The sequence below is a fragment of the Erpetoichthys calabaricus genome, chromosome 2 (assembly GCF_900747795.2).
Source record: "Erpetoichthys calabaricus chromosome 2, fErpCal1.3, whole genome shotgun sequence".
NCBI classification, from domain to species: domain Eukaryota; kingdom Metazoa; phylum Chordata; class Cladistia; order Polypteriformes; family Polypteridae; genus Erpetoichthys; species Erpetoichthys calabaricus.
The window spans coordinates 112,612,965-112,685,053 of record NC_041395.2 but is presented as its reverse complement, the minus strand read 5'-3'; the positions used below and the strand labels follow the sequence as shown (position 1 = coordinate 112,685,053).

Below are 72,089 nucleotides of genomic sequence, written 5' to 3'. Positions count from 1 at the left end.
ACTGCATTTTGTGTTTACTTGTGTTATATTTGACTAATGGTTAAATGTGTTTGATGATCAGAAACATTTTGTGTGACAAACATGCAAAAGAATAAGAAATCAGGAAGGGGGCAAATAGTTTTTCACACCACTGTATATACACACATTAGTCATTTAACAAAATAAACATTTGATATCTCTTGCCCTGCATGTACAGTGCATCCGGAAAGTATTCACAGCGCATCACTTTTTCCACCTTTTGTAATGTTACAGCCTTATTCCAAAATGGATTAAATTCATTTTTTTCCTCAGAATTCTACACACAACACCCCATAATGACAACGTGAAAAAAGTTTGAGGTTTTTGCAAATTTATTAAAAATAAAAAAACTGAGAAATCCCATGTACATAAGTATTCACAGCCTTTGCTCAATACTTTGTCGATGCACCTTTGGCAGCAATTACAGCCTCAAGTCTTTTTGAATATGATGTCACAAGCTTGGCACACCTATCCTTGGCCAGTTTCGCCCATTCCTCTTTACAGCACCTCTCAAGCTCCATCAGGTTGGATGGGAAGCATCGGTGCACAGCCATTTTAAGATCTCTCCAGAGATGTTCAATCGGATTCAAGTCTGGGCTCTGGCTGGGCCACTCAAGGACATTCACAGAGTTGTCCTGAAGCCACTCCTTTGATATCTTGGCTGTGTGCTTAGGGTCGTTGTCCTGCTGAAAGATGAACGGTCGCCTCAGTCTGAGGTCAGGAGCACTCTGGAGCAGGTTTTCATCCAGGATGTGTCTGTACATTGCTGCAGTCATCTTTCCCTTTATTCTGACTAGTCTCCCAGTCCCTGCCACTGAAAAACATCCCCACAGCATGATGCTGCCACCACCATGCTTCACTGTAGGGATGGTATTGGCCTGGTGATGAGCGGTGCCTGGTTTTCTCCAAACGTGACGCCTGGCATTCACACCAAAGAGTTCAATCTTTGTCTCATCAGACCAGAGAATTTTCTTTCTCATGGTCAGAGTCCTTCAGGTGTCTTTTGGCAAACTCCAGGCGGGCTGCCATGTGCCTTTTACTAAGGAGTGGCTTCCTTCTGGCCACTCTACCATACAGGCCTGATTGGTGGATTGCTGCAGAGATGGTCGTCTTTCTGGAAGGTTCTCCTCCCTACACAGAGGACCTCTGACAGAGTGACCATCGGGTTCTTGGTCACCTCCCCGACTAAGGCCCTTCTCCCCCGATCGCTCAGTTTAGATGGCCGGCCAGCTCTAGGAAGAGTCCTGGTGGTTTCGAACTTACGGATGATGGAGGCCACTGTGCTCATTGGGATCTTCAAAGCAGCAGAAATTTTTCTGTTACCTTCCCCAGATTTGTGCCTCGAGACAATCCTGTCTCGGAGGTCTACAGACAGTTCCTTTGACTTCATGCTTGGTTTGTGCTCTGACATGAACTGTCAACCGTGAGACCTTATATAGACAGGTGTGTGCCTTTCCAAATCATGTCCAATCAACTGAATTTACCACAGGTGGACTCCAATGAAGCTGCAGAAACATCTCCAGGATGATCAGGGGAAACGGGATGCACCTGAGCTCAATTTTGAGGCAAAGGCTGTGAATACTTATGTACATGTGCTTTCTCAATTTTTTTTATTTTTAATAAATTTGCAAAAACCTCAAGTAAACTTTTTTCATGTTGTCATTATGGGGTGTTGTGTGTAGAATTCTGAGGAAAAAAATTAATTTAATCCATTTTGGAATAAGGCTGTAACATAACAAAATGTGGAAAAAGTGATGCGCTGTGAATACTTTTCCGGATGCACTGTATCTTCAGCCCCTTACCTTGGTAACCTTGTGTCTGAACCTCCATCTGTTGAATGCACTCCCTTTAAGTCTGCTTCTCGGTCATTCTGAGGTGTCTTGCTGTTTACTATTATACTTCCTACCTTTGAAGGTGACTCCCAGTGTGCCTCCTACACCTTTACCCCTCATTGTATGTCTCGTACTCACACTGTCTCTTTTGATAGCATTATTAAAGCCATACTGAACAATCAGATTGCTATACACAGTGTGTAACACACAGACCGTGCCGTTTTATTATATTGCACGGGTGTCGAACTCCAGTCTTGGGGGGCTGCCCTGGCTGCAGATTTTTATTCTAACCATCTAAGTTTTTGCTGCTGATTAACTTTTTTGCTTTCGTTTTAATAAACTTGACTCTGGCCCCTGAATTGTCTCCTTTTCCTTAGTTAGCAGCCAAACAATAATGAGACACAAAACAAGCCGCCACATGACCAGCTCACAATAGCTGAAAATAAAGAAAGGCGATGGTCTTGGTAAGGTTGATCTATCAGGTCACCAAAACATTTTGATGGTGTTCTTAGAAAAATCAACAGTTTTGGAAATGTCTGCTGTGGTAGAATGAGAGCAGCAACAAGCCGTGCAATTAAATAATGAGTTTAATTAACAGCAAGAATCAGATTCTCATTAAGAGATTGGTTAAAGTGAAATTGGTTGGAGTTTGAAATCCCAGTTTCGCTGGTCATCTGTTGGCTCGTTTCACATCTCATTTTTGTTTGGCTGTCATTTAATGAAAGGAATAAATTCAGAGAACTGAGTCCTTTAAAACAGGGCTATTAAACTAAAGGGAAAATAAGTTACTGCGGTGGGTTGGCACCCTGCCCGGGATTGGTTCCTGCCTTGTGCCCTGTGTTGGCTGGGATTGGCTCCAGCAGACCCCCGTGACCCTGTGTTCGGATTCAGCGGGTTGGAAAATGGATGGATGGATGGATGGATGGAAAATAAGTTAATCAGCAGTAAAAACTGCTTACTGGTTAGTAAAACGGTTAGAATGAAAACCTCCAACCTTCCAGGACTGGAGGTCGACACCCCTGTTGTATAGCATATTAGCATATACTGTATATGTATATCTACTGTAAATAATTATGGTTTGACAGTGATCTATGAGCCATCATTTTTAAGTTCATCGCCAAAACTCACATGTGAGCCTAACATGCACTTATTTTTTTCTGTCCGGATTCAGTGGCAGGACTGTTGGAAAGCAGCGATTGAACGCTAAGCACTGCACCGCCGCGCTCTCCCAACTCCGCATCACTGATTTCACGGCGTGAGTACAAGATGGACGTTTGCGTCATTTACTTCATTTCATTTTAGGTCACTGGACTGCATTATTACTTCAGAATCTGCAATGCAGGAAAGACGCCGTCACTGAAGCAAATGACTGCAGCTTTCAAATGACTTGGAATCTGCGCCGATTTTAAAGGAATTACTGCCGTCAGTTACGGGGTAACGATGTCTATAAAAAATGTAAATTGGGTTCGTTGGCTGTGCCGTCAGCCAGACAGCACACAGCCGCACACACATCGACAGATCACCGCGGCGGTGTCACAGATGCCAGCCTGAAAGCACAGCCTGTTCTCCCAAGCGCCCCAGGGCCGCAACTGGCTGTTTTGACATCGCTCGCCTTGAGGCTTACGTGTTCTTTTTCCCCAATCACTACTCATACTGGACGTCAAAACCAATTCAGATTGTATATACTGTATTTGGAAGTAAAAAGTGCGCGAGGAATTCGTGAGTCGTGCGAGAAGCGAAGGGCATCATGGCCGGCATGGTTAGTCAATCACCGCAGATATCCGCGCCCACGACGTGCCCTTGGTGTCGGTGCTTTGTCGAACCGATCTGCTGACCTCTGCGGAGCTAAGTGTTCGAGACGTGATAATTAAAAACGGGCCTAGTGACGTCACGGTCACATGGTGTGTGGAAAAGCTGGCCTCTTTATTAAGAACATTTTGGGAATGTCAGGGGCGCACAATCCGTACAGTATCAAATATCGGCTGTTGTGGAATCATATGGATGCAATTTTTGTAAAACACGAAGTCCCCCAATTTAAATTTTTATTTTTAACTATGCACATAACGTACCCTCCGTTCAAGAGATGTCGGTAAAACTCGAATTCAGAACTGGCCACTTGAAAATAGTAAATTGGATTACCTGCACATCTAAAATACCCAGCCACTGATTTGTCCGGTGGCACTTTTGGCTTCATTCTCTGCCTGGCAAGTGAATTAACAATGGACGCTTTTCCTAAGAGCAGCGCCTTCCCTCTTGAAGCCTTGCGGTTAAAATTCAGGGCTTCTGACGCTACCATTGCCGTCGCCATTTCCGATTTTCACATTGGTGCATCAGCTCACTGTTTTAACATTTAAAACACGCCGCCGGGTTGTGCAGCGTTAAGCGCTATGCCGCCTCACACCTCTAAATTGCTGATGGTAGCCTGTGGGCAGGTTGTTTTAGAGCGATGCCATAGGGACTGTTTTTAGTTCCCAAAAGCTTCATCCATATAGCAACGGCGCTGAACAAGTGGCATCAGTCAGGGCTGAGTCACCGAGAGTATGTACTTAACAAGTACGAACATCATGGATAGCAGGAGCGCCTATAAAAGCAGCAGCTCCGCACAGTCACAGGTGATTTGTCGGCAATCCTCCGAATACCGGTCCCAAATTATTTAACAACTGTTTTCCTATCGAGTGGACAATATTTAGGAGCGGGAGCAATAAGGTTAGTTATAACCAGCTGGGCTGATGAATAACGGCATTTACCAACATGCTGTCATTGTTCATGCCGAAAAGTTTGTGGATCCAGTAGACGAGGAAATTCATACGGAGACTATAGAAGGGTTGTGGATGCTGGCGAAGCGGAAGCTGCGCTACCAAAGCGGTACAAGCCGTGGACTGTTCGCCAGTTACTTGTCGACCTTTCAGTGGCGCAACTGCCACAAACGCAATCTTTTCGGCAATTATATGCATTTGCTCAGCGATAACTACAACATTTAGTTGCTCCGTGTTGATCCGTTACCACTAAGAGACGTTGCAGCTGTTGTGCTGGAATTAATACAAAATATTGGAAATACATCTTATTGTCTTGCAATAAATGTTTTTTCGCGGCTTTCAGTGTAGTATTGTCCACTCGATAGGAAAACAGTTGTTAAATAATTTGGGACCGGTATTCGGAGGATTGCCGATTTGTCCAACCAATGCAGCAATGGCAAGCAGTCCTAAGGATAGCGAGTCACCTCAATGTGCCGCGTAAAGAGCATTGAATCAATCGGTTGCGGCGCTCGCCTCCGACGCTAAAATATGAAGGGAGCAGAAAGAACCGTTATAAATTTAAATCCATTAAAATGGTCTATGCCTTGTCTGGCCTGAAGCGTATGTAGGTTGTAGGACTGAACAGAACAGGGGGAAATGGAAGTACAGTGTCCTTGGAACGTAATAAAGTAAGTAAGAATTATAGGCGTGTGACCCGCTGTTTCTGATGTAACACTTTGGCAACAAGGATGGCAGAGTTTGGCTTTCCTTGTCCAGCATCTTTCTTGCCCGTACCTGGTAAACCGTTAATTCCCTGGAGGCGTGACGTATTTGTTGGCAGCCGGATTGAATAATGTTGACATGGCAAGGAAAAGGGCACTTCTTTTACATTGTTTGGGATCGGAAGGGCAGCTCAGCTGCTGCGACATCACTGACCGGCCATTTCGGCCCAGCGCAGGGCGTTCTCATCAGCCGTTTCTAGTTTTGTCAGCGTGCTCAGCAGCCGGATGAGTCAATTACGCAATTTCGTCTCAGAGCTGCGTGTACTTGTGCAAAACTGTAAGTTCGGGACACAACATGACGAGTTACTAAAGGAACAACTAATTGAGAAAACGTCTTGTGAACAGCTAAAAGAACGTGTATTATTGGAACCGGATACATCAACATTAAGTAAAGCCGCAGTGATTGGGAAACAAGTAGAAGCAGGGAGCTTGGCCGCGTGTAAGTTGGCAGGCACAGCGACAGCACCACCTAGTGACACATCACTGCCAATGCCAGTGCAGGCTCTAAAGAAATTCCCGTAGGTTCGCCAACAAGTCTAGTTGGGGCGCATGCACTGGTACAGTGCGTTGCCGCACCCACTACACGACGAAATAACCCCCCAGTGGCGTTCACGCGGTCCTGTCCCACCCTCAGGAAATGACCTTCTATCTGCCGCAGCCAACGGCGTTGTGGAAACTGCGGCTCCCTCAGACATTTGGCTAAATGTTCTCGGCCAGCACTGTAAGAAATTGTCAAAAAATTAACCATCGGTGGTGGGCTCTGCTCCAAATCCGCGCCTTCTGTGACACATTCATCTTCAGCAATAATGAACTGGGTGTGAATAAAGTGACATATGAGAGACATTTCTTCCATGTCCCAGTTCAACACACCTCCGTAACACTTGTAGGATATGGCAATTGAAACATAGCAGTGCTGGCCACTGTTTGCCTTGCAGTCCAGTATAAAGACTACAGGCCTTTTGATTTTACATCTCTTTGTTACCACCTTGAGTGCAAATCTGATGGGTGTGGATCTGCTCCATAGATTACAATTTCACTTGTGTGAGTCAAGTGGCACTGATATTATCCACATGACATCACACTGGCAGCAGGCCTTCCCAATGTTGTTTACTGGGTTAGGTTGCATCACTGGGTTTGTCCATCGACCCCTCATTGGATAAAACAATTTCTCCTGTTGTCCCCCACTGCGAAGAGTCCCATTATCATTATGAGAACAAGTTTCTACAGACCTTCGCTACTTCCTGGGAGTGGATATTATTGAACCAGTGGATGCTTCTCCATGGATTTCAAGTTTAGTTGTGGCAAAGAAAACAAAATCAGGAGGTCTGTGTCTTTGCATTGATCTGCATTCTGTAAGTAAAGCAACCATTCCTGGTAAATACCCACTGATGACCGCTGAGGAAGTGACCACACATTTTCATGGGTCTACAGTGTTCTGTAAACTAGACCTAAATCTTGGCTATCTGCAGGTTCCCCTTGATCTTATAAGCAGAGATCTCATAGCTTTTGTGACACACCTCCGAGTCTTCCGCTACAAAAGGATGCCTTTTGGTCTTAGCTCAGCACCTAGCTGTTTCCAGAAGTTCACGTTGCTGATGCTGGCAGGAATTCCAGGTGTAGCCATTTATTTGGATGACATTTTAGTGTATGGTGCCACCCTGGGGCAACATAATGAGTGCCTTTCTCAGGTGTTCTACCAACTCACAAAGCACTATGTCACCCTTAACTCGGAAAAGTGTTCTTTTTGGGTGCAAGAAATTGAATTTGTGGGGTGTAGTCTCTAAGGGCAAGGCATCACACCTATAATGTCATATGTGGATGCTATCCTCTCTCTTCTTGAACCTCAAACATCCTCACAACTGGCAACCTTTTTGGGAATGACTGCTTATTATCTTCGTTTCCTCCCACAGATTGCCTCAACAACAGCACCTCTACACCATCTCATTAAGAAGGATGTTCCCTGGCACTGGACATCAGACTGTCAGAAGGCAGTGGAGACACTTAAGCAGCAGCTCACCAGTTCTCCTACTTTAGTCTTGCAGCTCCTACTATGGTGACATGTGATGCCTCTATTGCAGCATTGGTAGCAGCCCTTTCCCAAGTACATAATGACATAGTCAGGCCTATCGCTTATGCTTCACAGGGTCTCCTGCTTAACAGAAGTACTCTGTCAGTGAAAGAGAAGCTCTGGCCTATATGTGGGCTTTGAATGCTGGCATCTCTACTTGTAGGGCAGCTTTTTTACTCTCCGTACTGACCACCAGGCCCTCACAGCACTGTTAAACACAAATGGGTCTGGTTGTAAGCCCCTCAAGTTGCTACGTTGGGCAAACCATCTGCACCAGTACAATTTTAGGCTTGAATTCACACCTGGTAAGCAACAATCCAGTAGCAGACCTCTCATCCTGAGCAGTTGTGCCAGCTGCGGTAATAATAATAAAAATAATAATTCATTACATTTATATAGCGCTTTTCTCAGTACTCAAGGTACAGCAAATTTGTAACATGGTGCCAGACCTTGGGCCTCATATATAATGCCGTGCGTAGAATTCACACTAAAAAATGGCATACAGACAAAAATCGAAACATGCATATGCACAAAAAAATCCAGATGCATAAATTTGTGCGTATGCCAACTTCCATGTTCTATTGCTACATAAATCCCAGTCAGCAAAGTGTAACGCATGTGTACACACCTACCGCCCCACCCTGTCTCCTCCCAGAATTACACCTCTTTGAATATGCATATTAATATAAATAGCCCCTTACCTTCAGCGTTCTGTGAAAAGACAATGGCAAAAGCACAGGGAAAAAAGAATAATTTCAGTGAATACTAAGTGAAGGCAAGGAAAAACATACTATTGTTTGGTTTAAGCAGTGGTATAAACAATCGAGTGACAGAGTGGCGGAGAAACTCAAAAGTTCAAGTTCAGAAAGTTGTCAGATATCAAAATCACCGTGAAAAGGCGAGTTGTAGCCCACCGTCTGAGTGTCATATGAAATCATATTAGGGTACAGAGAAAATAAAAAAATAGGGACACAGTCGAAAAAATAAGGTAGAAAGGTCAACTTTAATCTCAAAATTTCCACTTTAATCACATATTATCACATATTATCATTAAAGTGTAACGTCATAAACTTCATCTTGAAAAATCGTTTGATTTACTAGTTTCTCAAATTCCATTGTAACTAAAGTAGCACGTTAAATGCTTTGTTTTGTATTTGATCTTCTATGTGCTCTGTGTGTGAATCACTATGTGCTTCTTAAACGGGCTTTCTCTTACGCCGACAGTTCACTTGACATCATTTTCATGATGATAGGAATTAACCCATGTATTAAATATGGGGGCACGGTGGCACAGTGGTAGCAATGAGCTGGTGCCCTGTCCAGAGATTGTTCCAACCTCCCGCAAGATGCTTGCTGCGCCGTGCACGACCTTCGATGAAATACTGTAATTTATTGCAGCAGTGCTGTTTCTTTCAAATGTACTAACCCACCATTTCCTGTCCTTCCTTTTATTTTTCCAAGTAACCAATCGCCACACAATCAGATCTGTAATAAATGTCAATCCATCTGTAAGTTTAGAATGCCGATTCTTCAAAACTTTTAAGGAACATTGACATATCTTTGTAGTACATGTTTAATTATTCCATCCATCTATCCATCCAAGGTCACGCCAGTCCCAGCAAGCATACAGCGTGAGGCAGAAACAACCTCAGGATGGGGCGCCAGCTCATCACTTCCACTGCGCCACCGTGCCCACAACTTTAATTATTAACTGTATACATTATTTAAATTAAGTTAAAAAATTATCTGTATAATGTAATATTCAGGGTGGCACGGTGGTGCACTGGTAGCTCTGCTGCCTCGAAGTTAGGAGACCTGGGTTCGTTTCCCGGGTCCTCCCTGCGTTGAGTTTGTATGTTCTCCCTGTGTCTGCATGGGTTTCCTCCGGGTGCTCCGGTTTCCTCCCACAGTCCAAAGACATACAAGTTAGGTGCATTAGCGATCCTAAATTGTCCTTAGTGTGTGCGTGGTGTGTGTGTGCCCTGCGGTGGGCTGGCACCCTGCCTGGGGTTTCTTTCCTGCCTTGCGCCCGGTGTTGGCTGGGATCGGCTCCAGCAGACCCCCGTGGTCCTGTAGTTGGGATGTGGCAGGTTGGATAATGGATGGATGGATGTAATATACATACTTTGCTGCATTTCATCTTAAAAATGATATCAAGAGCTCCAAGAAGATAGTGCTTGGAAATTTGAATCGACGTAGAAGCCAGTCAACATCATCTGTAAATAGATAGATAGATAGATACTTTATTAATCCCAATGGGAAATTCACATTCTTCAGCAGCAGCATACTGATACAATAAATAATATTAAATTAAAGAATGATAATAATACAGGTGAAAAAAACAGACAATAACTATGTATAATGTTAAATATTAACGTTTACCCCCCCTGGTGGAATTAAAGAGTCGCATAGTTTGGGGGAGGAACGATCGCCTCAATCTGTCTGTGGAGCAGGACAGTGACAGCAGTCTGTCGCTGAAGCTGCTCTTCTGTCTGGAGATGATACTATTAAGTGGATGCAGTGGATTCTCCATAATTGATAGGAGCCTTCTGAGCGCCCTTCGCTCTGCCACAGATGTTAAACTGTCCAGCTCCATGCCAACAATAGAGCCTGCCTTCCTCACCAGTTTGTCCAGGCGTGAGGCGTCTTTCCTCTTAATGCTGCCTCCCCAGCACACCACTGCATAGAAGAGGGCGCTCGCCACAACTGTTTGATAGAACATCTGCAGCATCTTATTGCAGATGTTGAAGGAAGCCAGCCTTCTAAGGAAGTATAACCGGCTTTGTCCTTTCTTGCACAGCGCATCAGTATTGGCAGTCCAGTCTAATTTATCATCCAGCTGCACTGCCAGATATTTATAGGTCTGCACCATCTGCACACAGTCACCTTTGATGATCACTGGGTCTATGAGGGGTCTGGGCCTCCTAAAATCCACCACCAGCTCCTTGGTTTTGCTGGTGTTCAGGTGTAGGTGGTTTGAGTCGGACCATTTAACAAAGTCATTGATTAGGTCCCTATACTCCTCCTCCAGCCCATTCCTGATACAGCCCACGATAGCAGTGTCATCAGCGAACTTTTGCACATGGCAGGACTCCGAGTTGTATTGGAAGTCCGATGTATATAGGCTGAACAGGACCGGAGAAAGTACAGTCCCTTGTGGCGCTCCTGTGTTACTGACCACAATGTCAGACGTGCAGTTCCCAAGACGCACATACTGAGGTCTGTCTTTAAGATAGTCCACGATCCATGCCACTAGGTATGAATCTAATCCCCTCTCTGTCAGCTTGTCCCTAAGGAGCAGAGGTTGGATTGTGTTGAAGGCGCTAGAGAAGTCTAGAAACATAATTCTTACAGCACCACTGCCTCTGTCCAAGTGAGAGAGGGATCGGTGTAGCATATAGATGATGGCATCTTCCGCTCCCACCTTCTCCTGATATGCAAACTGCAGAGGGTCAAGGGCGTGTTGAACCTGTGGCCTAAGGTGGTGAAGCAGCAGCCTCTCCATGGTCTTCATCACATGTGATGTCAGAGCAACAGGCCGAAAGTCATTCAGCTCACTAGGACGTGATACCTTTGGGACTGGGGTGATACAAGATGTTTTCCAAAGCCTCGGGACTCTCCCCTGTTCCAGGCTCAGGTTGAAGATGCGCTGTAGAGGACCCCCCAGCTCCGATGCACAGACCTTCAGCAGTCGTGGCGATACTCCATCTGGACCCGCTGCTTTGCTGGCACGAAGTCTCCTCAGCTCTCTGCTCACTTGCGCTGTTGTTATTATGGGTGGGGATGTTTTTCCTATGCTGGTATCAGCAGAAGGATGTGTGGAGGGTGCAGTACTCCGAGGTGAGAGTGAGAGTGGGTTAGGGTGGTCAAACCTGTTAAAAAAGTTGTTCATTTGGTTTGCTCTCTTCACGTCTCTCTCAATGGTGGTACCCCCGCTTCGAGCTGCAGCCAGTGATGATCTTCATCCCATCCCACACTTCCTTCATGCTGTTATTCTGCAACTTCTGCTCCAGCTTTCTCCTGTACTGCTCCTTCGCCGCCCTGAGTTGGACTCGGAGTTCCTTCTGCACGCGCTTGAGCTCATGCTGATCACCGTCTTTAAAAGCCCTTTTCTTCTGATGCAAAAGGCCCTTGATGTCACTTGTAATCCATGGCTTGTTGTTAGCATAGCAGCGTACTGTTCTTACAGGAACTACAATGTCCATACAGAAGTTGATGTAGTCAGTAGTGCAGTCAACAACTTCCTCAATGTTCTCATTATGAGATCCCTGCAGGATATCCCAGTCTGTAGTTCCAAAAAGTTCTCTCAGAGTATTCTCAGCCTCCGGGGTCCACTTCCTGAATGATCGTGTGGTTACAGGTAGGACTCTAACTTTTGGTTTATAGTGAGGCTGAAGCTGAACCAGGTTATGATCTCCTTTCCCAAGCGCAGGCAGCGGGGGTGGCGCTGTATGCGTCTTTAACGTTTGCATACAGTAAATCAATAGTCTTATTTCCCCGGGTGTTACAGTCCACATACTGGGAGAATGCAGGCAATGTTTTGTCCAGCGTCACATGGTTAAAGTCTCCAGCGATTAGCACAAGCGCCTCAGGGTGCTGCGTTTGTAACTTAGCAACAGCGGAATGGATGATGTCACTCGCTGACTCCACGTCTGCCCGAGGAGGAATGTATACAATAACAACAATGACATGTCCAAACTCTCTGGGCAAATAGTAGGGACGTAAACTTACGGCCAACAGTTCGATATCCCTGCAGCAAGTGGAGATTTTGACGTTAACATGTCCAGAGTGACACCACCGTGTATTAACATAGAGAGCGAGTCCTCCTCCTTTGTGCTTCCCACAGGTACTTGCATCTCTGTCCGCTCTAACTGTGCTATATATATAGTGCAGATAGTGCAAATGGTTCATAAAGTGGCTCAGGTTGTGCAATATTACAACTGTAATGCAAGTTTGCAGTGAGGTAATTGTACTTATAAGCACAAACAGTTCTACCAGGAGCACTTGATGGACTGATTGAGTGCGTTTAGAGCTCTTAGGATGAAACTGCTTCTGAACTGCAAGGTCCCTACAGGAACTGTGTGCATGGCTGAGGCAGCGTGTGCTCGATGCTGTATCCCGATAATCCTCTTTCCGATCAGCTGCTGTAGGGCTGTGATTCCACACTCAGATACAGTGGGTGATGCACTTAGTGTAATAATGCTAAAGCAGCTATGGTATTTGGAAGAGTTTGGCCATTCCATGGACCATTGTATTGTTACAGGTTGATTACAATCAGATACCTTAAACTAATAAACTACATACTGTTAATTTCAGTGTATTTGATAAAGCTGCGTCAGGGATGTGAATCTAAAAAATAAAGGGAAACCTCACAGGAACAGTAGCACTGCTTTGATGCTGGGTGCCACCAGTTTGCAAAACCGAGGCAAAAACTTGCGTATACAATGGATTGAGCTGGCATGAGAACGTGCATGGCTTTATGCCAAGTTTAGTTTTTATACATCACGATGTGAGCGTGGAAACAGGCGTACGCAGCATTTTTGTGCATATGCACCATTTATACATGAGGCCCCTGGTGTTTATGCAGCATACTTCTCTGTCTTCTGTTATCTCATTGGACCAGCTGCAACAAGTATATAGAGACAATCCTATTTTTTTCTAAAGGTCGCCATTTTATTAAGGAAGGATGGCCCACCACAATACTGTAGAACAGGAACAGGTTCCATACTACAGAGTTAAGGATGATTTATTCTGTTGGGAAGATGTCTGTATTGCCTGAGGCCATCATACCCTCATACCAGCAGTGTTACAAGCACACGTGTTGAGAATGGCACATGAAGGTCATTTGGGCATTGTAAAGCTGAAACAGCTTTGGAGAGATATTATGTGATGGCCTAATATAGACTGTGATGTTGAGATACTGGCAAAAGACTGTACTACCTGTCTCCTCAGCAGCAAATCTCCACCAGCTCCCCTTTCTCCTGTACAATGGCCATCTGCTCCCTGGTAGCACATTCAGTTTGATATTTGTGGTGAATCACTTTGTGCTCTCACACCACACTTGCTGTCTCCAGATGGTATATGATCTCCCTTCCAAATAGCCAGAAAACCTATCTCTTCCAACTGTGACAACCCAATTCATCATTAGGGGCCTGAATTACCTTTTTGCTCAGTGGGGCCTGCCAGACATGATAACAACTGATAATGGACCCCAGTTAATTTCAGGTGAAGTTCATCAGTACTTGGGAGACAAGGCCATTAACCTCATTAGAATTGTTGTGCACCACCCAGAATCAAGTAGTGGGGCTGAATGCCTCAACTGCATAATAAAAAATGGAATCCGGGCATACATGACAAAAGGTTGGTAGTTTGAGGTAGCTCTCCTGCAGACGCTGTTATGTTTTTGATGAACTAAACATACCACGACAGGGTTATCGCCTGCTTCCTTGATGTTAGGCAGACAGCTCACCTTCCCTTTGGACCACCTTTCTTTGGGTAAAATTTTACCTCTGCCAACATATTCACAGACACAATCACGTTACCCCTCAACAGCAGCATATCAGTCTACCATTGATAAATGAACAAGATTGGGTATGTGTGTGGCTTCCTCACCATAACAATAAAATGAGACCACGTTGGTCAAATCCACTGCAAACTACTTGGCTCCTTGGACCAATTACATTTTTTCTGCAAGATGACTCTAGACATCACACACATAGCCTGAAAAAAGTCACACAACCTAGTCAGATTCATCATGGGCCAAAGATGTATACCCAGATGGCATGGGCGACCCAAACAGTGGCAGGAAATTGAATGGCTGGTCCTCAATCACTAATACAGGCTTCCTTTGGAGCTTCATGTTCATTTAGGCCCAGAAGACATTCCTCCTGGCTTAAGGACTATGTTACCAGCTAGGCCTTGGAAATGTGGTGTCTGGCCAGAGGCAGATGTGGGGGGCATATAGGAGTGAAGAGGAATGAGGAAAATGGAAGTACTGTGTTTTTGGGAATGTTAATACCGTAGTTAAGAATTATATGTGTGTGACCTGCAGAAACAGCCATGAATAGGCGATAATCAGAATGGTGAAATACCAATGGGTTCATGAGTTTAAAACGACTCTTGCTGCACACAGTAACAAAAGTTCTTTTTCTTTTAATCTCTCAGTATCCTGCTAGGTAGCCTACAATACATGAAAGGTTTCTGTTTTGTACAAATTTGCAAATCTTCAAAGTCCAAAGAACCAATTTCACATACAAAGAACCCCTCCAGTAATTAAATGGTTCCCTGACAATCAGTGGATCTACGAGAAACCAGACAACCAATAATGCGCCATTTTTTTTAAACAAAACTTTTAAGAATGTAGAGGGTCTGCAAACGCCACACTGATAGCCACTGCAACTTAAGCAGAACTGGAGTTGTAAGGCATCAGCGCTAACTACTGAGCCGCCCACAGCAATGACAAAAAAAAGGCTTTTGAGGTTAGAAGTGCGCTTCAGATGTTGGCTCGATTAAAGACGAAGTGTTCAAATTTAAACGAGCATCCACCCACTTTCCAGCTGCATTTCTTTGAATAGTACGAGATCTGATATCACTTTACTACGGTATTGGTGTGTTCAGTTCACTTTGTCATCGTTGCCGGACACACCCGCGGTCAGTGCCTTCTTTTTTAACTGGAGCCACACTCGAGACCGGCTGCTTTAAAGCTTAGTTTACACTTGACACTTCCGTGCAGGCGCGGCGCCCGCACATCCCAAATGACGTCAGATTGTGTGACACGCCCTCGCGCAAATGCAGACGGAAACTTTTCTAACTATCCTGCACGGCGGCTGTGGATCCAAAGGAGTGCAATTCAAGGAGAGGATGGTTACGGTAATGCCAGAATGATTAACGAAAGGCTGAAACACATTTGAAAGAAAGCCTGGAAAAAACGGTTGAAATGCATCTGTTCAACACGTTGGTCCCTAATCACGGGAATATTACATTTGCCCTTCCTTCACCGCTTTAGGTCAACAGGTCTGATACTCTGCCTTCCCATTTTATTACCCTTAAAAGTCAGTAACACCAGACGCAACTCTTCTTCCATCAACATAATCTCACGCCCTCTGCTGTAACATTGCACGTTTTGCGACGTTGACCAAACACCATTACTTATTGACTAGGATCGAACGGGCCGCAACAAGTATAAAAGTGTTTTGGTCGCTCGCCGTGTGCGTTCCGGCGTAACAGCTCATCAGCATGCAAAGCAGGCATGCAGAAATAGCTGAAGTGATCTGTTCATCATGTAGGTCCCTCACTCACGAAAATATTGTACTTGCACTCACATAGCCGCTTTTGGTCAGTAGTTCTGATACTCCACTTTCCACCATTTTCCTTTTAAAATCAATAATAGCAGGCACAACTCATCCTCCATCAGCAGAGTCTCAGTTCCCATGTTGTGACATTTTACCTGTGTGACACTGACCAAATACTGTCACCTACTGACCAGAAGAAGTGTACATGTGTTACGGTCGCTGACGGTGCGCGCTTTGCTTTTGTAGACTGCGCGCCGGCTCCATTCTCTAAGCAGCAAGCCCGCTCAGTTCCGACGTTCTGCAGTCTGAGAAAGTGCTGTCGTTGTGTCTCAGTAGAAGTAAGGAGCGCCTCGCCGCCATCTGGGGTCAAAAGGGTGTCTCCTAATTTTCAACATCGTAAAACTGGATTAAGGATCCGGCGAAACGCCCTCGAGGAAGCGTCTGTTTAAAACATGGAATTGGTTAAATGGGCTTTTACGTAGAGTACCTGATACAAGAGCGACCTCTGCTGGACATTTCGTTAACATGCTGACGGTTAAAGGTAAAGGAGTATTGCTGCTAAGTGCTGCCTGCAGCCGGATGTTATTGAGGTAAAGTCACAATTTTAACCAAATAGATAAACAAAGAGTTGAGACAGAAACAGTTTAATTGCACTTAAATGCTATTTTTGTGGGCATGGATGTAGACGTCCTTTTCTCTCTCGCGTCCTCTTTATAAAAGTCGTGCATCCGGAAAGCATTTAATGTGAATATGCAGTAGAATTAAAAGCCTTTATTGTCATTATACCATGTATAACGGAATTAACAGAAGTAATGGAAAAATAACATAAAATCTTTTTGCACATTCGGGGCCAGTAGAACTTCAGGGTCCATGCTGTTAAGCGAAAGAATAAAGTGTGTAAGTAGCAAGGCTTAACTAACATCTTCTCGATCTCCGTTCATCTGCATATTTTTTCTATCTATCTACACTCATGTAACAAATGGTCTGTACACTTGCTTTTCCATTCAATTATCTAATCAGCCAATCATTTGGCAGCAGCACAATCTACAGTTGCAGGTCCAGGGCATCAGTTAATCTTCTTCTTTCGGCTGCTCCCGTTAGGGGTTGCCACAGCGGATCATCTTCTTCCATATCTTTCTGTCCTCTGCATCTTGTTCTGTTACACCCATCACCTGCATGTCCTCTCTCACCACATCCATAAACCTTTGCTTAGACCTTCCTCTTTTCCTCTTCCCTGGCAGCTCTATCCTTAGCATCCTTCTCCCAATATACCCAGCATCTCTCCTCTGCACATGTCCAAACCATCGCAATCTCGCCTCTCTGACTTTGTCTCCCAACCATCCAACTTGAGCTGACCCTCTAATGTACTCATTTCTAATCCTGTCCATCCTCGTCACACCCAGTGCAAATCTTAGCATCTTTAACTCTGCTACCTCCAGCTCTGTCTCCTGCTTTCTGGTCAGTGCCACCGTCTCCAACCCATATAACATAGCTGGTCTCACTACCGTCTTGTGGACCTCCCCTTTCACTCTTGCTGATACCCGTCTGTCACAAATCACTCCTGACACTCTTCTCCACCCATTCCACCCTGCCTGCACTCTCTTTTCCACCTCTCTTCCACAATCCCCATTACTCTGTACTGTTGATCCCAAGTATTTAAACTCATCCACCTTTGCCAACTCTACTCCCTGCAGCCTCACCATTCCACTGACCTCCCTCTCATTCACACACATGTATTCTGTCTTGTTCCTACTGAACTTCATTCCTCTCCTCTCTAGAGCATATCTCCACCTCTCCAGGGTCTCCTCAACCTGCTCCCTACTATCACTACAGATCACAATGTCATCAGCAAACATCATAGTCCACAGGGACTCCTGTCTAATCTCGTCTGTCAACCTGTCCATCACCATTGCAAATAAGAAAGGGCTCAGAGCCGATCCCTGATGTAATCCCACCTCCACCTTGAATGCATCCGTCACTCCTACCGCAGACCTCATCACTGTCACACTTCCCTCGTACATATCCTGTACAACTCTTACGTACTTCTCTGCCATTCCCGACTTCCTCATACAATACCACAGTTCCTCTCAAGGCATCCTGTCATATGCCTTCTCCAGGTCCACAAAGACGCAATGCAACTCCTTCTGGCCTTCTCTAAACTTCTCCATCAACATCCTCAGAGCAAGCATTGCATCTGTGGTGCTCTTTCCTGGCATGAAACCATACTGCTGCTCACTAATCATCACCTCACTTCTTAACCTAGCTTCCACTACTCACCAGAATTAAAAACAAAAATGTGATCTGTGATTTTGGTATGACATGATTGTTGGTGCCAGATGGTCTGCTTTGAGTGTTTCCGTAACTGCTGATCTCCTGCAATTTTTACACACAATAGAGTTTACTCAGAATAGTGTGAATAACAAAACACATTCAGTGAGCTTAAGTTCTGAGGATGGAAATGCCTTGTTCATGAGAGAGGTCATAAGAGAATGGTTCCTGATGACAGAAAGGCTACAGTAACTCACAGATAGATAGAATTTTATTTTTGTCCCCAGCATAACCACTCTGGACAACTGTGATGAAGAGAAAAGCACCTCAGAATGCACAACACATCAAACTTTGAGGCAGATGGGCTACAACAGCAAAAGAGCACGTCAGGTTCCACTCCTGTCAGCCAAGGAAGGAAAGTTTGGACACACCGGACTAAATGTATGCTTTATCTACTCTTAAAGACACTTTGATCTATTGACCTTATACTTAAATACTCCAATACTTTGTTTCTAAGGCAAATATTAACAGTGAACTTTGTCTTTGTTTAATTTTCTTTAAAGAAAATGTTTTTAATTTGAAATGCCCCAACGGCCCCCACATATAGTTTTCATTTAGACTTTTACTGAAATCTAGAGTGTCACATGTTGGACCTCAATCATTATATCATCGAGATCTTTAAAATGAATGAATGTGGAATTAACTTTCCTCCTTCTACCCAGTTAATTGTATTGTGACATGTAGTGCAGGTGTAAATAGTCCTATTGGGTAGAAGGCCATTATTTCTGGTTGCAGTAGTTCATTATATGGCAAGAATAGTTCAATTTAGCAAAAAGGAACACCAATCTGAAAGTTTCTTCAAATGCAGTTGCAAAAACCATCCAGAACATTTTGATGAACCCAACTCTCGTTTGGACCACAACAGGAAAGGCAGACCAAGAGCATCCTCGTCTGCAGAGCAGAAGTTTATTAGAAACAGCAGCCTTGAAATTGTCAATTAGCTGCACCTCTGATTACAATCCAATAGAAGGTTCATGGAGTTTGTGCAGCACCCACACGTAAGCATCAACTCTTCAAGTTACACTGTGAGAATCAAACCTTCAAGTGCTGCAAAGAAACCACCACTGAAGGAGACAAATTAGAAAAGACCTGAAAGGCAGAAGACATGAGACCAGTGGAAACCACATTTGAGATTATGGTTACGACTGCAGATGCTGAGAAGCTGAACAATGTACTTAATAAAGATAAAAAGCTAGTCTTGTCATTGAAATAAAAACCAGTTGTCTTTTTACATAGACACTTGCCAGTAAAATGCACAGTATATATATATATATATATATATATATATATATATATATATATATATGAGGTTCGATTCCCGAGAGGGAGTGCAGTGGAGTGTGTACACCTGATGAGCCCAGAATGAGGGCGAAACACGTGTCGTGTACTCTTTGCATTTATTTGACAGTAAACTATTTCAACCATATATATATATATATATATATATATATATATATATATATATATATATATATATATATATAATACAGTATGTATATATGTATGTATGTATGTGTTTGAATATTTCCTGCTATTCGTGGCCAGGGTGGCAGTTTCATGCATAATACTGTTGCATGGCTGCATTGCTGCAGCCGAAGGCTGCGATATCAATGAAGGAGGGCTGTTGGAACGTCAAGCGCTTGGATAAGAAAGCAATTAGTCTAGTTATAGTACTTGCAGAGACAGAATTATAGATTCTACTTATACTGACAGTGAAGCATACGAAGGTGATGAGTTTACACAAATGTTAAATATAATGACACCTCTGAACGTGCGTATGTAGAGTAACAAGCGTGCTGGGTAACTTTAAAAGCGGCCGTTCACTGATCTCCAGGGCACACAACACATTGATCCGATACAGATGTTCTCTTACAGAATTTCGATTTGTTTATATGTGACTGCCTTGAGGTTTTAGCAAGGGCTTACCCGGTTTTTCGCAGCGAATTTATTAGATTTGCCAGCGACCTTGTTCGTTGTATTATTTCCAGAAAATTCACCAAGCACCAGGATTAGACAAAACTTTTACTTCCCGAACAACCCGTGATACTCTGCGAAACTCCAGACCAATCAAAGACGTCAAACGCACGCGTTACCTTAGTGCCCGCGCCCCGCCTCCTCCTCCTTTCCTCCGCCCAGCTCTGCGCCTTTCTGATCCTTGGCTGCAAAAGCTGGGAAGTCAGTGTCCATCAATGTTTAATTTAGTCCGATCGCCTTTCGCAAATGGTGGTACTATACAGACTAAAAGATGCTTTTTAATGATTATTAAATTAATCTCATTATATTTTTTATTTGTCAATCACCCTCATTAATAGCAACTTAAGAATTCTAATACGAACTAAAAATATACAAAATAAAATTTAAAAATAAATCACAAGTTGTGTATATAGTAGTTAAAAAAAACGGCTTGTGGAAGATTGATCATATATTGAAGCTCATTCCTGTCACTCAAAAAAAGCGTTATTTCGCAAAAAGTACTGCGTTATTTCACCAAAGCAGTGCGTTATTTTGCAATAAAATAAGTTATTACGCAAAAGATATTGCATGGTGTGGTCGGTATCACGCAGCGAATCAAATAGAATAGATAAAAAGATCATGTACATTCCTGAAAAAAGCTCATGGGCTTGGTGCAATAGATCATTGGCTAAAGCACGGGTGTCCAACTCTGGTCCTGGAGGGCCACAGTGGCTGCAGGTTTTCATTCTAACCATCTTCTTAATTAGTGACCAGCTTTTGCTTCTAATTTACTTCATTTGCCTTAGTTTTAATTAACTTGACTCAGGCCCCGTTGTTGTTTCTTTTTCCTTAATTAACAGCTAAATAATAGACACAAAACAAGCCACCACATGACCAGCTCAGCACCTTTGTCACAATATCTGGAAATAAAGAAAGGTGAAGGTCTCAGTAAAGGTTGATCTCTCAGGTCACTAAAATATTTTGACGGTGTTCTTAGAAAAAACTGAAAATCAACAGTTTTGGAAATGTCTGCTGTGGCAGCATGAGAGCAGCAGCAAGCCATGGAATTAAATAATGAGTTTAATTAACAGCAAGAATTGGCTTGTCATTAAGAAAGTGATAGGAATGAAATTTAGCTGGTCATCTGTTGACTTGTTTCACATCTCATTTCTGTTTGGCTGTCATTTAATGAAGAAAGAAATCAACTCAGAGCACTGAATCCTTAAAACCAAGGCTATTAAAATGAAGTGAAAAGAAGCTAATTAGTATTGAAACCTGGTTACTGATTAGGAAAAGGGTTAGAATGAAAACCTGCAGCCACTGCAGCCCTCCAGGCCCGGAGTTCGACACCCGTGGCCTAAAGCCTCTAATCACCCCCAATCCCAGCATTTCTGATTCACGGCGCCAGGGTCAGCATGGGGTTTGCACGTGCTTGCCCTGCATATCGGTTAATTGCGTGTTTGTGCCCAATGTTACCGGAAACATCCCTGGAATACATCACAGTTAACAAAAACGCCGTATACTGTGAAGAAAAAAATATACATTCTTGTTTTCCCCTGAATATTCAAGGTATAAAACACTAGCTGCCACACCAACAGATCACACTGTTTCAAAATATGTATAGTACATAATTAACTAATTTAAAACTAAACATATACTTTATTAATAAGTTTTTGTTAGTGGATTGCACACTCTTTTCATCTTGGCTGTGCGATTTTTCCCTACAAAGCACAGACATATATCTTCCCTCAGTGTCGTGTCTTGCCTTACATAAATGCAGACCAGGCCAGGAATGCTGGCTCTGCGCTACCATTATTCCTATATTATAACATCTGTACTAAACTTACTAAATTTTAATCTGATTAAAAATAAACATATGCCTGTAACTTTTGTTTAGTCAGTGTCACCTGATTGGAAGATGCCTGCATTCTTCATCTCTCTCTCTCTCTGCATGGCATGTCTGACATTGGAGGCAGCAACAGGTTGCTTCCTGCAACACACTCAGTGGTGCTGCGATAATCACAGGCTTCCCTGTGACCTTAAACTGTGTGGATTAAATTTAACCCTCAGTACATGTACAACCAAATGTTACCCAATGACTTTTGTTCACTTCTTATTACTTGATTCTGCGAGAATACATCCTTAATCAGTCCCCTACTAGCCGCTCACAGGCGGTGAAGAATTTAGCTTGCCTGATGAAACTGACCATATCAGGGAATATCTTTTATTGTGTAATAACATAATACTTTTGATTTTCTCGGAGACACTTTAACATCCCGCAAGACAAGGAGGACAGCTGCTGTACAGGTTTTAAATGTTCTAAGCTCTGGGTGACATGCAGATCACGCAGCATGGCACAAGCAGCCGCAGCAGCAGCAGCAAGCCAGCTGATGGAGCATAAAGGAGGTAAAAAAATGTATTTGTTTCCCATTGTATCACCATTTAAGAGGGGGTTTCAGAGGAGCAACTGCATCTCCTTAGCGTGCGTTCAGCCCCCCTCTTCACAAAGTGAGAGGCAGGGGCGCAAAGTGGGGAAGGGGATGGTCGAGCGAAGTGAGCAGTGGGCAAAGCCCCCTAGTATATATATATATATATATATATATATATATATATATATATATATATATATATATATATATATATATACATCCATCCATCCATCCATTTTCCAACCCACTGAATCCTAACTACAGGGTCACGGGGGTCTGCTGGAGCCAATCCCAGCCAACATAGGGTGAACGGCAGGAAACAATTCCAGGCAGGGTGCCAACCCACTGCAGTGTATATATATATATATATATATATATATATAGTAGCAGGAATGACTTTCCGAGTGTGCAGAGTAGCACGATTTTATTAAGTATATAGAGCTGGGCGCTGGTAGTCAAAGAATAACGGTCAGGATTAAACTAAACAGCATTCTTTTTCCATCTTTACAACTACAGCACAGATATAACAGATGGACCCTTAATAATAATAATTTTGATTTTACTTTTGTTTTAAGAATTGTGAATCATGTCAGCATCCTCTAAAAGACATATTTTGGTTGAGAAGTGCCGATTTTAAAGCTGTTACAAAAGGAAAATCAGAAATATAATAGTTAGTTCTTATTATGTTTAATGAAAAAAGAAACCATCTTTTGTTTGCTATGATGATTGCTTAGGTTTTAATATAAAGAACTGCAAATCGGAGATCTTGAATTATGAGTGAAATGGAACAGGACGGTGAACAAAAAGATACTTCTAGGAAGCTGGAAACGTGTAAAATATGTTGTTAGTAAATCCAGAATACATCCAGAAAAAATAAACAAACACAGAAAAATGGCCTATGCAGTGTTTGATATTCCTGCTATTCACATTTGCAATTGGGTTCTATAGTTGACTTTTCAGACCTTGGCTTGTGATGGTTACTTGTCATCTGTGGCTAATTTAAGATATAAGCTTTGATACAGTAAACTTTATCTATCATAATTTAACCCATAATCTTTTCTGTTCCTTAGACTTTTGCCATTCATTTCAGAGCTAAGAATATGCATTATTCATTTACTTTACACTTTGTGTACCTGAGACCTTGAAGTTCATGTGTATTGCACTCATATTATTTTATGTAGGAAGTGCCCCAATGATACCTTTAGCCTAGGAGCCCCCAAACTTCCTTAATACACCCCTGCCAAGGACTACTTCTGGCCAAGATGCCTGAATGTTGCAAGTTAAAGTCATGCATCACCCACTGACTCTCTATCTTATACGGTCGGTTCAAGGTCAACAGTTAACTTAAATGGAATGTCTTTTGTAAAAAAAAAAAAAAAGTTCCCTCGGATATATGAACTGCATATAAAGTTTGGCCAAACTTTGGATCAAATCCATCCATCCATCAATTCCATGTACCTAGTATGGTAATGCTCCAACAATAACCATGCACTCAGGGCCATCTTAACGTATTGGCACAAGTTGGGGGCCCCAGAGACACCGGGCCCACAATGTTTTTGATACTTATGTATGTTTCTAATTTTGCTTTCAAAACAGAAGCCCCAGTGGACTTCTTTGCCTGGGAGCCTATAATGCTGTTAAGATGGCTGTGCTGGTGGTTGAAATGATCCATCAATAAACACTGAAACAAGACTGAGAAAGGAGTATTGGAAAGAAGGGTGTATAGTACAGGGGTTATTTTTCTGACCTTAAATGGAATTCAGTACGTCACTATAAAAAAAGAAGCAAGGAGACCCTGCAGCTGTAGCCACACACACGTGGCACTGGTGAGGTACCAACCAAGTCAGTTTGTTAAGTGGGGAAAAAGTGTTCGACGGAGCTCTCTGAGATGGCATTATGGGCATACAGTAGGCGTTGATCTGAAACCACCCCTCGTTGTAAAGCAGATGGATTAGATGGACTGATTCCTAATGCACTTGTTTGAGGTGAAAATGAAACATAGGCAAGACAAGAAAGATATTGGGTGCCATGCTCAAGTTCTCGACTCTGTAGCGGTGAGGAAGCATATCAGTGACTAAACGGGAATGAAGTTGTTCTTTCAGTCACTTAGTCATTTTCCAACCCGCTATATCCTAAACACAGGGTCACGGGGGTCTGCTGGAGCCAATTCCAACCAGCACAGGGTGCAAGGCAGAAACAAACCCCAGGCAGGGTACAAGGACACACACACACACACACCAAGGACAATTTAGGATCGCCAATGCGTCTAACCTGCATGTCTTTGGACTTTGGGAGGAAACCAGAACACCTGGAGGGAACCCACGCAGACACGGGGAGGACATTCAAACGCCACACAGGGAGGACCCGGGAAGTGAACCCGGGTCTGATAACTGCGAGGCAGCAGCGCAGTTGTTCTTTTCGTTTTTTTTTTTTTGTTTTAGAACAATTCATGCATGTATGCCTTCAAACCTGAAGAAGTCAGGCTATAGACTAAATATGTTGTATGATGACGCATATCACTAACTGTTTTTCTTACCCTTTTACCATATTATTCATTTATGCTCCAAACCAGTATAATCAGCACTACATTTTAGTCCCGAGAGTGGCGACGTGTTGCATGTTAGTCGGACGAGAAAGTTAACATTTTACTGTACTATGTGTACATGAAAATATTACTACTGAACTGATTACATGGAATACTATGTAAATATTTGAATCCAAAACAGACGATTTTGATGGCTAAAACTGGTTCCACTGAGCATGTTACTTATTAAATGTCTGAGGACTGCACAAAGTCCATACATGGTATCGGAGGACGTACAAAACGTTTTGTGGTGTCGGTAGTGCCAGGCAGAGAGAAGTGCAGGGTGACACCTAAAGGCAAGGACTCGGATAGCACCGCCGTCGTTACTCACATTCAAAGCCATCTTTGTTACTGGATTGCAAGTCGGCGGTTTTGAACTAGAGAGAAGTTTTTGTCGTCTCGCCGAACAGCGTCATGTAAGTACCACCAAGTTCGTCGCATTGGTTTGCAAAACTTTTAACTTTCTTACAACCTATCAGAAGGAGAATCCCACCAACAACTTGGTATCTGGCACAGCTTTTGCCGTGGATGCTGTCCGCAAGTGCATGGTGCTGAAATGTTTCAGAATACTTGGCAATCTTTACTCCTAATTAGACTGTTTGTGAAATTAAATGAAATAATATTATGGGAAATTAATAGCTTCATCATCTTTTTCTATGTAATGGTTAGCTATTGTGCGGAATTCCAAGTTTCATTTGTTTCGTTCTGATTGGTTTTAGTAATGATTTAGCAGTTCATACAAGCGACAGGAGTATGTGTAAGGGCACGCTTATTCCTTGTACACAACGGGCCATTTGTTACAATTTTCATTCTCATTCTATTTTCATTTTAAATGTGATGTACATAAAGGGGTGAAGGTTTGATTAATTACCAAAGTCAAAAAATGCTCCGGTGAGTAGAGGAGGTGTGTGCGTGAGTGAGGGCTGCACTGCATGATTACCGCGGGCTGCAATGATCAGGGCTGTGGTGCCGAGGTCAGGATTTCTACACTGCATCTCGGTTTTTAGCCGATTTACTGACCGTGTGGGTTGTATCGATTAAGTCTCGATTTCAGGAAGCTTATTTTAGTGGAGTACTGGACCGTCATGAATAAGACTAACTGTGACAATGGATCTATAATAAACTAGCTTTCTCATCCATGAATGGATCTTTATTTATGACTGATGCTGCCTCTGGTTGGATCTGGCTCTGCATGTGAAGTTATTACCGTTAACAGATTAATAGTGGTTTAGAATTCGCAGAATTCGTATGGTGGGAAGTACTTTTACTTTGTATACATGATATCTATCTATCTATCTATCTATCTATCTATCTATCTATCTATCTATCTATCTATCTATCTATCTATCTATCTATCTATCTATCTATCTATCTATCTATCTATCTATCTATCTATCTATCTATCTATCTATCTATCTATCTAATATTTTTGTGGGGATGGAGAAATCATAAAAGACTCCTAAAAAGGTGTTGAAACCTGAGATTACTGTTCATTATTTGTGGATATGTAATTGCCAAGCTAATATCTAAGGTAGGGTTTAGGTTGTCAAAAAATAAAAAACGCAAAAAGCAGTATTTATGATGAGAATAATGACAATACCATAAAACTGAAACAACTTTGCCTTGATACATTAAGGACTGCATTGCATAGAATGATAAATTGAAATACATCTGTATGGAAGGTGATACAAATAGCAAGGTGTTTTAGGATCCCTGGAGAGCATCCTGTTTAGGACAACTCACTGAAAATGTTAAGTGCCCATAAAGACAATAACAAGTCTTGGTCCTGGATAAAAAATGTGTTTAAGGTCTTCTTTTACACTCCATGAAGTTATCACTTCTTTAGCTACCATTCCCTACAGAGTGGACACCAGATGAAGTGAAGAATCTCTTCCTTGTGGCTCTTCCTCACTCTATCTCCATCCCTTTATTAATCCCAACCCAGACAGGCTACTCTGCCAACCATACCACCAGCACTTCAGAACAGGTAATTCACCTGAAGCTAAGCATGTTCGGGTCCGGAGAGTAGTTGGATGGAAGACCATCTAGGAGAAGCTCATGTCACTGCTGAAGGGGTGCTTACTCTGTGGTCTGTGTGTGGATCTCAATGCCCCAGTGTAGTGATGTTGACACTATGTTGTAAAAATGGCACTGTCCTTCGGCATAAATGAAAAATTGACATCCTGACTCTCTGTGGTTAATAAGTCCCTGGCCATTGAGTGTTTTCCAATGTACAGGCTGCATTGTTCATCATGGCCTGGTCATTCTGGCCCCCTAACCAAGCCTTGTTCCTAACTAGCTAACCATCTCTCTCATTGCTTCACCACCTAACAGCAAGTGTGTGGTGAGCTGACTGGTGAAAAATTTCTATTGTTACATCATCTAGGTGGATAATGCATATTAGTGGAGGTTGAGGTGTCTCCCCAGTCACTATGTAAAGTGCTTTGAGTATTAAGAAAAGTGGTTTATAAATGTAAGGAATTATTTATTATTATTATTATTATTATTATTATTATTACAAAACAATAACAACACAAAGTGTAGATGTTCCCTTATGATGGGCTATGTTTAAAAAATTAAACATGAAAAGGGGCAAAACTAGTATCAGTTAGTTGTGGGTCCTTTAAAAAACTGAAATCCAAACAGACTGGAAAGTCTTGTACAGGAAAATCAACACTGAAACATTCTTCAAAGCAGCACTTTGGGCAAGTTTAGATATCCAGCTGTATGTGTGAGCCTGAAAATAAAAATCACAAGCATTAAATCAAAAAACTCAGGTGTGTTATTCTGTTTCTCAAGCAAAAGAGGTAATTGAGAAGTTTTTCGTTGATAATTTATTCAGTGCATTTTTGACACATTTAACTGTTGCTTTAATTAATGCAGTTTTATAGGAATGTCTGATATTTTTAGAAAGAGTGAAATAGTCTAAATTTAAAAGGTTGGAATTATTTTGGATACAGGATTAAATGATTCACGTACAAGAAATATAAACAAGATAGTCCTGATCGTTCTTTCATTCATACATTGTTTCTGTCAATAAATTCACTCCATTTTGGGGCAGAAAAGAGTACCCTGGAGCATCGTATGCAAGCCAGAGATAAAATCAGACCAGAAAGACAGTCCATTATAGTACAGTTTCAGTGCTGGTGCAACAATAACAACAACAACAACAACAATAATAATAATAATAATAATAATAATAATAATAATAATAATGAAATAGCCTCAATTTCACTAAAAGATGGAGGGGAAAGGGCCAGGGAAAAAATTACAGACAATTCAAAACATGTAGCCAGAGAACAACGGTGAATTGAGGAAAATTACATAAATAAAAAAAAAGACAAACATGACATAACAAAGCCATAATTTTATGCTTTCAAGGGCCATCATCATGTGTACAGAGTACAATGAAATTCTTACTTGTTTGTGCTGTAAAGGAACACAGGGATGGACTGACTTCCTGACCAGGATGAATGGTTTCTTGCCTGGCTGAAGGACTCATGTAGTGGATGAAGGGTGCCAATGAATTGATGTTCTGAAGCTATGGACATGAAATGAAAGGATAGGTGAGACTGAACATCAAGACTATATACTCCCCCACATGCTAGGTGTCGGCACCCCTTGGCCACATTACCCATGTATACACCCGCAAGGTGACCTGGGAGTTGTAAAACCATTAGGCAACCCTGCTGGTCCCATGGGTGCCATCAGGAGGAGCTATTGAGAATGGGTTTCCCTATTCCAAGGAGGGTCATTCTGATCTGGAAATGCTTCCTGGGTGTTACATCATGACAACAGAAGTAATTTCTTGGTGTAATATTGTGACACCAGAAGTGCTTCCAGGTCTGACGTAAAAGGAGATGCCTCATCTTATTTGAGTGAGTTGTAGTCAGGAGAGGAGGAGGACAAAGTTCACCTGTGGAACTCTGAAGGAAGGAAAGAAACGGAAAAGATTGGAGCTTGGTGTGTGTGTGAGAGTGTGTATGTGTATAGAGTAGAACTACCTTACCTCAAAACCTAGCCTTTCTAGATGTATGTGATGTATGTATAAAGAGAACAGTGAAACAGTGAACAGTAAGGAAGATGGGGATGGAGTGACTTCCTGACAAAGATGGATGGTTCCTGATTAGGAAGCAGAATCTCAGAATTACAAGATTTGAAACACTGCTGCATTATGCATTAATATTGAAAAGTATTTTGCAAGTCAAAAAATAAAAATAATCCTATGTCTGACTTGGAGTGGTTCCCTTGCTGTGGTTGGCTTCACAGGAATGTGCCTGAAGACTGTTGGTTCTGACTTTTGCTATTTATTTGTGTCCAGGGTATCTTCTCAATTTTTGCAGAGCAAGCTTTGACCCCTGTAGGTCAAGCAGGTTCAATGATAATTTGTGCAACATTCCATAATACTTTTCAGGCCAGTAGTTATCTTTGCATGTCTAGTATGTGACAAGGCTACTCTGCTTTCTCAACAGAGGTTGGCTGTTAGTCCCACATATACATTCTTTCTGTAACTCTCAACAATTCCGTCCAGCATTAGTTTTATATGCATTTTAATCATTTTAGACATCTTTTGAACTTGATTACACGTGCAGTTGCAGAGGCCACTAATAGGGGGCACTGCAGAACACCCTTTTCCCACACCAATGGTGCTAAATAGAAGCAAAGCACTCAGGCTGACTGTGCTCCAATTATAAAATATGTACAGTATATGGAGGCAATGCATCCTAGCCTAATATGTTGCCTTTGATGATGACATCTGCCAAGTCCAAAATATTACCAATTAAACACCATGGATGATGTGTTTTTCTTTGCTTGCTTTCCTACAGACCTTCTTTTGCTCCTTTGTCCTGCTGTGCTGTTTCTATTGATGTAGTGATGTGCTTCAGTGCCCTTGACGTCCAGCAGGAGCCGTCCAGCTGTTATTTTACTAAATTTGGAAGGATGCTATGAAATTTGATATCACACTGCCTTAGTCATTCATCACATGCAGCACCTCATAAGCTCAACTGCCTCATGAGGTGAAGTTTCAAATATTAACAATGATTGACTGATTTGACCAGAAGTCAGTGGACTCTTGTTTCTGAAATCAGGCATGCATCCTGCTGGTCAGAAGTTATGAGTGATAATTTCAGTAGTTAGATTTTCAACAAGTACATGTCAATGCTAGACAGTGTTTCCTCGCTGCTCTTAGGACTTGAGCCTTATGCTCGGTCCATCATGTTTACATGGGTTTTTTCAGAGCAGTTTGGTTTCCTTCCATATCCCATAAACATGGGGTTGATGTCGACTGATGACTCTGAACTGGCCTGCTGTGGTTGTTCTGTGCTGAACTGATGTCCCATTCAAGTTTAGTTCTTACCATGTACCCATTGTTTCCATGATGGTCCCAGGCTATCTAGAACCCTGTAATGGACCAAGCTGGTTCAGGATGGGTCTCCAACAAGTTATAAAAACTGGTTAGGCTTTCGGTGTTTAGAGGAATGGCAGTGCCAAATTCTTGCTTACAGTCACTTTTCTTTTACATGAAAGCTGCCTGTGGTGATTGGCTTCAGATTCAGAAATTTGTAAACAGAATCCCATGAAAAATCTGGAGCCTAGTTATATTTAGCAGTAGAATTCACACTTTGTGAAAGACGTCAGAGAAGATTTTCCAAAGAGTCACAGCTTGTGGCAGAGAAACAACTGTCTAATTGGCTCCACTTAGTAGGAATAATTCTAAATACACTCTCAAAATGTTGTTAAATTTCCAAAGACTAAGTGAAAATGTAATTTTTGCTTCTTTGAGTTTAATTTACCAGCCTGTGCCAAATTTCATTTTTGAGGTTGATGAATCACAAGCAGACAGTAAGAGAATTCATCAGAGACAGAAACTGCAGAAACTGGGAACTACCAGGGTGGCTCATTGCTTAGTGGGGTTACCTCACACCTCACACCTCTCTTTATGTGGCTCAAATCACTGTAGGGAGGTTACATGTTCTCTCCATGTCCATGTGCCTAACTCCACTTTCCACTCACAGCATTTTAGGTGACCTAATGACTTTACATTGTGCCTATATGAGTGTGTGGCAGTGTCATCCTGCATTGTGTCTGTTAGTGATGGCACAGGCTCCAACTCCCTGTGACCCTTAATTCTGTCTGTCAGTCGTTGCTGATATTGGGGATATTTTCATCATTCGTCACTTTTCACTGTTAGTTGCTGTTTCCTTATGAGGCATTAGCTCTCTGGAAATGTGTTCTTTTGAATTGCGGCGTTTTAATTAACCTAAATTTAAATAATTATAAATAAAAAGGTATTATCCCTCACCAGCATGCAATATGACGGTTACAAGATTTACATGAGAAGTATAAGGATAATTTAGCTCTTTATTGACAGGTTCACGCGGTATTACAAACGGGAAGCTTATGACAGACTTTCAAGCATGTGGGCGTCTTGATCAACTCAGTCTGCCATCTTTCGTTTGCCACGCTGAAAGGATTTTAACCGGACGGAAGACATAATCTTCCGCCCGGCAGCTTCAAAGTGTTGGCCGTAGGTCCATTCTTATATTCGGGTTGCTCCATGTGCAGGCTCTTGGCTCCGGATCCAAACAAGGACAGGAAAGGACTCAAACCCCACCTTCAAAAATACAGGAATAGCACAATGCCTACATACAGTTCTCATTCTCCCAACAAGGAAAGAGAATGGTGTTCTGACAGAAGACAGTTGCCCTAAACTTCATTACACACCTTAATATATAACATATTGCGATGTAAATGTCTGGTGCTGTATCATTCAGTTCTATTGCTTTTTAGGCAGCTCTCTTTAAGTCTTTAGCCAGCCTTCCATATCCAAAGGTGTGGCTGGTTTCCTTTAGCAGTAACGCCATTCATCTGTCTATCCTTGAATCCAATTAATCCAGTTCAAGGTCATTGTGGCCATAGTCTATTCCACCAGGCCAATTAAAGGTGGTTTATAATCAGTACATTATTGTTCATGTCTTCAAGATGAGGGAGTGCAAAGTCCATGTAGGCAATGGGCGAACATGCAAACTGCACACAGACAGCAAACTGCACGCAGACATCGACCAGGGAGAGATTCAGATCCATCTCTAACCACTGTGCTGCCCTTCAGAACTGATCATTAATTATATTTTTCATTTATAATGTTTTAAGACTACTTTTTTAGGACTTATTTCTCTTTATATTTCCTTCTTCCTTTGTGTCACCTTTGGAAAGGTATGGGACTGCAGCCATCTTGGGTTTTATTACAAACTGTGATTGCTCTGAATTTTCACTAACCCTAAAACCAAAATGTTAAAACTACATTTGTTTTCAGATAACCTGAGGGCTGCCAAGCCAAAGATACTTTTAAGGTAGGGTGGAGAGACTTAGAACAACACGAGACTGACCAGTGGATTGGTGTAGTGGCAGGATGGTGAAGGTCAAATGACTGCTAAATCCTCATGAACATCTCTCTCCTCAGTTTTGGTGATGCACTTTAGACACTGACTGACAGAAGGAGGGACAAGCAGCCAAACTTACATGGTCCTTCTACTGGGCTCGCTCTCTGATAGGACGACTTGCTGCTACTCCACATCAAGAATGGCCAGTTGAATTTGTCCTTGTACTTGGTACTTGGGAATTTTTGAGAAGTTTTAAAGGCTTCTGTTAAGAAAGGGTAACGTGTTGAGCACATCTCAACCTATTACTGTACCCAGCAGCTTTCACATGGACAAGTGGACAGAAGATGAGGAGAGTGACTCTAGCCCTTGTGCCTTTGACTCTGGCCTTGTTTCCAGCAGGGGGCGCTACCTCCCTAGTTGGAATAAGTTCTTTTGTAATTGTGGTATGTTACATACCCTGAAACTATATAGATATAATATAAAAAGGCGATACCCCTCCCTTATTGATACAGCAGTAAGAAATCACATAGGAGAAATAACTTCGCTTTCTTTAATGATGGTTTATGTGGCATAACAGACAAGGAAGCCATGATAAGACCTTTGGGTAGTGGGGGGCCCGATGTGTAGAGTCTGCCATTTTCGTCGCTGCGTTGGATGACAGTATCTCCCATCCGTCCGTCAGCTTCAAAGGTGTGCCGGGCAATGTTCCAAGGCTTTATGCTCTTTCTCCATGTGCAGGCCCCCATTTAGTTGAATAATACAATTCCAAACAAGGCAAAGAGAGGATACAATTTCATGCTGAGTTTGACAGACAGAAATAGTGCACGTTGTCCATTTCGCAGTTGTCCTTAACTTGTCTTGTCTTAAAATGCTTTGCCTAGCAGTTCTAAATGCTGGGCCCCTGTAGTAAAACTGGCTTTTTGTTAGCTGTACATGTGAGAAGAAAAGAAAAATAGATTTAAAATATTTGCACAGAGAGCAGTGATATATTAAACTTATATTCTGATTACAGGCCTGTCGAAGCATTCTTGTTATATCATGTATGTTACCATAATCTGTAGAAAACCATATTTGGGCTAATCAATGGTCATGTTTGCAAAACAAACTGGCCACATCAATACACAGATGACAACAAATTCCATTTTTTTCATGTTCATCAATCCATTTTCTGAAGGTGCTTATCCAGTTTAGAGTCATAGGGAGTTCACAGAGCACACTGACCTTAGAGGAGATGCCATTATTCAAAGGGTACACTTACTCATATTGTCACAGTTACGAACTGCCTACCTGGGATGTGGGTGAAATCTCCTCATGTGCAAAACGTCATACAAATAGTGCTACCATACTACCTCAGTGTTTCACTCTAGCATTAAAGCTACTGCCTTCATGTCAGAATGTGGCAATCCCAGTACATCTGTTGCTTAAGAATCATGATTAGGGGAGCTAATTGAGATCACCTACAAAATGATAACAGTGGCCTTCACATTAATCATTTCTAGGGCACACACTCCACTTCAAAGTGACCTCATACTTGAGGCAAAACCTTCATGTTCCTCTGAACCCAACCACCTTTGGATCTTTCAGTTATTTCAAAACAAAGGAAATCAGGGTTGTATGGAGCAAGTTCCCTGTTGACACACTGCTGTGTTGACCAAATGCTGAAAATTCTATCCACTAAGTTGTAAAAAGCTCCTGGGAGAATCTGCCTTTACGAGTGGAATATGTCCAGAGCCATATTTGAACTCAAAATGATTTCTTATTTTTTGGCTTCTGTTCTGCAACTGTACTGAGTGTCGAATTGAGATAAAACCCACCGCACAAACACTCGAACGACTTATCTGCCTGCGCAAACATGCGAGCATGGAAAATTAATTAAACCCGTTGGTGGTGTTCACTAATATAATATTTATCTTTGGCTGCGGCCACATGCTGACCTTCCGCCTGCCTGAGAGATTCGCTTCCAGCATCGTCTACTGCTTTTTTCATGGACATGTAGCTTTACATGGATTTGGAGCACCAGTTAATAGGTGCCAAGTGGAAGGCTCCTTCAGAAAATATGAAGAGCACAGGGACCTTGAAGGTCATGGATGACTGTGTTTGTCAATCTGCTCACCTTGGCAAGATGGCGTAATGCACCAGCCTCCTTGTGTGGAGTTACCTCACCTTTATTTGCAGTCCCTGGCTAGACATATGGAGAAAGAAGATAACAGATGTATGTGCCCAAATAATCCACTTTGTATACTCTTCTGCTGATTGTACATTGATGATTATTTTATTGCCTAATTAAAGGAGTTGTCCAGTATTGGTAAGGGGCCACCACAAAGTCAAGCAAAGCTGTTCATTCTTTACAGACCCAAATCAAGGTAACCTGCACCTCTCCTTGTGAGCCAGCGGACAATGGGCTAACACCATGCCTTGCCACTGTTTAACTGCTGCTGGATTGACAGATTGAAATGCAACTTGCCTCCTCTTTACATTCTCTTTGCCTTGACAAACAGGCATTATGAACTGCAAACCAAACGAGTGTTGGTTCAAACTCTGCCTCTGACCCCCATTTCAACTGATGGTGCTGCACATTATATGGAGATTGTGAGCATTAGATGAGAGTTGGAATGACATTGCTCGTTTGATGGTCTTGAGGCCTGACTTCTCAACCTGACCTATGGGTGGTCTTGGTTGGTGCAGGCCTTTTTTGCATTTAGTTTCTTGGTGTTTCCTTTTAAACTTGCTTAGTAAAACATCCTGTTTCTTATTTTTGAGAAAATGTATACTTTGTTTATTGTGGCGTGCAGCTGGGCGCCATATCCAGCTGGGACACCTGGAAGGACCAGGAGAGGGATTATACCTCCCCCAGGCCACGAGAGGACAGCCTCCCTGGTTGCTATGGGGGTCACGGGAACTGAGCTGGGAAGCTCAACTCTATAGGGGCCTGTGGCCACGGCCAGGAGGCGCCCAGTGGATCCTAGAGCCCTGGAAGCCAGCACTTTTTCCACACCAGGAAGTGCTGACGGAAGGAATTCCAGGGGCAGTCCGGGTGCTTGTGCGACACTTCTGCCACACCAGGAAGTGTCGGCTGAGGTTCGTCAAGGGGCACCTGGAGCATATCTGGGTGAGCATAAAAGGAGCTGCCTTCCAACAGTCGAGGCATGAGAGTCGAGATGAAGAGGGCAAGGCTTTGGAGAAAGGAGAGAAAGCGGCCTGAAGAGGACCATTGAGAGGCCCAAGAAAAGGGTGTTTGGTGCTGGAGCACTGTGTGCTGTGTGGGACTTTGGCAACTTCTAAATAGGACTGTAAATATACCGTATGTGGTGGAGGGGAAGACTATAACAAGGTATTACAGATGTGTTATATGTCTTCATTTTTTTATGTACACTTAATTTGTTCCAATGCATTTTTTATGTACACTAGTTTTGTAAAGTTTTATACAAAATATTCAAAATTATGCAAAAAAAGTGTGATGTTTTAGATAGAAATGCATACCTTTTTTAATTAAGGTACCATTAAATTGATTTCAAAATATAGCCAAGACATTACTAATGTTGCATGGCTATTACTGCTTGAAACAACTGATTTATACAGCCATCTCCCCACTGTCCTAAACTCTCTTAGCTCATCCTTAATTAATCATGTTTTTTATTAGAGAAAACTTATTGATTTCATTAGTACTGCTGAAGCTTGTTGCTCTGCTTAATAAAGCATGCACATTGTCTTTGCTTGTGGTTGGTACTGGCATTTCTAAAGTTTAATTCTGGGTTAAAAAATGGCCAAAATGAAATGGCTTTCACAAGAAACATGTCAATCTACTGTTTGTTTGATTTTTTTTTTCCAAAATGAAGGTTATTCCATGTGGCAGATTATCAAGAAGCTGAAGATTTCACACAAAGGTGTCTATTACTGAAGGGGGGGATAATGGATGTAATTAGGACTGAATAGAATGGAAAGGGCCAGATGCACAACTGCATAAGTGGATAAGGACATCAGATGCTGTAGTTTGAGAAATGCATGCTTTACAGGTCCTTGAATAGACACCAGATACCAGTGTTTTCTAACTCCAGGATGCTAGCCTTAGAGGCATGAAACTGTCAAAAAACACAATGGTTAAAATTGGCAAAGAATTGGAATTACCCAGAAATTCACTCTCCATTGTTTATGTGCTTTTGCCCGATTTACTCTTCTTGAGGTGTAACTTGAAATACAAGTTTGTCTGTCCTGTGGGATTCTCTCTCTGTGCCTTCACTGGCTGTTCCCAACTTTTGTGTTCCCTCATTTATCACAGGTTCAGGTGCGGATAAAGACTTCTAGAGGCCCTAAGCAATTTAAAAGATTTTGGTGCCCCCATATATATACCTAATTCAAAATATAAATAATAATAAACCATAAAATAAAGTTTTGTTTTTTGAAATGAAACAAAGCTTACAGTAAAATAGAAAATGTTTCTTTTTGTACACTTCCACTGTTGAAAGGTTTTCTCTTACATTTTGTGATTGCAATGTCTTTGATCAGATCCTCAACACTAATCTTAAATGCCACATCCACTTCTATACGTAGTAGAGGTAAAGCATCCAGCCTGCCTTGTTGTATTGTTGTTCTGCTGAGATTTTTAATATACTTCATCTGAGAAAATGAATGCTCAGCTGAGCAATTTGTGTCCATTAATATTAAAAATATATTAAACTGTGGCAGAGGTCCCCAGCCGGGACTCCCCAATAATGGAAGGTCTGGGTGAGAGAGCCTGTCCAGAGCATTACCTCCCCCAGAGCACTAAAGGACAGCCCCCCTGACGTGCAGCAGTGCCACGGGTTTGGAGCATGGAAGCTCAACCCTGCTTTGGACACCGCCAGGTGGTGTCTGGAGAACTGCTGAGCCCTTGTATGGAGCTTTTCTACCACGCCCGGTAGTGCTGCCGGAAGTAAGTCAACGAGCACCGCTGGGTGCCTTATAAAAGGAGCCAGCGGCCACTACTCCAGGAGCCAGAGTCGGGTGGGAGAAGACAAAGAGAGAAAGAAGAGAAGTGTGTTTTGGACTGTGCTTGTGACCCAACTGTACACGTGGGAAACAGGGGAAGGCGTTTCCCATGGGCAAAAAAAAAAAATAAAAGCATGTGTTTGCACTTGTGTCCCACGTCTGTCTGTGTCGGGGTTGGGGCCGGCTGGTGCGCCCCAGGTAGTCCACAAAAGCAAATGTCTCCCTTTGGAAAGACACACTCAATATTATCTTCTACAATCTTCTTATATAATACGCGACCATGGCTATCCATTTTTCTCTCCAGAATTTTAAATCACCTGTAGCTCGCAAACCATTTGAACTATTGACCTGAAATTTGGAACACATATACCATGCGACGTCTACTATCCGCTTTCAGGGTGATGATTGACCTCAAAGGTTATTTCTCTTTATATTTTTATTTTATTTTATTGTAGAATCAACTCTTGGCAGCGGCCAGTAGGGTGGCCGTGCGGTGCATGTGTATGGGGCCCATTCTCATTCCTACCACCTTTGGCATCACTTCCCCTACCTCTTCATATCTACGATCTTCCTCAAGAATGATTTAAGACTTAAGTGCCAGCTTAAGTGCAAAATGAAGGAAAATGTACTAAGGAATTGCAACACAAACACTAACTTAATCAGTTTAACATGAAAAGGTGCCGATGAAAGAAGAGAAGAAGCGGGCTGCTAGGATCGAGAAAAGAAGGGCTGCTCAGGAAGAAGCAAGCGCATCAACCTCTGAACAAACGAATGTTGAATGTACAGAGAAAGAGTCTGAAAACTATGAATGGTCAAGTCAAGTGTATTTTCAGTGCGCCGTTGCTGGTTATGTTATAAAGTTCAGCATGACTGGACAACTGAAGATCAAGATAAGAATAGTCATATGAGCCTCAGTGGACTGTGTGGCAGATACCAGATTCTAATTTCGCTGAATTCCAAGGATTAATATATATATATAATTAACCTCTATTATTATTTTTATTAGTGAATATATATGTATGTATTTTTTTCATTCAATTGGGAGCCCCCCTTTTTGTGGAACCTGGTTCAGCTGCACCATTTGCAGTTTGCACCACATGGTCCGTGGTAAATCTGGTAATGGAAAATTTTTATGGTGCCCCCTCAGTGCCCTACGCACATGCTTATTTTGCTTAATGGTTAATCCAGCCTTGCACAGGTTGAGGACCACTGTTCTAGATTAAGTTGGTTTGAGAAGACTGTTATGTTAAATAACATACCCATTCTGAATGACTGTGTTCCACAAACAGCACCATTAGCTGGTGACATCTGTACTTTCTTAAAACTCCTTAAAATAAACAATCTAGCAGTGAAACCTTTAAGGATCAAATGTGCATGACACCAGTTACAAGCAAGCTGCACACCTACTAGTCACTTGGCAGCTTCTAGTAATGGCATCATGATTGGTAGATGGTGTACTCGGTGGTGATGTTTTAATAATCCAAAGAAGATGAAATCATCTGTACCAACATGCAATAGACCACAATGTCTCAACTCCTTTTCTTATTCAGTAAATGCAATGATTTTCTTCTTTTACAGCTGGATACAAAGTGTTTTTAAAGCTAGGAGTGCAGAAGGTCTATAAAAAGGAAGCCATGACTTGCTCTTTTAGCCTAAACATTTGCCCCGGCTATAGCTCCTTCTACCTCCAACGGTTAGAAGTCTCATATAACTGATCATGCTGCCTTCATCTAATCAGCTTTATTCTTTACACATTTACTATCATTCATCAAAGAATGGCACTGTTTTGCTCATCAACTGGTCATCGAATTTAACTAAAGATTTTCTAACAGAGCTGCGTCCATGCAGACAGGCCAATAAAGATTAACTCTGAAAAAAGTGCTGATGTACTTCCAGGTTGAATTCAACTGTCTTTCTAAGTAAAGACATTTTTATTTTTAAATAGTACCTTTTTTAGTGAACTCCATTGGCAGGGGGTCAATGTTCAAGTTGCATACCCATCATAAAACTGTCCACATGACCCCCAGTATTTTGTAATCAGGATGGGAACAGTAGCGCGACAAACAGTTTTGAAAGATCAAAGTGCACTGTGCAAATATATTAAAACAAAAGGAAAATAAAGCGCAATGCAGGAAATAAGCCATTAAATACATCATAAAGAATAGGCAGTGCAATTGTGCAGGTTAAAACCACTCAGTAGATACTTTGTCAAGATAAGCGCGCCCTTCTCCCGCTATTGGTCTCTGTCTCTCCAACTCACCCCGGTGGGTCTACCGAATCCCACCTAGCTGTCCCTCTGTCATCCCATACACTGTATCACAGGATCTTGGGAGGTCTGTCCCCTCGGAGCACCATTGCTCTCGCTCCCTCACAGGGGCTTGACCCCACCCAACATCGTCTGCACTTGCTTGTGCCACCAATCTTTCTTTTCGTCTTTTATTTTGTGCCTCTGCCACTCCTTTTAAATACTGCTGGGCGCAGGTGCCTAATTAAGTGCCATGGATTGCCAACAAGGCCAACAGCCTGACCATATGTGATGGATACTTGAAAGCCAAGTGACTTTCATGGCGGATATTCTGAACACACACTCGCACACACACAGTCATGCCCTCCATTAGCAGCTTTCCTTGCTCTATCAAGAGGAAATTAATCAAAAAGTGTGGTGCCACCATTACCTGTCTGCCTCTTCAGAACTACAGTGGGGTTTTACTCACTTTGTAGCATTATACCATACCATTTTCTAAGCCCACTTAATCCTGAGTAGGATTGTGGGGGCCTGAGTAAGCATAGGGTGCAAGGCTGGAACAATACATTATAGTTTTTTTAGTAATTATTTGTATAGTAATTATTTGTATAAATAAAAAGCAATTATACACAAAAGGACAATACATTTAGCTTGTTTCCGGTTGCATCCAATTTCTCTTGATATTATTGTTACTATTATTATAATCCATCCATCCCTCCATTATCCAACCAGCTATATCCTAACTCCAGGGTCACAGGGGTCTGCTGGAGCCAATCCCAGCCAACACAGGGCGCAAGGCAGGAACAAACCCCGGGCATGGCAGGCACACACACACTAGGGATAATTTAGGATCACCAATGCACCTAACCTGCATGACTTTGGACTGTGAGAGGAAACTGGAGTACTTGGAGGAAACCCACGCAGACACGGGGAGAACATGCAAACTCCACGCAGGGAGGACCCAGGGTTGCTTCCCGGGTCTCCTAACTGCGAGGAAGCAGCGCTACCCACTGCGCCACCATGCCGCCCTATTACAGTATTATAATTATTATTATAATTTTAAATGAATGTTGCAAGAGCATTGTACCTCAATAAAGGTTCAAACTGTCTTCCAATTTGCCACTGGTTGAAAACTGCAATTACCCCGCTGCCACCTGTTGTTCCCTAATGGCTGATATATCAAAGACGGTCCATTAGAGTTTGTTTTCATTGACCTTCTTTTAGTTTTTTTTTTTTGTCTCCAGTTTTTTGTGTATTTATGACTTTTCGTTTATATTTTGCTCATCCTTTCAGGGTATTTTTTTGCACTATCTGTGTTTTCATTTCTGTCCTTCACTTTAACGCTGTGTGGTCTGCTTTCTATTGTCACAGTAATTGCTACTGATCGTTTCCCTGTTGAGTTTGCCTCCACGACTACATGTGTCTGTCTCATGGTTTCAAAGCCCCTCTAGTAATTATACAGTAATTGTGAGGCTGTGATCTGTTGGCATAATTTGTTTTTATACAAATAATGTGACCTGTAGGGAGTGCCCACTGAACAAAGTGGAAAGACTCTAGCATACAGCAGATTTTAACCTGAGACTTGCTGGAAGCTTTCCTTAACAGTGACTAAGTATACCACGCAGGGCCTAAAAAAGTTCTAGATTACGTCTACACTACTTCGTTTTCCTTTGAGTTTTTAAATGATCTCTGTCCACAGTAGCATTTTCACATTGTTTACGAAAGTATCTCTGCCTACTCTAAAACAACTGAAAATGTATATGAAACAAGACATTTGCATACACTGGGCATGTGCACATCAGATGGAAAATGCATGAAGGGATGGATATGGCACCAATCAAAGGGATTTATCACAAAACTCCAGTGACCAGTAAATCATTTTCCTTTTGCACATGCATGCAGCATTCATACTGTACAAAATGCAATTTATATGCATGCTGGTAAACCACACAACAAGTGCCATTGCAGCAACTTCCTCTATGTCTGCTACATTGGAATATCGGTTTCTTCCATGGATGGTGGCCAATAAGACAATAACATGTTAGGGATATGCAATAAGCACAAACAAATCAGAGTGCGACTTGAGTCTGTGGTTTCAAAACCCTTCATTTTCAGCCACCCACACTGTATACAGCTCTGAGAGCATTTTTAAATGTCTCTATTTTGGGGGATTAAAAATGCTGGGGTAGTGTTGACAAAAGGCAAAAAAGGAGACTAATGTCTACATTCTTAAATGAAAGCACAGAAAAGTGGAATTAGCCATAGAAACAACCGATTCTGCTTATGTACAGTAATTAGATGATTGTGAAGCAAAGAAATTGAAAATGTATAAAATAGGGAACACATGCTGGAGGAACTGGAAGGCTGCCATGGAAAAAGACAACTTTCCATTCTTCTGTTAGATTTCAGTCTGACGAGAATTTTCAGAACAAACCTCATTATGATTATTTTACTGTTTTCCAGTGGTTTCTTTTAGTTGTTTCCATTAAATGGTGTAAAACATCATTAACAAATACAAGTTAAAAGCATCTTAATCACAATGTTTTTGCTTCCTTTGTTATTAAAACCTACTGGATGAAAATGATTTTCTTCAGTTTACATTTCTTACATAGGACAGCATGAATATACAGCGGCCTTACAGATCTGTTACCCCGTGTCCCAAACACTTCATCATCCCTGTATGTGTAGAGTTTGAATCTTCTCCTTGTATCTAAGATTCACTCCACTTTACCTCCAACATCCCAATGACATGTCTGCTAAATATTGTTTTTAAACAGTGCCTTCACATTTTTATACCGAGACATGGGAGTGTATGAATGGACCATGGACTGGACCTGCATTGCTTCCTGCCTGGTACAAAATTCTTTCAAAATGGACTCTGATCCCCAAGCAACCATGAACTGGATTAAGCAGATTTCAAATATTTATTTACTAGTGAAGAGCAAAACAATTTGACCAAAACTGAATTAGTAGTGAAACTTAGTTTTGCTTCAAAAAAAATCTATGAAGCAAACTGTGTTTTGTCACTTGTGAATTTCACACCATAGTTTCTCATCTTTATTTCCATGTACAGAAGCATGAGAAAGTGTATTCTGGTGCAGCACTTGGAAATGGGACCACATCTTGACAGCATTTACCAGTAAGTGCTTCAGAAGCACAGACCAGTCTTGAAATCCATTGACCTGGGTATGTGGCCACCAGTGAGCCTCTGGAAGTATCCTGTTTCAGATTGACTTATGGGGTTGGAGAAAAGTGCGGATGGTGTTACCTCTAACCTCAAATGAGGCCGAATGTGCAGGAAGCCAGTAGATGAGGCAGATCAATTAGAGGGAGCTGTTGAAGATCGTTGTGGAGTTGGACAGTCGCCAGGAATTGAGACCATGATTTCGGCTGTGCAATATTTCTTAATGAGCAATATTCTGTATTTTCCACTCCAAATAATTTTAAAAACCTCAGAAACCTCTTTCCAGTGAGTTTTTGTTTGATAACTGTAAAATCGTACACAAAACAAAATTTTATGGGCAGTTTTGCATAACTTTATGGGAGACAAAACTTTGCCCATCACTATATGTTATATTTATTTCAAAGAACTGAGCACCCCCTGCTGGATACAGCTGATGTTAATATTACCAGAAGACCTGTTTGTCTCCATTTTCAGGAGCATTTTACATACCTAAATTAAGATGATTAAATTAAAGAAGAGTACCTAAAAGGGAAAGCAAACAGAGACGGGCTTGTGGTTAACTCACAATGGCCTAACCCAAGAGTTTGCATTATGGATTTTAAGGTGCCTCGCAGTTGGGAGACCTGAGGACCTGGGTTCGCTTCCCGGGTCCTCCCTACGTGGAGTTTGCATGTTCTCCCTGTGTCTGCGTGGGTTTCCTCCGGGCGCTCCGGTTTCCTCCCACAGTCCAAAGACACGCAGGTTAGGTGGATTGGCGATTCTAAATTGTCCCTAGTGTGTGCTTGGTGTGGGTGTGTTTGTGTGTGTCCTGCGGTGGGTTGGCACCCTGCCCGGGATTGGTTCCTGCCTTGTACCCTGTGTTGGCTGGGATTGGCTCCAGCAGACCCCCGTGACCCTATGTTCGGATTCAGCGGGTTGGAAAATGGATGGATATCCAGTTGTTGTGAAGCCTTTAAAATATTTCAACATTTCAAAAAAATGTCCCAGTGCAGACGCAAATTCCCAAGGATCATAGCGCTTTCTAAAGAAATTCTTGGCTATGCCGGGGAAAGGCACAAACCAGGAGGGCACAGAACAGAGAATGTCAGAACAGCTGCAAAGACTTTACGGAATGGGCATCTTGCATTATTGGAAAATGCGAGGAGAAGAAGAATGCCACTCAAAAACTAGAAAGGTTATCAAGTAAGCTGAGCAGGTAGGCCAGAGGGACCCTACTGACTACGGATGACAGGTTACACACTACAGAGATCTCATAGTCTTCCAGTTACTACACCAAACTGTCCAGCATAATGGAATGAAGAAAGATCTACTACTGAATAATGAAATCATAAAGCATTTCACTCATAGTTGAAATTTCATCAAAAAATAAAGTAAAAAATGAGACAGTGTATCATTTAATCTCCTATAACACTTAAAGCATCTGAGGATAGGGATGTAGTGTTCTCTCCTGGAATTCTGATTGCATGTGAGTTAGGTAACTAATGAATTTAAACTGCCCTTCTTTGTGTAAGTGTCGATGCAAAGCCACACATTGTCATCCTATCCAGCTCTGGATCCTGCCTTGCACTCGGTGCTGCCTTGTAATGTCATGTAAGTCATAATAAAAAGTATACATTAGGAAAATTGATAAATGAAGAAGCGTAACATTTCAAAATGACTCACAGGGCTAATATAACTGAATGGCCTTACTGGTTTCAAGGCCATGACAGTGTATAAATGGTCACTAGAAATAAGTGGAAACCATCGAGAAAAAGACAGAGAAATTTGGTGAGAAGGAAAAGCAGGGATGTAGCTGCATTTACTTCATTTTGAGTGGAGAAAGTGTTCAGTTTGGGAATTCAGCTGTTTGTTATTTGATTGCATTGTTCAATGTGTGGAGACACAGTGGATTAGTCATTAATGCCTACAGTTCCAGTATACTGGGTTTGAACGTCAGTCAGCACAGACTGTAGAGTTTACATGTTCTCCTTTTGTGTATGTGTGTGTGTGAAGGGGTTTCTCCAGGTTCTGCAGTTTTCCTGTAGAGATTCCTTTTTATCGTCCTCAAGATAGACAAGTAGGCTTGAAGGATGCCTGTCAATTGACCTCAATATGAGAAGATTTGAGTGTGCTCTTGTGACAAGCAATTGAAAATTGCTCCAGGGGTGCTATGCAAAGGCTGACCTTTCACTGTGACCACCAAAAGTCTTGCAAAGAGACAATTTCCCCTCAGAGATTAGCAAATTAAAACCAAATCAAAAAATCAAAATCCAGAGTTGGTTCCTGCCTAGCACCTGATGCAGGATGTTTTGGTTTTGGCCCTACAGTTTATTATAGTGGTTTTGAGAATGGTTTTCCTGTTAGGAGAATGTGCACCCTCAGTTCTCTTGGCGTGACAGTACCAGTCAGGTTATCAGGACAGCATGTTTGACTGCTTTCAGATGAGGTGACTTATTCATTGTTTAATTAAGCATCTGTAATTATTGTTCAAGGCACTACATAAAAGACAGATTAACAGAGACTGTCTGCAGAGCTTATGACCCCCACATTTCTGTTTACAGTACACTGTTCAGTACCTCTCACGGCTTGGCCTTGATTCATTTTCAAAGGCTTTTAAATGAATGGCAAGAGTGCCTGCCTGCCATTTCTGCTTTCAGTCTACTGAAAATGCTACTTCTGATATTTTTCCTCTCTTTATGAGAAAAGCTTAAACACAATTGGCTTTTTAAAATGATTTATTTTTTATTTGATTGTCCATATTTGATGTTCATCATCAAATTAAGAGGAAGAAATAATGCATCTGCTCTCAGCCTCTGCCCACTCCAATTCTGCACAGAGCAAGAGAGCTCGATAGCGGAGGTGGACTGTAGGCGGTTGTTGCAGCTTCAATCCTTCATTGCTATTCCTGATTCATTTTCTTTAAAGGTGCATTCTAATGCTGGAAAAAACATCAAAGAAGATAAAGGAAGCTGTGGATACTGTTTAAATAACTCACTGAAACAAAAAAAGAACATCAAGAAACATGAATGCTTGATCGAGCAGTTCATGTGTTCAGACTAAGAAATGATTGGTGAAATCCTTCAGGAGGAGAAACACATAAGTGAGATGCTTTATAAAGCTGAAATATTTTCCTGTTTGTCTGTACTCTGCCACCCCAATTATGTGGATGTACACTAAACAGGAAATAAAAGATACTATCCTACACCACACACAATGCTTTAAAAGCATGCACATACAAACCAAAATAAAATCAAACTGATTATAAATGTAAAACGATCTTTTGTTCATTCTAATACAGAGGAGCCCAGATTACACATCAGTGTTTCTAGAGCAGCACACAATTATCTAGCTTGTCAGAGGTCAGTAACACATGCGTCACAGGCGCAATCAGATGTGAGAATTCACCACTCAAGGCTGCAGGTTGCTTCATAGAAACAATCAGCCATTCACTTAATAAAGAGAAAATGCAGGGAACAAGTGGGTGGCTGGAGCAGCGTCTAGAATAAATTGCAGGCATGCTGCCCAACTTCCCCTCTCACAAAGCACTTACCTTTAATATGAATTCAACTTTTCTGCTGTTTGTAGGTGGGCAGCATGTTTGATTTGAATTCCATGTTATAGCCTTGACTTTTCTAAGTTGCTTTCCATTGACGGTGAGTGGATATTTTGGGGAGTTTTCTAGACTGAGGAATTTGTTCCTACTATCAGATTTAGTTTTGGTTTTGTTTTACAGTTGTTTAGTTAACATCTTTTCATTATAACATTGTTTTGCTTAGACCATTTGTTGTGGTTTGCACTGTCTTGCTATGCATGGGCGACCAGAAGTGCATAATATGTGTATGTGTGACAATATAAAGGTCAGCACTGTTTGCTTCATTGTTTTCTGAGATATAATCTAAAATTATTAGAGTGTTTTTGTTGTTGTTTATTGTCCTTTTCTCTTGATTCTTTGAAATGGAATTGTGGCGAAGATTGAGCTTTGAGTTTTACTTCAGATGTCTCAATTTTTATGTTTCCTGGTTTTCAAACCTTGGCCTGTGTTTTCAACTACGTTTCATCTCCAGGTCCCTTATTTGTTTAATCTACCGATTTCATACTCTTAGCAGAATACTTGGTGTTCATCATTGTGTATCGTTTGAGTGTCAGGTGTTCCCTCTTGACAGTTTTCTGCATATAACTCTCTTTGCTGCTGGGACAGGTTCCTCTTTGTTCCCACTTTTCAAATAAATAAGTAGCAGAATGGGCAGAAGATCTCACAAATCCAATGACCTAGGCTCAAATCTCAGCCTAGTCACTGTGTGGAGTCTGTATGTTTTCCTTGTCTTTGTTTAGTTTTTCCTTGGGAGGTCACAGATTTTCTCCTATATCCATGACGGGTTAACTGGTGCCTTGAAATAAGCCTGCTGTGGGTGTATGAGTTTGTGTACCCTACAATGGAGGGCCCATGGACCAGAATCTGCTCCTGCCTTATCCCTGATACTACTGGTTTAGGGCCTAATTTCCCATGAGCACATAATGGAATAGGCACATTTAAAAATGGATGGGTGGAATTACTCTGTTACTGCTATTTCAAACTACTACTGCAATAAAATTGCTATAACATGACAAACTAGAGTTGCCAACATCATCTTTTTGAGGCTGTAGATGATACCAGCCATCTTGACATTATGGACAAATTAATTATAGCATTAGAAAATTAGAAAAATTTAGACTAGAAATGGCCATTCAGCCCAATAAAGCTTACCCACCCACATAACTCCTCCAAATACTTTATTCAGTTTTGAAGGCCCCCTCATGTCCTACTGTCTACAATATTACTTGTTAACTGCTGTTCTCTGTGTAAAGAAAAACTTCCTAATATTTTGGCAGAATGTACCCTTAACAAGTTTCAAATTGTGTCCCTGTGTTCTTGTTGAACCCACTTTATAGTTACAGTCTTGATCCACTGTACTAATTCCTTTTATAATTGTAAACATATTTAATCATGTCACCTCCTAATCTTCTTTTCATTAAACTGAAAAGGTCCAATCCTTTAATATTTCCTCATAAATCATCTCCTGCAGTCCTGGAATCAACCTGGTTGCTCTTCTCTGGACTTTCTCTAGTGCTTCTATGTCTTTATCATGGCCAGGAGACCAAACTGCATGCAGTACTGCAGATGAGACCTCATCAATGCGTTATAAAGCTTGATGTATTACAATAAAACAATTGCAGATTAGAGATGAATTATGATCTGTGCTGTGTTTCTCTGCCTTTTGTATCCACTGCTGCACTCATGCATCTGTACCCCATCAAATGTTCACTGACCTTTAGAAATGACCTCAAAGACCCCACACACTACAGCTCCCTGATATTTGATGCCGCTTCCCAATTAGGAAAACAGGAATCCTCTAAATTCTCACAAGGGGTTAATTGCTTCTAGCAGTACCCAAACACCATTATTGGTGTCCCCACAGCTTTCCACTGTCACTGACATCTTGAGAAGGGACACTTGCAATGCTCTACAGATAGAATTATATTACTGACTGACAGCATCACACGCCTCTGTTTCTTCTTGTTTTCACAGGTCAGCTACTGGCTTGACTCAAGCACCTCCCATAGCTCCTCCTGACACTGGCATGTGGGTTCAATCTAACCATGGCCAGATGGATGAGGTGAGTTTTGTTTAAGTTAAGGGTTATGACCTCAAGTAATGATGCAAAGGGCTGTGTTTGAGTAGCACTGTGGTGCAAATAAAACATAACCATTTTAACGAGATGCCTTATAGAAGTTCATAAAGAGTGTCTCCTCTTCCTACTTCTTTATTAAACACTGTCCAGACTGTCATTTCACCACATGCAGGATTTTGTGATTTATAACAGAGACGCATTTCAAAAGGGGTAGGGTAAGAATCAAAAGACCTGGCCCTGCAATAAGAACTTAATAATAGTGATTGTTTTATTAAACAGAAAAGGTAAAATAATGGAAAAGGGTAAATAATACTTAATTAAAAATATTGAACTTTAAATGGTAAGTACAGAAAACCCAGACTTTTAAATATGAAATTAAACAAGCATACAACTAATTACCAAAGCCTAAATATCCACAATATAAAATACACATTTCTAAATGAAATAGGCAAAAATTCAAAACCAGACAAGTGTAAAGGTGTGTGTCAGTTTCATGCTCCCTCTTCCATTTTGGGAGCCTCCGGAACCCAACACCGTCATTAATATAACCAGATGAGCTTGGCAAATGAGGACAAACACACATAAAGCAAGAGGATAGTGTAAAGGTGCTCAGTGCTTTTTTTAAACCAATTCAAAAAACAAAGTGCTCAAAAAGGTGCAGTGCTCCAAAATTCAATAAATAAATAATTCAATGAAAGACTGGAAATCCATGAGATTAACAACAAGACTTATAATGCCCTGCCCAGCCCAGCTCAACTCCCTCTTAGTCTTCCCAGCTCACCCATTGCTTGCTCACCTGGTGCAGACATCAATAGCAGTCCTCTCCAATCCGACACCCATCTTGGCTGCCTTGAGCGACATCTGCCAGACCACTCGGAGTCAGTTGTCCTCTCGTCTTCCTTCATACTTGCACCGATGTACCTTGGCTCCCTGGAGAAGACATCACCTTGATCATACCCACTCCTCTGAACATTAAGTGGGGATGATCCATCCCTAGAACGCTGATCCTTCGCTTCTTTGTGGGACCAATGACTACGCTGCCTTTCCTCATACTGGCTGGCTTGTTCTCGTTCTCTCTTGTTAGGGACAATTATCTTTATATAATAGTTACACATGTTTTATTTATCATATGCAAGTGTGTGGTTCATGAGTTGTACAGTCTGTAAAACTGGTTATTTAATGGTCTGGCCTGCTTGTAACACTGCAAGACTTTTTGGCAGCTTTCACACTTTAAATCATTTTTAAATGTTTAATAGTACATTGCCCAATGTATGAGTTATCATTTAATAACATTTATAACTATTTGAATGAACATGAACTCATGATCTTTTAAACATTAAATAATGCTTTTTAATGTTTTATTAATGATCAAGGAACATGAGAACATTTAAAGACATGGTACACAATTACAGAATTAACCAACTGAAAGCAACAGAAATCACATAAAGAAATGAAAAATAACAGAAAATGAACACAAACAACAATTAAACATAAAATACGCAGAAATTCACATTGATACATAACAGTTTTGAACACTTTTACAGCAAGGACTAAATTCCTCAATTCTTGCTCCCAATTAATAATTGGGTTATACTTTTGAAGTCACAGAATCCATTCATTATCCAACCTGCTATACCTTAACTACAGGGTCACGGGGGTCTGCTGGAGCCAATCCCAGCCAACACAGGGCGCAAGGCAGGAAACAAACCCTGGGCAGGGTGCCCGCCCACCGCAGAAAGTCACAGAATGTCCAGAATAAATTGTGAAATAGGAGATGTGATAATAAAAAGGTTATTTTTTTTTCTTAATGGATGAGTGCAATTTGTAATTTGAGAGGTGTAATATAATCTAAAAACCAGTGCAGATTGGTTATCATCAACTGAGACTACTGTAATCTTATAATTTAATAGAATAGTTGTAATTCCTAAAGTGGACAATTATAAAGTACTAGAAACGCTTCTCTGCCTCTGTGCTTTCAATTAATGCAGTGATTTAAATATTGTTTAAAGTGCTGGAACTAGACAACTACATAACTTCAAGGGAAACCAACACACCACCACATGCAAAAATTACAAAAGGCACTAAGACACTGATATCTACAAATCCAAATGATTTGAAAGAAAGTAAACAAAAAACAAAAAATGCAAGATGTAAGAGTCCTGGGTAAGATCCAGGTGAAACCACAACAACAGAGAGTGGCCAGTCCTCATCTGTGCTTTTGGATAACCAGGCACAGCAGGATGAATGGACTGGAACTCATTAATATCATTTAGATATGGTTGCATGAACACATCTGGTAAACTGAATGAGAAGAAACATTAGTAGATATCCTATAGACTGGAAAAATTCAGGACATTTAAAATTCCAAGAGACAGGGAATATCAGAAGCCTACCTAAACATGATACCTTAGCATCTGGGGTAGAATGATGAGGATGGTTAAGTGGTTATGACTTCCGGGCAACTCACAGGTGGCTGCCTTTTACAGAAGTTCTCTCACTTTTTTATTTACACAATGTTAATTAAACGTTCTTTTTTACAATTATTAGTTAATTAACTTATTAACTATTAATGTTAATATTTGGTCTCTGACTGTTTGCTATTTTTAATAGATTTTTAATTTGAAGATATGCTGCTGTCATCTGTTATAGCTCTGGCTAAGGTTCAAATCCCTGTTTTATGTCCATTTTGTTCTTTGTTGAGCCGTTTATTTATGCTAATGTTACTTTTATTAATTATCTGCTGTATTTTCTTTGCCTGTGTTATGTTCTATGAGTTTTTTGTGTGGTTTCCCTGAGAGGTGGGGGCACCTGACAATCACCACCGGAAACTGCTATTGGCCTTATAAAACCAGAGGGTCTGCCACAGTTCTCGGTGGTTCATTCGACTATGCTAGGGAGTGGGTGAGTTACTGGTACTTTTCTGTATTTGTGCTGCTGTGTTTTCTGGAATTTTTTACCTTCTGTTCTATGGGACTTTGTTTGCCTTGCTGTCAAATCCTTTTTGCCTTTTGTGCTCTTCAAAACATCACAGTGTAACGAAGCATTTTTGTGAAGGGTAAACGTTTGATTGTATTAAGATCTTGTGTTTTCCCTTTTACTGGTCGGGCGTTTGATGGTAATATCCCCCTCTAGTGGGCATTTTTGGAAGTTTTGGGACAATTGTGCTTTAGGACTCTTGAGTTCATAACATCATTTCAGGCGCAGACCAGAGCATCAGCCTATCTCAACTGCCTTTTGGACAAGCTATGATCATGACAGATGTCACAGGGTGAGTGAAGAGTATCTGAAGGATATGAAGGCTACCATATATATATGACATCTGAGAAAGTTAGAACCTATAAGGAATGTAAAGTGGGATATATGAAAGTGAATAAGTAATGGTAAAACAGACATCACATTTCAATTTAAACCAAAATGTACAGTACAGACATTCAAATACTGACTCAGTTTGTCCACATTATAAGTTACATCACCCTGATAAAAGTTTATTAATAACTCACTCTGTTACCATCCATCCATCCAGTTTCCACCCGCTGAATCTGAACACAGGGTCACGGGGGGTCTGCTGGAGCCAATCCCAGCCAACACAGGGCACAAGGCAGGAACCAATCCTGGTCAGGGTACCAACCCACCGCAGTCTGTTACCAACACTCTAATGATAAATCATTCTAACCCTAGAATGCTATTTATTCAACCAGGGGAACATTGGATTGAACAATCTTCCATTAGCATGTTCCATCTGTGGACATATCAAGCCCGGCCCTCTCTATTCAATGTTAATGCCTCTAAATGTAAACTTGTGGCACATCTGGGCAAGTCTGACCATCTTACTGCCACCTATACAAGCCTGTTATTGACTGTAGCAGCTCTCTTATTGTTCAACCTAGAAATTCTTATACCGTATGTGTTTGGGGGAGTTATGTTTTTTTTATTATTATTTTTTGAGCTTCTGTAATTAAACATTTCATGTTCAGTTTGCACAGTGTGTAATAGTATGAGACAAATTAAATTTGATTTGGTTAAAGAAATTGCCTTTCAGGTCTAGAAACCTAGAGCTTGCACATTCTCCAAATGTTTGCGTGAGGTTTCTCTGAAGGCTCGGGTGAAATCATAGAGCCCAATATAAGTCAGTGTGTTTTTTGTGAATAATGAAAAAGTAAATCTAATAAATCGATCAGTGAACAGATGAATAGACCTCAGGTGAGTACAGAGTAATTGCAGTTGCCAAGCAATGGCAAATGGAAAGCTTGAATAATGGCTTGAATAATGGTAAACATCCTCAAGAAAGTGTGGCTTAGGATGAGACAGAATACTGGCAAAGACGGTGCAGCATTTTGATTTAATTAGCAACTGGACGTCAGTTATGGCGTGGAGATGAAATCCACAATGAGATCCCAAGATTGTTTCTGCTGGCATCTAGCTTGTCTGTCTAAAGGGGTTGACCCCCAGAAATTCATTTCATTTCATGATTTGCTATAGCTCCCTTTCCCCATACCTCTGCTGACCTGAATGAAGTCTACTGAGTTTGTCAAAAAGTAATGGCTTCTCCTACTGCCATTCTGTGGATTCCTAGTGGTTCAGAAGACATCTTAGTAATTCAATCCAGCCAAAACTTTCCATTACTGTTTAAAGTGGCGACAATACTGTCTCAAAATTATTTAACCTCTAATAAATATGTATGTGTCAGACTTTCAGGATCTCTCATATTTCAACTAATCTGAAATTCTACCATAAGTGGAACAAACAGTGGTTGTCAAGTTTTCTTCAATTCTGCATATCACTACTGCCCTCCATTACCTGAACCTCACAGGTCTTAATTAAAAACACTATAATGAAAACCTGATTGCTAAACGAAATTACTATTTGCATCCATCTGTTATTTTTCCTCCATCCATATTTTGTTTCTGGCAATATAAAAGCTTTTGAGCTTACCAAATAGTTAAAAGCACTTCTGCCGTTGCGTAGGCCCTGCTTTAAATTTCTTTTGTGTGGTATTGTACAAGGCAAGTTTTTAAATTTCTGCTTTAGATGCACTTCCTTCAGATAAATTTGTGAGTTGTGTTTGTGTAGATTTGTGTTTTCTGAACCATTACAGTAATCCCTTTAGAAGTAAAATGGCATCAGATTATAATGACAATATCTAAGAAGTCAACAGGAAAGTGAATTTCACATCTTTACTGAGGGTTACTTGCTCAATTCGGAATCACAATGTAAAATCAGGAGGTGTGATTAGCTTCCTATTTCATGGCCTGTTCACACACATTCACATTCACACAGAGCCAATCCATCTAATGCTCAGATCTTTGAGATATGACAGAAAAGTTGGAGTAAATTAAATGGGTTGAATGGACAGACTACAGACATTTGAAAAGCAAGGCATACTATATTAGAATCATTTGAAATGCAAAACTCCTGATGTCTCCTAGTCAAATATTCTGCTTCCAGAGATAATACTGATTCATGATAAAAATGTTCACTCAGCAACAGTGTGCATATTCCTTTCTGACCAGGCAGCTCTCCCTCTCAAAATCAGAGTTTATATGTAAACAAGACTGTAGCTGAGCACATAGACCACTTATGGGACTCACAGATTGTCCCAATAGCCACTGGTAGGATGTTCTGTACTGCATGTAAACTTTCCTGGCAAAGGATCTTAAATGTCACATTTTCATTGTCAAACATGCTTAGTTGCTTAGCAACAGGTGGCTCTCTTGCCAGTCATTGTGGTCTTTAAATTAGTGGCATGATGAAGGAAGATGCTAGAGACACAGCAGGACCCCATTCTTTGAGTACATTTTCACAGATTTAAAGGGAACGCAATGTTGTAAACTACTCGGCACTTGTGTTTCTCTAATTTGGCCTATTTTTAAAGCTTCTTTATTGACCTAAAAGTTTTATTACAGAGCATATAGTGTAGGTCCAGTAAGGTTTAAAAAACTACCTTTAGATCAGAATGGCTCTCCACTAAGAATAACATGGCTTGGAAATAAATATTTATTGACTATTAAATTGAAGGTCATATATTATCAACAAGTAGATGATGCCAACATATTTGGTTTGAACCTTGCATCTGATCAGTATCTGTGTGTACTTTACAGATTCTTCCTGTCTATTTGGGTTTTTCTCCCAGTCCTCTAGTTTTCATTTCACATTTTCTGAGAATTGTTTGAAGTAGGTCAGTGTTCCTTAAGCTCAGTCTTGGGGCTCCTGTGACTGAAGGTTTCTATTCATGTTTCACCATTAGTGACTCTTTTATTTGTAATTCATATTATTGTTTAAGCAGCTGGTCTGTCTTTCTTCATTTATCATGCATGCAGAACGGCACAGTAGTGTAGGTTTTATATTAAAAAGAAAATTTATAAATATTTGTATTTTTTTCCTGTTTTTGTCATTTTGTTAGCAATTCTTCTATTTCCTTTTGAGTTTACTAATTTAATTGTATCCTAATGATGACAATTAATGAGTAACGTAGACACCCGGGGCCTTATTTATAAAACATTTCATGGATTTAAGAATGAAAATATCTTCATGCCCAAAAAAATAGGAAAATGTTTACGAGAAAAAAAATGTAATTTATTAAAAATGAAATACGCACATTTCTATGCAATTTACCAATTATAAGTCACAATCACCTTGTAAATATGCATGCATGAGTGCGCCTCGGATGTCGCCCTGAAATATCCATATATGGGATATGCTAATCAACCTCATAAATATGCAATCATAATGCTACAGAACTTCATTGGCTGCTAGAACCGCATCTCCCTCCTTATGTCTCAAAGCTCCACCACCTACATCCAGAGTCTGGCTGTGCTCCACAATCAAGTGTACAAGGTCATGTGTGGTATTATAGCGCCTCTCTTCTGCGGGTCCAGGTAAGGTATAAGGCACAATCGCCCGAGCAGGTGGTCACTATCACCTGGCACATGTAATGATGTGATTGATGTTACAAAGATAAGACACGTCATATGAAACACTGAGGGTTCAGCCAGTTACCTTACCAACAAGCTAGCCACCAAATACAGCTCTCTCACATCTGTCAAAGCTATTTTGCCTTAATATAAATGAATAATAGGCCGGCTCAGGCCACTGAGACACAATGTTTGCCAGACACATCATGGATGAATTATGCATTAATGGAATGTAACTTTTTATGGTTAACAAAAGCAGCTCTCACTACGTGCCCTTATTGCAACATGAGGGCAATAAGGTGCTCTGATTACATTAGGAGAACCAGACACTGCTGCAAATTAACTTTTTATGTTGGCAAAAACATGTTTTTCTTCTTCTTTTTTTTTTTGTATGGACACCCACACCATACAAAAACTGGATATAGGGCCTTGTTGGCTAGTTAATGGCTTCCAGCACAGCAGACATGATGGAGTGAAGCTTGGCTGACATATTCCTGACCTGTCAGCTAGTTTCTTGAGAAATGGCAACATATAGCTGATATAAACTGATGATAAACCAAAAAAATTCTTCAGTGCAAATACGTAGCATTGGCCCTCTTTAAAAGGAACTACTACTCTGTGCATCCTAGTCATCATTTTTGAGGTGTAAAATGTTTGTCACGTCGATAACATTATACTATCAGCTCAGTGATATGAATTATCATGTGTGGGAGTCGTTATTTACGTGGTTTGGCTGCATTTCCCTACTTAATTGAGGGTGTTGTCATTTCCTAGTTTCTCTGAAATGTTGTGTATGCATGGGTCAGTGTTGCCATAAACATACGTAACATTTCAATTTTTCTTTTATAAATCCTGATGTTTGCGTGGGAAGTTGCATATATGCATTTCAAGCCCATTTAGTGCATACAAAAGCTTTATAAATGAGGTCCAGGAGGCTGAAAGGCTGCAGCTACTTCATGCCCAATGGGGTCTGGCCCCCTGGAGTTTTCAGTAATAAACAATGCTGTGGTAATGATGATAATAATGCAATTCTGACAAACCAAAATGTAACATACATAAACACTTTATACAGTCCAATAAAATTTAGTAAATCTAGGATGGGCCGATTCATAGGAATTGCAGTTTACAACAATGTTTATGGAAAGTAACTGTTTATAGGGCTTTGGAAATAGTGAACGGTGCACTTACCTTAAGAAGGGTGGTGAGCACCAGGGAAGTTGCACTCCACTGTCAGAGGCTCCATTGCATCATTCAAAAATTCTTTGACAATAGTTGGCTCAGGATGTGCATGCAGCTTGGAGGCCTATGAGCATGTGCAAGCCTCAGAGTAAAATGAGACTGTTGTCCCGGCAGTACTCTGCCATTATAGAGCAGGGGTGCGTAAATGGTTGCTGGCACAAATACTGTATGTAGAGGAAGTACCCAGAGAATAGCTAAGAGAGCCACTAGGATGTGTCTAGCTGCAGACTTCCAGAGCTCCACTACGTTGAGGAGGCAGTGATGTTATGTGATACTCACGATTATAATATGGTTACAATTATAGTTTTGGGACTCATATAATGTTGACTGATGAGTAAACCAAGTGACATAAATTTTCAATCTGATTGGCTATTCAGCAGAGCTCCTCAATCGCAGAGTTACAGAAGTCTGTAGGTTGATCCTTTTTGCATGGGCAGGGATGTTAGTTACAGTGATTTTCAACTGGAAAAGTACACACTGTGTATCCAGCATGGCAACATAAGAGAAGATTGGACAAAAATCTGAGTGTCCCCGGGGATTGGACAAGGAAATCCCAGAGGCAGCATAAAACGTCCTCTGAATTTTTTGTAGGCGTGGAGGTGATCATTGGGAGGAAAGGTAGTCAGCTGTGTGTTTATCTCATCTTTTGATCTTGGGAACTTTTTTTATTTCCTTTGGAATACGTTCTCACTAACTCCAGGTTTCTGGTCAGTTATGAACTTGAAGATGCCCAGGGTTTAATCCTAGTAGGGGATCAAGAGCATGAGGAGTCACAAAACCCAGTTTTGTAATTACTGGATGAAGTTGATTGAGATGAAAACCTGTAGCCACAGTGGGACACCATGCCTGAACATGAGAGCCACTTCCAAAATTTTAAACTGGCCCTGTAGTTGTGTACATGTGTGTACCCTGCAGTGGATTTAGTGACCTGCCTGGAGCTGGTGTCTTGTCTTGAACTTGATACTACAGAATGGGATTAGGGGAATTTAACATTGTTTCTTTAAGTTATAAAACAATAGATGACATAAAGACACTATTAGCAATTATCCATACTTTATTAAATTTGAATATTAGATAAAGCTACACTCAGGTGACAATAACAATGCATGAATTGTCATTATTGTTTCAACAAAAAAGTGAACATCAAAATGCTATAAGTGAAAAAGTAAGCATGTTTATGTGAAACATACATGGCTCTTCATTTCAGTTGCAGCCCCAAAACTCTGGAACGATTTGCCATTGCATGTTAGTCAGGGTCCTTCACTAGCTGTCTTTAAATCTTATTTAAAAACACAGTTTTACTCTCTGGCTTTTACCCAGTATGATATGTTGGCTATCCGTCTACTTTTTATTGTGAATCTCTTCAGCTCCTATGTGTTTCTCTTTCATTTACCCTTTGGTTATTGTGTGTCTGATATGTTGGGTTTTTATTGTACAGCACTTTGGTCAGCCTTGATGTTGTTTTTAAAGTGCTTTATAAATAAATAAATAAAGTAAAAGTATAGTAGTTTAAATATAAGTAGCAGGGGATACAGTCTGGAGATTTTATTTCTTAATTGGAAGACAATTATTGCTGCTGAATTAATTATTACTCAATCACCATTTTGTGCTTCATTTTAGTGTGCTTACGTTCCCAAAGCTTACTTAATTATATAAATTTTAAGCATTCACAGTTTTCATTTTTTTGTTTTCTTAAACAGGCAGCAATTAACAATGAGGCGCAAATGACAAAGAAATCAGCAGCTCATCCTCTAAATTGGTCCAGTTTACAACTGTGTGTGTTCACCATGAAACATCTGCTTTTTAAAAAAATAAACACAAAGAAATGTAAAAGAAAAGTGTTAAGGACAGAGACTGAATAATCTGGTCCACATACTGTATCTTTATATTTTAAGTGACAATATAAAAATTAGGTGTTGTGACAGTATTAAAGCACTAACAAGTCACACAATGAAATAAGCTCTTATCAGCAAGGATTTACTTCTAATTAAACAATTTGGTTAGAACAAAAACTTATTAGCCACTGTGGCACCCCAGTGTCATGAACTAGAAAGTTTCAAAGCACAAAAGTCCCTAAAAATCCCAAAAATGCCCACTAGAGGAGGGGAAACCATTAAACCCTGCTAGTTGCAAAGACAGCAAACAAAGTATCTTTATAAATAAAATAGCTCATTTTACAAAAATTCTCTGAAGTAATCCAAATTACAGAAAGCTTAAAAAGAAGAAGACGTTGCCTGAATAAGGCAATCCAATAGCAAGGAAAATCCTAAAACACAATACAAAGAATGGTCAGAAATAATAGAGGTAAATGAGTCAAAAATACAGTATTCACAAAGCAAAAGAATACTACAAAACTAACAAAACTCTTCAATGCCAGTGTATTCAATGTGCCACAAGGTACTGCGGATTTTCCTCAGGCTTTATAGGGATGAGGGCAGTTCCTTGCGGTGGTGGCCAGGTGGTCCTGCCTCTACGGGGACCATCCACAAGACACAAGGAACATAACTGAAGATGCATCAACTTAAAAAAACATAAACTATCATATTTAGAATCTACTAGAAGAAGGCTGGACATCTGCCCATAGCCACCCCTTTTGCTTACATTTTGCCCCTCCTGTCAATGTCTGTTGCTATGAAACATCAATTATGTTCCAGTCACCTGATGGGAGGAGCACCGGCAGTAAGCCAAAGTGTAGGAAGAGATTAACTGGAGGTCTTTAATGTAGCACTGGGCATCTTGCCCTTGGCTTCTGGTCTACTGCTCCCAAGTTGTGTGGATTAAGAGTTTATTATTATTATTATTATTATTATTATTATTTATTTATTTTTTTAAATCTTTCTCTTGTTATTGATATTGTCTTCTGCTTTTTGAATACCTTTTCTGTGAGCTCCTGCCTGCGTACTTGATTATTACTTTTTGCATTACTAATTTGTATAATAAAGCAACATTTATTTATACTTGACTATGTCAATTTTGTTGTCTGCTCATCTGCATGCTGCTTATGCTTCACAAGCTAAAACACTGTGGTTAGACAGCTTAGCTTATCCTCCAAAAGGGATGGAACGTTTAGGTTGTGCTACAAGATCTTTCTTTTCTGTGAGTGGGTCCAGGTGGTTAAAAATCAGCTTAAGTTCATCTTGTTGATAGAGCTTTTTATTTTCTTCTGTTATGAAGACTATGGTTCCACAAAATAGCTAAAAGTGAGGCCTTCCAAAATACCCCAAAAAACAGCTCTCACACCAAGAAAATCCTGACACAAGGAATATTTACAAAATTAAGAATTTATCAAGAAAAGAGCAAATACAAAAACATGGCTTTAATGGGCAATCATGAATCAAACGTTATCAAAAACACAATCTGTAATATATTCCAACATCCAGAGCTAACAGTTGAAAGTCATGAGAAGCCAGAGAACATTAAGTGCAAAATACGTACAAGAAAAAACAACTTTGCCAGAGAGCATTCAAATGAATTACAGGGACTTGCTTCTCCAGCCTGAATAAAAAGGCCAAAGGCGGTCTCTTAACAAGGAGGTAAGGGGACCTGCCTCTTGGGATCCACCTACAAAATACAAGAAACATGGTAGAATTAAAATACACGTATAGAAATTATATGATTAACTAAATAGAATAAAATTAACAGAAAATACATAATTCGAGAAATAATAACTGAACAGAACAATAGAAAAATTATTGAAAGCAATTAATAATAATAATGAAAATTGAATAAAGAAGACAAAAAAGGCAACTGAAAAATAAGCTGGGTGATGAACCCTGGGTTGACCATAGCAGTTTCATTATTTTCTCTTAGAGAAAAGGATGTTTCAGTCTGCATTTATCTTGAACATTCTTATGTTTTCTAAGTACAGTATAAGCTTTTCTTTGAGTCTTCAATTTTGCCTGATTGTTACCAAATCTTTTGTGTTTTAACATTTTTTGCTTGTTTTTGTCGTGCTTGTCAACACCAATGTCAATAACAGCAACTTTTGATAGTGCACTTTGCTAAATAATAATTTGCTGCCTTTCAGATGCCCAACTTTGCATCACAAAACAGGCTAACACTTCCAAAGCCTCTACTACAAAATAACAAATTTCTTCCCAGGTGGCTGCTGTGATGCAGGTAAACCTTGAGAAAGTTGTGAACCAAGATATGATGGTCTCAGTGGTAGATGCCCAAACTGCCTCGACGCAAGATGGAACCTTTCAGATTGCGGTCTCTGGAGAGAATATGAAGCAAAAACACTTTTGTGTAAACTACAAGGTGAGTTGTCTAAACAAGAGTTAAATGGCAGATAGCTCAGTATCACTCATTGCCTAATGTTGTTTTTGGCTTCATTCTTAGATGATAATTGTTCTTGGAATGATCTGCACCATTGTTCTCATCATTATCATCAGTAAGTATTCTTTGCTAAAGATGTTCATTAACAATGAATGGGTTAGAACAGCATAAAGAAGGACTGCAAGTAATATGTTACATCAGTGAGACATTTAAAGATGAACAATATTGGCTGCGGAATAACTTTTTGCCAGTGTCACATAATGCAACTTCTAGTCATGGGGTTTATCTAATTTGCTGACCACATTCACTGATTTTCTTACTGAACCATGTCAATTTAAATGACTGAAAATCATTGCCCATGTCACATTTATGGATGTAGTTATGACTGTCCAGTGTAATCTTGCTTTCACCTTTTTGTGAAAGCCAATAATGTGCTGCCAGATGGAGCTTGTACTGTACAAAGGGTTAAGACATTCAGAACGTTCAGCAGCAATCTTGGCCTTTTATTTCTTTTTTATATACTGCCATGGTATGTTAGATACAAGACATCACAGAGATGAGCATTTCTTCTATTTGTGAGGTCCAAAGTCACTGCGTTTCTTATTTTTTGTCACTGCCTCTTATGCATTGTACCTCTGGATTAGCATTCACTGGTTGTTAGCTCCCATGCACACAGAACCCATCCCTATGACTAAAGACAAAGATCAAACCAGTTTGATTTTATCGGTGTGAGTCGCAGAGTACTTGGAGTAAGTTATTGGGTAAGTCACTTCAGGCAACTAGATTCACAGGAGCACATCCCTGACTGCCTCAGACTAGCTTAAATTATGTAAAATAAAGACTATTACTGAAAATCACTGGAAAGTTGCACAGCATGAAATAGCTTTTAGGGAGCAACATTCTTTGCTGTCACCCCATTTCTGGATAAATTTTTAACCTCCTCAAAAAAAAAACAAAAAAAAAAAACAATTTTTGTGATTTTAACACTTGTAAAATCACACACAAGGTGAACGTTCAAGGTAGTCCTGCAAAACTCTACAGTATGCAAAACAAAAACTGGCTGATGTTAAGAGAGCTGCTCCACAGGGGTCAGTGCTAGGCCTCTGACATTTTTAATACATATATATGATTTGGATAGGAATATAAGCAACACGCTGGTTAAGTTTGCAGATGATACCAAGCTAGGTGGAATGGCAGAAAATCATTACAGAGGGAGTTGGACAGCACATAGGCTTGAGCAGATTTGTAGCAGATTAAATTTAATGGCAGTAAATGTAAAGTATTTCATGTAGGAAGTAAAAATGTTAGGTATGAATATACAATGGTATGTCTGAAAATCAAGAGTACACCATATGAGAAGGATTTAGGAGTCGTAGCGGACTTCACAGTGTTCAGAATCCATTAAGAAGGCTAACAGAAGAATGACAGGTTATATAGTGTGATTTTGTAGAGTACAAGTCCAAGGAGGTTATGCTCAAGCTTTATAACACACTGGTGAGGTCTCATCTAGAGTACTGTGTGCAGGTTTGGTCTCCAGGCTAGCATCACTAAAGAGAAGTATGACTAGGCTCATTCCAGGGATACATGGGATGAATTATAAAGATTTCAGTTTAAGGAAAAGAAGATTAAGAGATAACATGATTGGCTGGGATTGACTCCAGTATACCCCCGTGACCCTGTGTTCGGATTCAGTGGGTTGGAAAATGGATGGATGGATGGATGGATGATTGGAGTGTTTAGAATTATGAATGGAATTAGTACAGTGGATTGAAACTGTTATTTTAAAATAAGATTTAATAAGAACATAGGGACACAGTTGGAAACTTGTTAAGGGTAAATTTCACACAAACATTAGATAACCATAGGCACTTGTAGTGTGAAAGACAATAAGATTTTAGGGTATTCAAAACTAGACTTGATGTTATTTTATAGGAATGGTTAGCATTTTTGGGCTGAATGGCCTGTTCTCATTTAGATTATTCTAATGTTCTAATGAAACTCTGCTATTTACTAATCACGAACAGTAAAGAGTGAAAATTGGAAGTGTGGGTGAAAACACAAATGAAGATATTGATATAGAATGAAGGAAAATTTGTAGAACACAGTGATGTTCTTTTAAATTTAAAAATGATTATAAAACAAATTGTGTTCATGGCTAAATTAAGACCTCATTTTCATGAGATGCAGAGGCCCACCATATGTCCATATATGAAGTTCAAAAAAGGTAAGAAAAAATGTCAACTTACTAAATTTGTAATGTGAACAGGAGGGCTTGTAAGTTGACTGACAGAAAATTCATTAGAAAAATCTTTGGTTTGCAGAATCCAAGTAGAGTGTAATTTTTTCAGACCTTATAAAATGTGATATTAAATAAAAGAGTCTTGTTTAGCTTATTTATTAAAGAATGTTAAAGTGATTGCAACCTTGGACTCAATAACCAGATACACCACCTTTGGTAGTCATGAGTGAACTCAGACAATTGTTTAGTTGCTGATCACTCTGTTACAGTCATGTGGACGAATTTTGCTTGTTCCTAGGCAGATAAACTGCTTAATGTTTTTAATCATGGACTACTTGTTTCAGGCTGTACCACAATATTTCAAGTTTCATATCTTAAACATGAGTAAGCCAACTTGAATCTCTTGAACCATGGACCTATTATGATATTTTTTAGAATACGCTCTGAATAGCATATCAGGCACAGCTGAAAAAAGTCAGATTTAGCAGCTGTCATGGGTCTTTAAGCAACTGACTATCATACTCCCTTCAGTTGGGTTCAGTTCACTGAGGGCAATATCTTTTTCACACATTAAGACTGAATGCTTGATTACCGTACATACACAGCAAATGAAGGAAACAGTAAACTTTGGTGCTTTATTATCTCATACTCTCCTTTTCCCCTATCATTGCAAACTAAATGATTTATCTGCATTTCCTGTACAAATATACGATAGCGTGCAGGAAATCACAAATCATTTTGACAATATATGGTAGTCACTGAGAAAATATGAAGCTTATGCTGTGTTTTTATTGAATAGCAACCAGATACTTACAGAATGTTTTCCTGTATCTGCAAACCTCACCTTTCAGTATGAATTTAAATATTAAACCAAGCCATGACTTCCAAACTTAACCATTGCCTTTAAGCCTAAACCTACCTTCTAAAGTTTAACCCAGAGGCAAAACCTGAATATACAGGTGCTGGTCATAAAATTAGAATATCATGACAAAGTTGATTTATTTCAGTAATTCATTCATTACGATAGACTGATGTATTTCAAATGTTTATTTCTTTTAATGTTGATGATTATAACTGACAACTAATGAAAGTCCCAAATTCAGTATCTCGGAAAATTAGAATATCAATTAAGACCAATGCAAAAAAAGGATTTTTAGAAATGTTGGCCAACTGAAAGGTATGAACATGAAAAGTATGAGCATGTACAGCACTCAATATTTAGTTGTGGCTCCTTTGGCCTGGATTACTGCAGCAATGCGGCGTGGCATGGAGTCAATCAGTCTGTGGCACTGCTCAGGTGTTATGAGAGCCCATGTTGCTCTGATAGTGGCCTTCAGCTCTTCTGAATTGTTGGGTCTGGCGTATTGCATCTTCCTCTTCACAATACCCCATAGATTTTCTATGGGGTTAAGGTCAGGCGAGTTTGCTGGCCAACCAAGAACAGGGATACCATGGTCCTTAAACCAGGTACTGGTAGCTTTGGCACTGTGTGCAGGTGCCAGGTCCTGTTGGAAAATGAAATCTGCATCTCCATAAAGTTCGTCAGCAGCAGGAAGCATGAAGTGCTCTAAAACTTCCTGGTAGACAGCTGTGTTGACCTTGGACCTCAGAAAATATAATGGACCAACACCAGCAGATGACATGGCACCCCAAACCATCACTGACTGTGGAAACTTTACACTGGACCTCACGCAACGTGGATTCTGTGCCTCTCCTCTCTTCCTCCAGACTCTGGGACCTTGATTTCCAAAGGAAATGCAAAATTCACTCAGCAGCAGTCCAGTCCTTTTTGTCTTTAGCCCAGGCGAGACGCTTCCGATGCTGTCTCTTGTTCAAGAGTGGCTTGACACAAGGAATGCGACAGCTGAAACCCATGTCTTGCATACGTCTGTGCGTGGTGGTTCTTGAAGCACTGACTCCAGCTGCAGTCCACTCTTTGTGAATCTCCCCCACATTTTTGAATGGGTTTTGTTTCACAATCCTCTCCAGGGTGTGGTTACCCCTATTGCTTGTACACTTTTTTCTACCACATCTTGTCCTTCCCTTCGCCTCTCTATTAATGTTCTTGGACACAGAGCTCTGTGAACAGCCAGCCTCTTTAGCAATGACCTTTTGTGTCTTGCCCTCCTTGTGCAAGGTGTCAATGGTCGTCTTTTGGACAACTGTCAAGTCAGCAGTCTTCCCCATGATTGTGTAGCCTACAGAACTAGACTGAGAGACCATTTAAAGGCTTTTGCAGGTGTTTTGAGTTAATTAGCTGATTAGAGTGTGGCACCAGGTGTCTTCAATATTGAACCTGTTCACAATATTCTAATTTTCCGAGATACTGAATTTGGGACTTTCATTAGTTGTCAGTTATAATCATCAACATTAAAAGAAATAAACATTTGAAATACATCAGTCTGTGTGTAATGAATGAATCTAATATACAAGTTTCACTTTTTGACTGGAATTACTGAAATAAATCATAAACTCATGCAGACATGAAGAGGGCATGTCAGTATAATGATCAAACTACAGTGGCTCAGACTTCAAGAGCTACTTTCTGGATAGACTCATCTCACTTCATCTGTCAAAGTGAGCTTATTATACCATAGGAAAGAGCAGAGACGCCATCCCAGTGAAGAGGAACCATCCCAGCAGATTAGCAAATTCAGAAACCAGGCTGGGAGCACAGAGGGTCTGGCACAGTAGACTTGAGCACATCTTGCATAATCTTTACTGGAACTAGTGATGTACTACCTTAATGACACTTGTGATAGAGGCTGCAGATGGCATTGTAGCTGTCTACTTTATAATGGCTCTTTTTCACCTGGTTTTGATTTATCACTTGTTCTGACTGGGAGGCATGGGATGATGGAGTTGAATGCTAATTGTTTTCTCTTTTTCACCTTTATAACAGCATATTTCTGCATATAGATGAACAACCAACGACCTGAGTACCTGTAAGTTAGCACATAGGTGACTGGTGGTAAACTGTACCTTCAAATTTTTATTTTATTAACTAGCATCATGCAGCTCTAACCTGAAGCAGCACTATTGGAAGCCCAATGCCTTCTGCTTTCTTCTGGCTTTAATAATACATGGATCAACTTTGCAATTCAAAGGTCATTACTCCTAGAAGTACTGCTTTTAAACTTGGTCTCCTTCACATTTTTTACTGGAACTACTTGAAGTTCTAAAGCGAACCAAGTGCCTAACATGATAAGCCCAAGTCCAGAAACCATCCTCTTGTTTACACCTGAAACAGAATAGCTTCATGTGGAATGTCTGATACAGTTAAGTGCTGAATGTCTGAGAATAGCACACAATGTACTGACATAGCACACAGTGCAAATGCACAACTCTCCTCAGTTTGGACTATGGACTCACATCATTCACAATGTTGGTGTCAAACTGCAGAGCAAGAGTTCTAACTCCTCTGAGGATAATTCAATTCTGAGACGATCCCTCACCCCAGGAAGTACTACTCACATCTCAGAGTTCTAAAATACATTTTGAAGATTTGCATTATTAACATTATGATGTAAAACAATTATTTCAATGAGCAGATTTGTCAAAGACATTCTCTCTTATACCCGTTATGGATTCATTTCTCCAAAGTGCATAAGGTATTTGAAGAGCGGGGTATTACTAAGCATCCAATCAAAGTAAAAAGAACTTAGAAGACACACTCAAGTGGCTTGACTCAGAAGCTCTACTTCCTTTTCCTTTGTAATGTTAAAGATTCCTTGCAAAAATAGCATAACACGAGAGTAGAGCATCAGTGGATAGAGCCAGTTCTAAAATGGAAGATCATTTGACACTCATTTGGAGCAGGTGCTTTCATGATTTTTTTTTTTTACGTTTACCAAATGTCCAGTCATTAAAGCTTTCCTTTGCTCTCTCATGTCTGTTTTTTCATGTCATTATTCTAAAGTTATCATTGTACGTACCTCATTTGTTCAAATGAACATTTAGCCACAGATGGCCTAGCTTTCCTTCAAACATATGCTTTCAAGCACCCATTCCTTTCCTTTACCAAGGTCACTGTCAGGGCTGCATTTCACAAACACAATGACTCTCACTGAATAATGAGAAACTTTAAGATACACGTATGTAATGTATGAGATACTTTTTCACGTGTCTCCCAAATCCCTTCCTAAGCAGACACTTTATGTGCAACCATAAAGTACTACCTAGTTAACCCCACTCTTAAAGTTGCCTACAAAAAGCATCACAAATCAATTGAGAAGCATATGTTTTTGCTATTGGTCCTTTAGTGGAATGAAAAGTATAAAGTAAACATGACATCATAATTTAATAACAGTCCCGAAGAATAAGACAACCACAGCATTTATTAGCAAACCCGCAGCATGGTGGAACACAAGGAAAAACACAGCTATTTGGAAAATGCTCCCCCTATGTCTTCATGTGGGTTTCCTATATATAATCTTATACATAAATGCCTAAGCATGGAAGTGTGTGTGTCTGTCCAGCCCAGAAGTGAGAGGTGGTGTCGGCGTAAGAGGAAACAGAAAACTAAATATCTACATGTAAAAGTGTGTCTGTTTGTACGGCCCGGAAGTGTGAGTCTAATACAGCATGAAGCTCAAAGAGCCTGCAAAGTGGCCCCAAATTAACAAGTCTGAAGAAGAAAGCGACTCTGTTGCCAAAGTAACACCGCAGAGGAAAGAGAGAAACTCTTATGCAAGCGACACGAAACGGTATCCCTTTAACTTTTCCTCCTGCCACTAATACACAAGCGAGGTGAGCACATCAGCACAACGAAACCTGGGAGAGAGACACCCAGAATAGTTCCTTTCAATTACCTGATATCGCTACATTTTTTTTTTTTAATATTTTTATTTTATTAATTTTCATTGTAATCATTCCATACAAACAGATCAATTTATAACCCAACAAATTTGAAGACAAATCAAACCCCACCCCTGAGAAGGAGAGCTTAGCTAAAGGAAAATTGCTTTAAGCTTTTTAATAAGGCAACATTAGACAAAAGAAGGGGAGAAGTAAATATCTATATTAAAATAATATTGATTAAATCCTGCCAAGTTTTGAAAAAATTTTGTACAGATCCTCTAACTGAAAATTTGATTTTTTCCAATTTCAAATAATATAAAACATCAGTTTCCCACTGACTTATAAGAGGAGAATTAGGATTCTTCCAATTTAACAAAATAAGTCTGCGTGCCAAGAGTGTAGTGAATGCAATCACCGTTTGTTTGTCCTTCTCCAATTCAAGTCCATCTGGAAGGACACCAAACACAGCTGTTAGTGGGTTAGGAGGGATTGTGATACTAAGGCTGTCTGAGAACATCGCTACATTTCAATTTTTTTTCTGACACTTTCAATAGTTTCTAGGACCCCAGGCTTTTTACAGCACAGGCTTACGCAGGTAGTATAATATAAAAATTAGACAAACATAAACAAAAGACCTTTGTGTGTATGGAGCAGTCTGCTCTGCTCACGCTCAACCACAGAGACGGTAGATGGTGTGAATTCTATGGATGATGTAGAAGCTTATACAAGTGTGACTTACACTAGGTGAGATGGCGCCTAATGCACCTCACTTCTGATTCAACCCAAGCAGACAAACTCAACTTTGTGGTACATTCATGTTGTACATTCACACAACGAGCTACCATATCTTTCCTCGAGACAGGTTCCAGCCTGTCCCGCTCAATTTGTGCCACAGCTGCACTTGACTACACGTCTGTCTCAGAGAAGATACTGTATGACCTGTCCTGGCCCACTTAGCTGATGCCTCTTCAAGTTCACCAATATAGTAAAACTGCTAAGGAGTCTTCGGGTTGATTTCTGTCCCGAAGACCACACATAGCTAGTATAATATAATATAATATAATATAATATAATATAATATAATATAATATAATATAATATAATATAATATAATATAATATAATATAAAAAGTAAAAGTATAATATAATATATATAAAAAGTGGGAATTTTTAATGCATAATGGAATTAATTTGCTACATTTAATGATTGTGGAAACATAACAGATTATATAAATGTAATATATGCCAGGCTGTCCAGGAGGCATTGTATGTCAGAGAGAGAATAAAATAGTTGTGATGTGCAGACTTTTTCTCTTCATTAAACCTCCGCACTTTTGTGTTTCTTGTTGTTGAAAGGTTGAAAGGCCGCTGCTTGACTTAGTAAACAACTGCACTGCTCTGTCATATGAGAGAAGAACAGACTATTTCCTTAGAAAAGCGTGACTCTCTTTTACGGCTTGCCTGTCATTTTTTTTGTGGTCATCTTAGAAACAATACATATCCATTTGTAATGAATTATTATTATTATTATTCATATTTCACGCTTATTTATGCTCTTTGTCATTTCTGGTTATCAAATAATGCTGTCATTTTTACTTTATATTACTTTTCCTCAGTTTATTTCATACCTGTGAAGGACCAGTATCAAAAACATATAATGATATTGTAATGACCTGGGGAGTGCAAGAGATGGAGGAATGGATTCATCCACCTTAAACCAGGTTGCTGGTGTGGCCCGGAAAAGGACCATTTGGTTTCTTCTCAATTCCCCCACCTCACCACCAGGTTTTTTGTGGTGCCATGCAGTCCCAGCTTCTTCATCTCCTCAGCCTATACACTTGAGCACTGCTCGGCTCCACCTGTCTCTGCTCATCCAGGGTGGGAAGAAAAATCCAGCTGTCACAATTTCCCCAGTTCAGTGCAGTGACTCACAACCAGTGTCTTTCTGAGGCTTGCTGCTGGTCACACTCATAAGTCGATAGCCAGGAGCAGATAGAAGACATGTAATAAGGTGCTTCTCATAGTTCTGGATTTGCAACCCTTATTCACATGCTGTTCTACAATCTGTAGCTTCCTGGAAAACTTGTTCCTCTCAGATCTATACAAAGGTTTGTTACACTGCCCTCCTTTCAGAGTGGCATACTAAATGGGAGGGAGACAACATGGTTCAGCAAGCCTGAAGTAAGCCATCATGAGCATGGTCGAGTGGTCCACCAGTGTTAGTGTTAAACCAATCCTCTGTCTCGGGACCATTAGTCGGTTCTATCCAACTTCTGACACCAGTGTAGTGACCTTCCATGCGGCTAGAGGTAAAAAGGAGGACACCATGGCTTGTTGAAATAATAAAAAATAGTTTTTTTTTTCTTTCTTAATGATTTTAAACAAAATAACAAGGGGACAATGATTTTAAGTTATACTGTATGAGAGTAAGAAAAAGAAATTAGTGATGACTATTTACATTCTCCATCATTGTGGGCATGGTGAATGCCCAGACTACTGACTCTCATGTTTCATTTGGCTCCAAAACATACTGTCTAATTATTGTAACCTCCACACTTTTCAACTTTTCAGTCTCAATAAGTTCTCGCTCACTGTCTAGCTCGACTCCAACTGCCTCCTCATTTTTAACCCTTTTTTTGTATATGGTGCCCTCATCTGTGAACCTTATTGGCTGTAAGGAGCCCACTGAGCTCTGCTCACAGTTTATTTCATCAGCTTTAATTTGCATAGGCTGCTGGTTGCAGATCTTCGCACCACAATGTCTCAAAAGGCAATGCTGCATCATTACACTTAAACTTAAAGATGTGCCACCGAACAACTAAGACATTACAATATTATTATGAATCGACTGCTTTTCAACTGACTTATAATGCTGTTTGCAGGTGACTTCAAAGTGAGGATTAACTAAGTACTTTACGCTCATTTGTAAAGTGACTACGTAAGAAGGGTTTTGAGAAATGCTCACAATATTAGCTTACAAGTTACATACATGCATCTTAAAGTTGCTTATTAATCACCAAGAATCATCATTTTTAGGAAATGCAGCCCAGTTCTGCTTGCATTTAATAATAATAATTCATTACATTTATATAGCGCTTTTCTCAGTACTCAAAGCACTATCCACACAGGGAGGAACCAGGAAGCAAACCCACAATCTTCCACAGTCTCCTTACTGCAAAGCAGCAGCATTACCACTGCGCCACCTGTGAGGACATTTAAACTTTTTGAGCAGGCCAAACATTTTATTCTTTCTTATCTCCTCACAGTAATGTACAGATAGTCATTCAAATACAGTATTTCACAAATATTTTCTATAAAGTGGCATGACTGTTCCTGTGGCACCCCTTAAAATAAATCCTCATTTTCAAACTGTGCCAACTCCTTTCTTCACCCTTAATACACAACTGCCAATCTTTAAAGACTACCAGCTAGAATAAACAGAGATATTGCCTCCTAGTGTTTTACAGCTAGTATAAACAGAGCTGTCACGGATTGTAGATACCAACTACGCCAAACAAAGCTGCCACCTACATCAGTCCACTCATATTAAAATGTGGTCCTTACCCTTCCTCACTCAATGTCCCAATGTCCCTTAGCTGAGCATGCCCTTTTCACTTTTAATGATCCAACAATAAATACTGTTTACCAAATTGAATAACCATGATGACGCAAATCTGGCTTTTGTTCTTACTTCATAGTAAAGTAATAACTCTATTTAATTCTTGAAAATGTTTGTTTTTATTATTTTTGCTTTCCGCTATGCATTAAGTGCACCTGTTTGAGGGAATAATAAATCAAGGCGAACTGGGCATCTAATAATACATTGTTTCGTGTCTTTCTTTTTATAATTCATCCGGCAAAAACATTACAAGTGTTTACTGTGAATGCTTCAGGCACAAATGAGCAAAAGGTGAAATTTGCATTCAGAAGACATTTAGTTTGTATAGTGGCCAGAATAATGAGTAAAAGCTGAAAGCGGTTTATAAAACTAATAGCATTATTAGCACTCACTCAAAGGATGTAGTCCTCCACCACAGAGAAGGAAGTAAAGTATAACAAGTACATACAATAGGAGGCATGCTTAAAAGCTCTCCAAACCTAGAATTAACACTAAGGAGTCAAAAAATGTTACAAAGGTAAAGGTAAACAGAATGAATAGGGTGTAAGTAGCAGATGAA

The 72,089-nt window shown here is 40.5% G+C and overlaps 1 protein-coding gene across 1 annotated transcript; it reads left to right on the top strand.

Moving 5' to 3' along the window:
• Positions 1 to 25,363: 25,363 nt before the first annotated feature.
• LOC127526790 (vesicle-associated membrane protein 2-like) lies at positions 25,364 to 67,412 on the top strand. The gene is made up of 5 exons (XM_051923548.1): positions 25,364 to 25,436; positions 48,342 to 48,429; positions 60,696 to 60,854; positions 60,936 to 60,987; positions 66,014 to 67,412. Coding segments are annotated over exons 1-5 (318 nt in total). The 5' UTR covers positions 25,364 to 25,434; the 3' UTR covers positions 66,031 to 67,412.
• The last annotated feature ends 4,677 nt before the right edge of the window (positions 67,413 to 72,089 follow it).

Coding starts and splice junctions, on each gene's coding strand:
- LOC127526790 (XM_051923548.1), top strand. Junction 48,430..60,695: donor ACCATGGCCAGATGGATGAG/GTGAGTTTTGTT, acceptor ATTTCTTCCCAG/GTGGCTGCTGTGATGCAGGT. Junction 60,855..60,935: donor ACTTTTGTGTAAACTACAAG/GTGAGTTGTCTA, acceptor CTTCATTCTTAG/ATGATAATTGTTCTTGGAAT.